This window comes from Lontra canadensis, unplaced genomic scaffold (assembly GCF_010015895.1).
Source record: "Lontra canadensis isolate GAN:19392208 unplaced genomic scaffold, GSC_riverotter_1.0 scaffold31, whole genome shotgun sequence".
NCBI classification, from domain to species: Eukaryota; Metazoa; Chordata; class Mammalia; order Carnivora; family Mustelidae; genus Lontra; species Lontra canadensis.
Window position 1 is genome coordinate 958,715 of NW_022631025.1, and position 72,089 is coordinate 1,030,803.

The window sequence follows — 72,089 nt, forward strand, 5'->3', positions numbered from 1 at the left end:
GAGCGCTGAAGACGGGGTCAGCTGAGATGCCAGTTTGACTCTCTTTGGAAGGCTGTTCCCGAGGCAGTGATGGGTCTCCTCTCCTCTCTCTCCCTCTGCATGTGGGTATGTATCTTCTTCTAGTCTCTACCTGTTGAGACAACAGTGCCTAAAATTTCAAAAGATTATGGAAAGATTATGGAATATAGAAACATTTTCAAATTGTCTTTGGAGAGCTGAATGAAATTTTTAATGCCCCGGTTTGGTGCTTTTAACAAAATCCAGCCACGTTATGAGAAACTGAAGAAACATGGCCAGGAATGGCTCTCGGAGGCAGCTAAGTGTCAGAAAAGCCTCAGGTCCCTCCTGACAGCCTCTCCTTCTTGTTCTGGGCTTGGGCAGGGTGAGAGGGGCGGTAAAGGGACCCAGGCAAACCACAGACCGGGGACAACAACCGCATAAACGATGCTAGAGGCGGGTGGCTGAGAAACGATGACCCTCAGGGGGTATCCAGGGGCGCGAGGACCCCTCCTGGAGAAACGGGGGCTGGAGCCCAGGGAGGGGACGTCTGAAACCTGGAGACCCCCCAGAATGGTGAGGTTTCCTCAGTGCAGGGGAGCTGGGTGGGGCTTGAAGTGACACACGTGCTGCTCTGGAGGTCAGAAGCCAGAGATGAGTTTCATGGCTCAGGTCCAGCGGGGCTTGCGTTCCTTTTAGAGGCTGAGTGGAGAACCCATCGCTGAGCCTCTTTGAGCTAGAAGAGGCCTCCTGAGACCCCTCCTCTCCTCACCACCGTCCTCTGCTTCTGCCGCCCGCTGCCGATTACCCCATCTCCCGCCTCCCTCTTATTTTGTGATCATGCTGGACCCGCCCGGATAACCCCAAGTGATCTCCTCATTTTAAGATCTTTAGCCTAATCCCACCTGCCAAGGCCCTTCTGCCATGTAAGGCAACATCCCCACGGGCCAGACTTAGGCTGTGGAAATATCTGGGGATGGGGCATTATTCCAGAAAGATCCAAGGAGGAGACCCAGTCCCCATGGCGCGTGGTCCTGGGCATTCGACCCGCCCGACTGCGTGCACCTGGGGTTAGTTTTCATCGGGTACGGTACGACACACCAACGTGCAAACGACCACCAGGCAGGAAGAAGCTCCTGTCTTCCCCGTTCCCTAGAAGAGGAGACAGGTGCCCCCACGGGGAGCCACATGGGGCAGCTGGTCAGGAAGCAGAGGCGGGGATGTGGGCAACAGCCTCCTCGTGGTTTCCGCAGGAAAGGCAGGGCCAGGCGGGATAAGTAAGCTCAGGGCTGGCTAGTCTGACTGATTTCAGGGGTGTCTGGTGCATCAGGGCCGTCTCTAGTGGTCTGGCAACGGACCCTGGGGCGATTAGGGTGCGGGGGCTGTGGCTGAGCTTAAGAGCCCTGTGAGAGCCCCATAAAGGGGGTGGTTGGGCTTTGGATCAGCTGGTTTGCACCTGAAGGGACCTTCCCAGGTGAGATGCTGGCTGTCTCCAGGAATGAGCGGACCCTGGGGGAGGGGGGCAGCTCCTCCTGCTGCGAGGCCCCACGGCAGCAAGGCCTCCAGATAAAAACCCATGCCTGACACGCCTGGCCCTGTGATGGTTGACATCCTGCTGTGGGTGACGATAGTGCGGACTTTCAGTGAATATGACATAAATCGCCCTAAACCACGTAGAAAATATTTTGTTATGAAGGTAGAAGAAACACAGAAAAATACACGTGGGGGACGCTTGGGTGGCTCAGTGGGTTAAAGCCTCTGCCTTCGGCTCAGGTCGTGATCTCACGGTCCTGGGATCGAGCCCGCGTCGGGCTCTCTGCTCAGCGGGGATCCCTCTTCTCCCTCCGCCTGCAGCTCCCCCTGCTTGTGCTCTCTGTCTGTCAAGTAAACAAATAAAACCTTGAAAAAAATATAAGGGACAGACCAAAACTTGTTTCCCACTTGTGTGGCTTCAGCAAGAAAACGAATGCGTCATTTCCAGATCTCTAATGGTATCTTGGCAGAGCTATAGAGAGCTAAAAAGGTTATGGGTATGCATGAAGTAGATGGCGACGAGGACAACCAAGGGGAAGGGGAGGCGGTGGTCACGGTTGCGGATACAGACGGGAGGCTGCGTGGAAAGCTGGAGAGAATAGGAGAGAACACTGGGAATGAATCTCCTCTCTCCAGAGCGTGCAAGAAGTGACTGATGGGAGCCAGGTGCCCCGGGGCAGGGGGTAGGGGGAGGGGGAGGCGAGTAATCTCCATCAATTTTTAGAATGGTCAGATAGTGGTAACCTCTCCCCAGTTTTTCAATAAGCAGGGGCGCATTGGGTATAGGTCTCAGTGAAAGAAGTGATACATAAAATCATGGACGTGCAAACAAAACCTGATTAAAAAACGTGTTCCTAGAGCCGGCGCGCGGCATGGGAATGGGGAGGATGCACCACCTCTGGGACACATGGCCCGTATGTTCATTATCTGCTGCCTCGCCCAGGAGGCAGCGGGGGGACGTGGGGGACGTTTGTCCTGCCCAGGCAGAGCTCCCAGTGACAACCTGGAGGGAGGCATGGGGACAGCCCCCCAGCTGTGGGAACCGGCAGGGAAATGGGTTCTCTCCTGCAGCCCTTCGACGGTCACCTTGAAAACCGTAAGGTGATAGGCATGTGTGGTTTTCACCACTAAGTCCGTGGTCATTTCTTCCAGCGGCTCTGACCTCCTCCTCCGATGCTCGGCCCCAGTGCACACCGGGCCCAGCACTGACCCCAAGAAGCTGGAGAAGTGGGGAGGGCTCTGAGGACGGGGCTTGGAGCCTCCTACCACCACCACCGCTGGCTTCCTATCCTGAGACGGTGCAGACCAGTGCTCACCCGGGCCCAGGGATGGTGCGTCCCTGGCCGGCATTTTCTATCCACATTATTCCTCCGGAAGCCAGTATTTCCAGCCCTGAGCAGTCTTGCCGAAGCAGGTGCCGGGCTCTGAGCAGGCGGCCACCGTCCTCGCGGTTCCCGGTTACAGAAGGCCACCTTTTGTCGTGTCCTCAGGTGGCCGAAGGCGAGAGGGGCTCTCTGACATCTCATGACAGCAGCGATCCAACACGGGGGCTCCATCCACATGACCTATCACCTCCCAACAGTCCCGCCTCCTGACACCTTCACCCTTCCCACGAATCTGGGGGGACACAGATGTTTGGTATGTAGCATTTGTCTTTCTAACGTCCCCTGAATGCCACCAAACTGGTTACAAGTCTGCAGTGTCGTCTTTGCTGCCCTGATCTGTCTCTTCTGATGCTGATGCTGTTCCTGAGCAATCCCAAATGAATCGGGAAGAAATGGGAGTTTTAACAACACTAAAACGTAGCTAAAATCGGAGTGCAAGAAACTTGGAGCACTGAGCGCATCAGGAAGGAAGAAGATAAGCTACTCTGTCGTTTTGCCCGTTTTCTCCCTTCTCTGTCAAAACACTGGAAGTATTACTAGGGTAAAGTGAAATGAAGCTGAAATCGCACGAGAAAACTCCACAACGTGAAAGAAATGCACTCGTGGTGATATTATTTACGTTCACTAATAACGTGACTCTCACTTACGTAAAAGAAGAATATTATCTACAACATACGACAAGGCTTTGCCAGAGCCAAATAGCGGCCCAGAATCCGCCCAGCGACTCCTGCATTCGGCTCAGGAAAGTGAATTGATGTGGCCATGTGTAGCGTTTCTTTCTTTTCCATCTAGTTTTACTGCCAGACGGACGCAAAGCTTATGCATATACGCCTATGGCTAGTCACAAGGTTGTGGTCTTTTAATGAAGCAAAAGGACACATCGCCATCAGCGGACTGTTGACTTGCCACGCGTTGGCTTTTTCCTGTAGAAATGGGAGGCCTGCCGAGGTAGCTGGGGAGAGATGTGACCTAGTTACCCCAGAGGCTCGGAAGAGAAAACGGGCAAAATTGTCACCGTGATGGGATTGTCTGCGTATGTCACTGTCCCTCTGGAAGACATGGATGCTGTCTTTTGTGTAACCCACCATGGGGAAGGTGTGCACGGATTCCAAAAGCAGCCCTTACCGGACTATGCTGTGCCCAGTTTTGGTGACCACAATCTGCCTGGCAAGGGGTCTCATCTTTGCTAATTAATAGTTTCATGACCTAATTAATAATCTAATAGCAATTAGACGTGACTAATTAATAGTCAGCTGACTTCTCTGAACTTGGAACCATCCCTGGTCCTGAGCTGACCAGTTCCGCTCTCATGGACAGAGGCCGAGCACAGCTCTAGCTCAGGATGACAGACCGTCTCCACATCAGGTGTCAGCTTTGCCAAACAGCGAGCCACGGTGGCAGGGCTACTCTCCAGAAGTACCTTCCGTACCCACTGTCTGTATCTGCTAGAGGGAAGACAGGCCGCCCAGTTTTAACTATACTGTGCTCCCTTGTAGCCTTATTGGTGCACGTCTCTCCCCTCCGTTTGAGGAAGTGTCCATGCGGACGGGGACCCTCACGTATCACATGTAGCATGACTCTCACTGTTACACACAAACCATTTCCACTTGACATAAGGAAAGGACTTGAGGGAAGAAATGCAGAGAAGCCCAGAAAGCCTGAACAGTTTAACAGTGTTCTTCTTCTACTAAATCTTTTTTTCCCCCTGATTCTATGTGCTTTTTTATCCCCTTCTAGCCCATACAGATGAGAAGTTTTTCAAATCACTTTGGGTTTCATGTTAGTAATGTCATATATTTTCATGGTAAAAATGTATTGATTTTTTAATGGAACCATGACTGGAATAGAACATGGTGTAAGGCCAAGGCATAAATTATGTCGATCGGATACATTTATATACTGTAACGGGATTCCCGCGTTAGCAGTAGCTAACACCTCTAGCACATCCCAAATATACTCGTGCTTTAAAACGTTACAAGAAGGGGAAGCTGAGAGGAAAGTTGAATCAATAAATCTGTATCAGTTACCCAGAAAGTGCCAATTCCTATGCGGGGGCCCAGGCCCATGATTCTTGAGATCTGTGCCCTTTCTGCCCCATTAGAAACTCCTCGAGGTGCCAGTGGAGAAGCGGCCCCTCTGCCAGGTCCGTGGAGTTTGTCGGCCGAGAACCAGGTTCTGAGAGTACGAAGGAGGGAAGTGGCACCTGAGCTCGGGTTTCAGGAGCTGAAACATTGTCAGCTGTCCGATGGGATTCGGGGCACGAACTTCCGAAGGAAGGGACGACATCATTCGTCGCTCAGAGATGGGAAACCCCGTGATCGTTCATGGAACTTGCTTATGGGTCTACTTTGAGAACATCAGCGTGAGGGGTGAGTACACGGACAAACGGGGCCGGTGTTGTACAAGGGAGGAGCTGAATTTTGGAGTGGTTACTCCTTAGGCAAAGAGGAGAGGTTCTTTCCCCTCTGGCGTGACTGGACGCAGAGGCCGGGGCGTGAGCTGGACTAGCACAGAGTTCAGCTTTGGACAAGGAGGGGTCAGCACCTGCGGTGAAACCTGATGCCAGCATGGGGCGGGGCAGGGGGTGTCTCTGTTGTTGTTCACTTGTGTTGATGCTGTTTTAACTGGGAAGTACAGAGAGCCACAAGTACGTGAGAAAGTTCTGGGTCTCATCCCATCTGATCTTACCTCCCAGGTGTGATGGTTCATGCTGGGTCAGCCGCCCTGCCCAGGTGTCTGTCTCAGCCCAAACAGGACTCTGGATGCTTCTGTGGGTGCCGTGGGTGAGCCTCACATTTAAGTCCGTGGACTTCGGGTAAAGCAGATCACTCTCCCTAAGTGGTGGGCCTCGTGCAATCACTTGAAGGCCTTAAACAGACGATCCGTTGTTCTACGGGCTGCCCCACAAGCAAACAGCCTTCAGACTGGAGCTCCAACCCTTCCCCACCTGTGGCCCACCTCAGATTCCCAGAGCGCTAAACCCGTACCGACACGTGTGCCCATGCCTGTGACAAGCCCCCCTCCTCTCTGTCCCTCCGTCTCTCCCCCTCTGCCCCACCCAGGATGCGTTGCCGCCGTTTCTCTGGAGAGTGCTGACGGACACGTCAGGACGAGCGGATTTCCCGTGGCTGCTGTGCGGGGCTACGGGTTTCCCGATGCACGTGCGATCGCACACAAGCTTTCCCAGCAGGAGGGCACGAAGGAAACGAAATCGGTTCCTCGCGCAGAGAGTCGCCCCCCACGCGGAGCCTCTAGGGGCAGCGAACAACGCTTCCCTCACGCTTGCTGCCTGTGGGTATTGGTCTGCTTTGGGATTATCGCTTCCAGTCCTTGCCGGCGTCCTCGCTCAGCGGACGCCTTTTTCTCCATGAGGTGCACGGTTCTACCCTGGTGCTTGTTAACCCTGGCCAGGTTGTGCACCTCGAATCTTGGCCTCCGAGGGGCTTCGACCGTCTTCTGTTGTGTGGAGGTGTGTGTGAATTCCATGCCTTCCGGATTATTGATCGTTTTTTCCTTCACGGCTTCATGCTTTGGATGGCACCGTATCCTAAGAGTTTCAAAAAATTCTGTCCTTCTGTAGATCTACTTTCATAGTTCAGTCTTTTTTTTTTTTTTAATTTATTTATTGTCAGAGAGAGCACAGGCAGACAGAGTGGCAGGCAGAGGCAGAGAGAGAAGCAGGCTCCCTTCTGGACAAGGAGCCCGATGCGGGACTCCATCTCAGGACCCCGGGATCATGACCTGAGCCGAAGGCAGCGGCTTAACCGACTGAGCCACCCAGGAGCCCCCATAGTTCAGTCTTTGAGACGCGGTCTAGGTGTGAGAAAAGGCAGGAACCCCTTTTCTCCAACATGATTGTGGCCAACTCCTCACCAGGTTTCAGTTTCTGTTTGAATCCCTGAAACTGAGCTTATGAAGACACCAGTTTAAGCTATTCCTATCCCTTCTAAACCCCAGCCCGTCTTTCCGTGGCTTCACCTTTCCCTCTACTTACGTTATCCTCTTCTTGGAGGATCGAAGGATTGAAGCTCTTTCCGTCCGGTTCCACAGACAGGAGGGACTCAAGAAGCCTGTTTTGCTGAATAAAGAATCATGTACGATGTTGCCAAAACCTTTACCGTCAGCCCCACTGATGAGTGCACTCCGAAGCCATGGCCAGCAGCCCCCCCGAGTGAGCCCTCTCAGTGCTGACACCCCCTCCTGCTCTCCCCAGGCCCAGGACAGTGCCCAGGGCTAGTAAAGAGCTTTCCAGAGCACTGAGCGGCTGCGAACCCCCTACCCGTGCCTCCGTGCCAGCACCCCTGCACTGTGAGGCCACCCCCAAGCCTGGAAAAACCTTTTCCCCGACCCCCACCCCGACTCTTCCATGGTGGCTCACGGTGTGGCAGTGGGTGGTTCACAAAGTCGGCTGACAGATCTCTCCGTAACCGTTACGCCCCGTGAGCCAGAGAAGACAATTGCGGTTCCTGATGTGCTTGGGGAAGGAAGCGCAGAGGGAGGAAGTCAGATCCGGGCTCCACCCCAGCTCTCGCTCCAACCCAGCACGGTTTTCCCTTCGCCCCAGAGCTCCCCCGCGTCCTGCCTCTGGTCGGCCACCATGGGCCACGTCTGACTCCAGCTGGACTCCAGCCCACCCATCCCCTTGCTGGCAGAGAGCCTCCCCGCTCCAAGCCTAGAGCTCATGTCTTACTCATTTAGTCAGTGTTGAGGGAGACAAAGTCATGGTTGACGACATCGTGTGGTGCTGGGACACTGGGGCTCAGGCGGCCACAGCACAGGACAGTGAGGAGATTTCCAGGACCCCGAAGTGGGGTCTGATTTCAGAGACAGAGACAGGGGTCAGGGAAATCCCAGGTCCGACAGAAAGAAGATATAATTTGCATTTCCCTAAGGACTGATGAGTTTGAATATTTTGGGGATATCGTCTTAAAACCGTCCTTTAACTTTTTCAGCTGACACAGGCGAAATTGACATTTTCTGTGTACAGTTGCGTGCGTTTTCAACCACCACCATCCTGGGATCCAGAAGGTCCCAGCGGGCCAAAGTGGCCCATCCTATTCTCCTCTATTGTCACTCCTAACCCCCGGCGACCTCGTCCTTCTCCCGTCGGTAAAGTGAAGCCACGTGTCTCGCTCTCAGTAACGTGTTTTTCTCCGACTGCCCTCGAGATGTTCCCTGAACACAAGCTGAGACGCATTTTGTTCAGCGTCTGCTCTGTGTGTCTGCTGAGCTTGCGGATTCCCTAAGTCTGTGTCTTCTGACCAAGCGCCCACTTCGCCTATTTCCCAGCCTCTGCTTTCTCCCCACCAGCTTTGGTGCAAGTGCCCCCTTCCTTCAGGCCCTGACCTCCGCAGCCCTCGGCCCTGAGCTGCCGTCTAAAGCCGGGACGCTCCCCTCAGCTCCCCTCAGCTCCCCTCCTCCCGCAGGCCATCGGGAGACCTTGGCCCACCAGGCCTGCGGCTCATCTCCCCCGGCGGCTCCAGCCGCCTCTCCAAACGGTCTCCTTATTCTCCCTGCCACCTCCGTACCCTAGAAAGGAAGAACTTTCTTCTGTAGGATTTGGAGACCTCATGGATTTCCGAGACCGCGTTCTCCCCAGTGCAATCGTCTTGCTTTCTAATTAAAGCCTCTCCTTATGTAAGTCCAGACTTATTTTGACACGTTTGATAAATTTGGGATTTTTCTGTTACTATTTCTTGAATTTTTTTTTCTTTTTCTGCACTGCATGCTCCCGTTTCCCCATCTGGAGCTCAGCCTGGGGTGGGGGGTGGTGCTGAGCGCTGGGGTTCTTGGTGCTGCACGAGGGGCCGGAGGCTCCGTTCAGGGCCCTCTTTAAGTCGTGCTTCTCTCTTGCCCAAACTGGATAACTTCCATCTGTGCATTTACCGACTTCCCTCTGCCCTCTCCAGTCTGCTGCCCGTCCGCCCATCCCTTGGATTTTTAGTTGTGGCTATCGTATTTTTTCAGCTGTAAGACTTCCAATTGCTTCTTCTTTATATTTGTTTTCTACCCCCTTTGGTTTTCTAGCTTTCTCCTCCCTTTTACCTGGGACGCTGGTTATCACCGCTGTTTCGAGGTCTTTGGTTTGGAATTATTTGCAATGTACTTCGGAGAAGCCCTAGTCTGCATCACCCATGAACCTCCTTCTTGAGTTCAGAAGTGACCCTGGGATTTCACTCTGGCTGGGCTATGGGGTCATGCTCTTGATCCCCCTCCCCTGGTCCTGGGCCGGCCTCCGGTTCTGTGGCCCTGGGCTAGAAACCTCCTTTCCTCTCCTCCATGCAAATGCTGTGGCCAAATAACAAGGGGACACAGGGGCAGTGGTGGGCAGCAAGGGGGTTGGCCCTGCCCTCCTCAGCCCACCCCCTGCCAACCACAGAAACTGGTTCCCCAGGGGCTGGGGCCCCAGGGAAAGGACCACAGAGGAACCCGGAATTTCCTCTCTCTCTCTCCGGCCCATAAGTTCACTTCCACTCTTCTTCCTTCCGTGTTCAAGAGGCAGGACGACACAGATGCCCTGTAGACGTTTTCTTGGACATAATAAACACATTGTTCATTCCGGTAGCCTGCATTTTCAGGACTTCTGCAACTATTGACCCTTCTCTGCTCTTAAACCCTGTCGAACAGCATGAAAATCATTTACGATCATGATTTGCGTTGTTTGAACTCTGATCCAAATGCTTGAAGAGAGAAAAGGACTTTTTGCAACTTCAGTCCAGTTCGTGAACTTGGAATATGCCGTTGTGTTATGTGTATGGGAACCTCCCCGAGCCTGGTGTCGCCTGCTCTTGTCCTCGGTGCGGTGAGCATGGAGGGACCACGGGCGTGTGTGCGTGTGTTAGACATACACAGCTACGGAGCTGTCCTCTTCTCTCCTCCTCACTGAGTGGCACGGCATAGCTGTGATCGTCCTAATAGGGGCCATGCAAGTTTTGGCCATTCATGAATAATAATAAATATATGAGAAGGTGGGGGGTCTTGGGGTCTGTCCCCATCCAGTGCACACTACAGGTTCTAGTCTGTCTTCCAGCTCCGTCAAGTGATTGTGGAAGGAAAGGAAATTGGTGAGTACGCTCCTGGCCCGGGGGGACCTGGGGCCTTGCAGTCCTTCCCCAACTGACCCGCGACCCTTCCATTGTCCAGATTCCCGCATAGCTGCTGTGTATGCTCTGCCCAGGATTTATGGTCAGGTTCTGTGGGAGAGACCTGGTGGAGGGGGCTTACTCCCTCTTTCTTGGGATCAGCCCCAGATTCCATTCTTTGAAATACCTGTTCAAGTCTTTTGCATAGTTTTCCTTTTGGATAATCTTCCTCACCCAATCTCTCCTTTTCACTTAAAAATAGCTCCATAATTGGACAGTCCAATGTCCTCGAGTACGAAAGCAGAAAAGTGAGAGTCCCCTTGAAAGAAGACTCGAGATGATTGTCGCAGGAAACCAGCTTTTTCCACCTGAGTCTTACCCCCTGGTTCCTGAAGTTTCCATCCAGGCAGCCTGGAAACATGGAGCTGACTGAGGTTGTTTCCATCAACTGTGCTAAAATACTTTGCGTCATAAACATTACGAAATTCAGAGTTGTACATCCTTATGCACTTTTGCAAATATACATGGATACACAGGTAGACAGAAGAAACAAACACTACAGTTGGAAAAAAAAATTCATTTAAAATAGCCCTGACCTCCCATAGGAAGACGACATAAATTCTAGCGCCCACCCATTAGTGCTATTGGTGGGAAAAAAATGGATTTAAATTTACTTCTCTGATATTTATTTCTGAGCTTCTTGTGTCTTCTTTGCAGAAACATAATAGCAAATGCACACGCTCCTTATGCAACATCTCCAGGACCTTCCACAGTACCTTGTCCGTATTATTGTTCCAGGAAAAGAGTGTATAAGCATTCCCTGCATTCAAAAGATTAAAATTGTGGCAGTTTCTCTTCTTATTGGAAGGATGTTAGAATTTTAAAAGCATCCTTTTTTTTCATGTGTGCAATGTTCATCACGAAGGGAGGTAATACATCAAGATAGTAAGCATATCTAGTGCAGGGTTTTATGGGTAATATGCAGTAGTATTCTGTCCAAATACACAAGGGTTTTACAACATTAAATACCATGTAATTAGAGCTTCTTATTGCTATGATGTCAATACTCGATGTTAGTTAATTGAGAACATTTTAATTCAGGCCAGAATTGTGGACATTTTCCTTTCTAATCTGCTGACAGTGGACATAGCAATTATGATGTGTGAGAGAATTCTCCACCTGGCAACCGTGGTTGCCATGGCGATGACCACGTGGGCAGGAAGGGCCATGACTCACTGTGCTTTCTCTCGGCTTCCCCACCTCCGAGGGGGGAAGAGGATGGGGCTGAGGTTTGCCACTCAGCCTCCTTTGATACTTCTGAGCTGCCAGCTCAGAAAGGGAAGTCGGATGGTGAGGACGCGCCTTGTTCAAAACAACTTCTCCCCATAAGAGGATGGTAATCTGTTTTGCTAAACCATGATCTGCACTAAAACAAAGGAACTCTGCTGAGTGAAATAAATCAAGCAGAGAGAGTCAATTATCATATGGTTTCACTAACTTGTGGAGCATAAGGAATAACGTGGAAGAAGTTGGGAGATGGAGAAATGAGTTGGGGGAAATCCAAGGGGAGACGAGCGGTGAGAGATTGTGGATTCTGAGAAACAGATTGAGGGTTTTGGAGAGGGGTGGGGGTTGGATGCGCCTGGTGGTGGGTGTTATGGAGGGCACGTATTGCGTGGAGCACTGGGTGTGGTGCATAAACAATGAAATCTGGAACACTGAAAAAATAATTTAAAAAAAGAAAAGCTATGAAGATTAAAAAAATACTCTACAGCATCTCCAAATAAATAAATAACCAAAAAAAAAAAAAAAAAACAAAGGAACTCTGATTTTGTATCATAAAAGCAACAGGATCGCCGTGGGATGGGAACCGAGGCAAAGTTAATACCGTGTTCTCCGTGATACGATTTAGACAATGTTCACTCTGCGGTCTGTGCCCATTTCAGCTACTGCAGTGATCGTAGAATCAAAGAAAAAATACTATCAATACATTTGAAAACGACATTTAATCCCTAGCTGTGAGTTAAGTATTTTTAAAAATCCTATCAATTCAGAGATGTTCAGGCAGTTTGAGGTTAGAAATCCATGCCTGAATCCCCCATCCAGGAGCTCGGAGACCTTCAGAAGGTGACTTGACTTCTCCGTGGTTTCATTCATCGTACGTAAAGGGAAAGAAAATGAGGTTGAAATGAGGATTGGCTGTGAAGGTGTGTTAATGGACTTCAAACCGTTCCCGGCAGAGAAATCAGTAAATGAGCATTTGCTGTCATCGTCATTTGCTGTCCCAGTCCTGTGAAGGAGTGCCAGTGTTTTTCTAGTGTCCCTGGGGGGCAACCTCCCTTGGACACCTTGGTCTTCTGTCCCATCCTTCCTTTGGAATCTGAGTGAGATGCAGGCGGAGACCAACCGACATGTTGTTCCAAGTTTCTCGCGTAGATGGAGCTAACCTGTCCAAGGTACTGAGTCGAGAGCTCCTCCTTTAACGATGGGAGGGAGTAACATGAGTAGGTGTGAGTCCCCTCGTGACTGGAAGATTCTTTCTGGGGCACTGTCCCACACTCTACTTTGGAGAGTGAATTCACAGGCCCATTGGTCTTTGGCTGAGCGGTCCTCCTTCCCAACGGAATCAGAGCCAACATGGAGATGACTTGTGCTCCGTCTGCGGCTCTGCCATTTGGGTCTCATGAGAGAGACATAGTGCTATTCTCAGATGTAGAAGCAAACTATTTACTGGATCTTCTCAAAAACCTACCGTTGTTGTTACAAGCGATAGGTAATCGATTCGTCTTATTGACACCTTCTATCCATTATCGGAACAAGCCACAGAGATTCAGAGATCTCTCTACAGAATCGTGTGAAAGACTTCATGGCAGGGGGTGGTGGTTTGTTTTGTTTCATTTTCTGGACCGATTTTAGAATTCAAGTTGTTGGAATTTACTTTTCCTCTTGAATTACAGTTCAAGATTGTCAAGGACTTTTTTAGTCATACCAATGTAGTTAGTCATTGTGTGATGTTTTAGTAACCCCAGGGAATTTATCCTTATGTTGTGACAAAACTCCGGGAAGACAAAGCATCTAGACTGCCTACTGAAGGACACGGTAAGAGTAGACGCACCTGGCAAAGAGGACAAAGCAGCCACCACGGACAGCCGGGGAAATTTAGGAAGGCACATCCGCGGAGCTGGCAAGGGGTTCTAAGCAAATGACACTAGCCTTCACAGATCCCAGGGAAGGCTGAATTGACCACTCTTAAACAGGAAAATAAAAGCTCTGTATTTTTTGATTCCCTCCCGTTTCTTCGTTCAGCTGATGATCTCCTTGTAGATCTGTGTGCAGCCAGGACAAAAGGACCACAAGTGTTCCATGGTCTTAATTCCTTTTTAATCCCCTTTCCCTGCCCCTCCACCACCACCCCCACCCCCGCTCCTGGCACCTGTGACTTTAAGAGTCACCTGGTTTCCTAGGTTTGACTTGACCCTCCAATATGCATATTCTACAAAATATATTACTGGATTACAGATGCATTTTAAATTTTGTCCATTTCAGGGGTGGCTTCTTCCTTTTGTAATTCTGCTTTACGTAGGTAGCCTACCACTCAGTATATCTCTAGGTCAAGGGGTCTCGAAGGGTTTGCTCTCCAGGTGTCTTTACACTCTTCAAAACGAAGAGTCCACAGAGCTTCTCATTACCATTGTACTACATAGGTATCCGTATTGAGAGCCTTGAAAACTATTAATTTATGACAATAGAAACTCATTACTCTTTAACATATATATTTTGTGAGATATATAATACATTTTTATAAAAGATAACCATATTTTTTAAAAAAATCAGTGACAAGCGGGAATGGCATAGTTTTCCACTTGTTTTGTTTTGTTTTTCATTTTTGCAAATATCTTCAATGTTGAGCTTCTTAAAAGATGGTTGGTTTCTCACATGCATTTGTGCCTTCAATTGGTTGCAATGTTTTATTTGAAGCATGTGAAGAAATCCTGGTCTCAGCTACAGCTGTGGCTGGAAGAGGGAGAAATGTTCAAATAGGCTTGTCTTCTCACTATGGCTATTCTTGGTTGGGGCCCTAACAAAACCTGACATGTAGTCGTTCCTTCAAGGGGAGTCGAGATGCAGAATCTGAAGCCATCCTAACAACTTTCATACTCATTTACCTAATATCCACTGGTCTGACACTGGGAATGGATCATTTGCCCATGTCTGACAGCCTAACATCCCCCACTGGTCACTTCAAAACTATTGATTCCCTGACGAAGGCAGACCTTCCAAGTGTTGACCCGTTTACTCTGGTAACATCCAAATGACACCCATTAGGGTCTCACCACATACATCATCAGAGAAGTCCGTGAAGTATTGGGAAGCTGTCAAAATCCTGAAATTCTAAATTTCGTTGGAGAGTTTAGATCTTACCATTGGACACACATCGTGTCGTTATATTCCCCCGATTGACAGGTTCACCTTGTTCACTTGGCAGAAAATGTCTGCCCAAATCCAGGTCTGAGGACCGTGGCTTATCTTTCAGTGGCCCTGTCAAGCAGAGATGGTGTCCTGGGAAAATGTGCTGTCACTGCACAAACGATTTCCTTGACACGCGATCTGGCCCCAGTCGGCCCCGGAGAGTTCTTCGGGTGCGTCCCATCTCCTCCACAGGATATTAAAGAAGCACACCTACAGACTGAGATGTGATAAGTCGAACGCTTTTTACTGTTTATGGCTGCCTCACCCCACTTGGCTTTGTACCATCATTGCAATTCCCAACGCAATGAAGAAAACCCAATGGCTACCTTCGTCTTATTATGACAATGGCTCTGGCCTCATGATGTCTCTGAAAGAGGGGGGGATCCTTTGGGGTCCTCAGACCACATGTGAGAACTGATGATTTAGCTAACCATCTACCTGCTCAACACCATGAATGCCTTGAGTTCATGGTTAAACCCATCCGCTTACACAGTCGTGACGTTATAAGATAAAAGCGTTGAGACTTGAGAGAGGAAATCATCGTAGTGCTGGGATATAGATGAACAACTCTATTTGATATTTGATGTTTATTTTTTTAGTAAATAAAGTAACTAATGGAATTTTGATAAACAGATAAACAAACTATGACTTAACAATGAAATCTTTAGGTTTTCTAAAAAAAAACTAGGATGTCACAGAATGACTAGAAAAAATTGCAAGGATTCAATTTCATTGTTACAGAGTCATTATAGATACGACGAGAAAGGACCTTCACCCCCAGTCCTCCACTCTCGTATTCTCACTGCAGTCAAAGTAAGGGCTCAGAAGAATGCTTTAATGGGTTGCCTGGGTGGCTCAGTGGGTTAAGCATCTGCTTTCGGGTCAGGTCATGATCTCGGGGTCTTGGGATCAAGCCCTGTTATGGACTCCTTACACAGTGAGGAGCTCTGCTTTGCCCTCTCCCTCAACCCATCTCCCCCACCTTTCCCTCTCCCTCCACCCCTTCATGAGCGTTTGCACATGTGCACTCTCTCTCACAAATAAAACCTTTTTTTTTTTTTTAAAAAAGAATGCTTTAATGCTCTCCTTTACCTGTATAAGATGGTATAATGTCATATTTGGTGAATTATATTTTTAAAACATCTGTCATTAGCTTTCCCATTATTGAAAGGTTTTCCATTAAATTCCTAACGAAAATGTGTGGCTTTTGATGGCAACTATAACTTTCATTGAAGTCCCCCAGGCAGAATCAGAGAAGTAAGGCTGATTGCCATGATCTGTCCAAAGGTCTTCTCTCCTTACACTGGTGTTAAAACTCCTGGGGCAACTGGCCCTCCTTTCTCTTTCCCCAGAACAAGTTGTACAGAAAAGGGGTTACCTGGTTTTATCTTGCTGGGGTTTTGTCTGATTTGTAGATATTTTCAAAGAAACAGTTTTAGTTCTTGATAATATTATCTATCACATGATTCTTTAGTCCATTGATCTCTTCCTTTTTCTGTTTTCTTATTTTATGGTACTCATAAACATTTACCAGAACATATGTATTTGCTCATTTTTTTTTTCTGAATCCTTGGTCCTTAAGAATTAAACATTTAAAAAAAAATTTTTTTAAACTAAACAAACAGGTTTAACTTAAAAACAGGTCTTCTTCCTGGGTGCCTGGGTGGCTCAATGGGTCATGATCCCAGGGTCCTGGGATCGAGCCCCACATCGGGCTCTCTGCTCTGCAGGGAACCTCCTTCCTCCTCTCCCTCTGCCTGCCTCTCTGCCTACTTGTGATCTCTGTATGCCAAATAAATAAATAAAATCTTAAAAAAAAAACCCAAAAAACAAAAAACAGGTCTTCTTCTGACCTGAAAGCTGCATTTCTTTGTGTGGATTTCTGTAGCTCCTCTCAGCATCCTTGAACTGTCATGCTTCGTTTCATTGGGTCATTGGCCTTTTGTAAGACTCTTCTGTAAATTGCTACCTGGAGGGTATGTGATCACGTGGCTTCAGCTTTCACACACACACACACACACACACACACACACACACACACACACACACAAGCACGCACACAGAAATTCAGCGCCGGGGGTTCTGTGCCTTATTAAAGAAAGACATGCCTGCCTTGAAGCCATGAAGATAAGCTCTATTCTAAAAGTACCACAGTTTGTAGTGATTTTTTTCATGCCCTTCATCCACCTGCTGTCGATTTCCCGTGGACTCAGGTCTGTTCAGGTCTGAGTCACTGCAGTTCTCCTGGATGGAGAGAGCTGTCCCAGCACCATTAAATGAAAAGATGGTGCCGTCCCCGCTTTACCAATAGGAATAGTGGGAAATACCATTGGAGGGGAAACTCGTTCTCCATGAAGCTGACCTTGGTTGGTGTATTTGATTCTCCCGGTGCAAGGACTGCACACCTGTAATTATTCCAGCTTTACAATAAACTTCGGTATCTGTTAGAACAAGTGCTCCCGGCACATCTTCATCAAGCATATCTTGACTGTTCTTGGCCATTTGTATTTCCATTTATACATTTCAAAGACTGGCTCACCAAATTCCACCCAAAAGTCAGGGTTTTCATGGTCAGCATGCTTTGGTGGAAAGGGATTTATTAAAAATTGCGAGCGTTCCGGTCCTTGAACTTACACCTGCCCCTGTATTTTGTCTCTTACTATTTCTCATATGGTTAGAATTCTCACTATGTAGGTCTGGTCTGTGATTTCTTAGATAAATTCCTGGATACTTGGCTTTGTTACACACTTACAAAATCTATTTTTTTAATATCATTTTTTAGTTCTTTGTTGTTGGCATATAAAAATACAATTGGGTTTTGTACATTGAGTTTGTATCTAGCAACATGAAGAAGCTGCTTTTCTGGTTAATTTCCCTGACTTATCTGTAGATTACTTCAGAGCCACTATGTGTAAAATGATGACATCTGCTAATAAGCATTGGCCACTCCTCCCAATCCCATGCTTGCACCTTTTCTTTTTTATTCATGTCTTACTCAGCAGGCTAGCATCTCCAGATAATGCAATGTAATAATCAAAAGCAGTGTATTTTTTTCCAAGTTCTGGCTCTAAAAGGAAATTTTAACTGATTTTTTTAAATTTAGCCCATCTATGAAGAATTTTATTTCCTGAATTCCAAACCCCAAAATTTTAACTTCTAATATATTTTGTTGATGAATTTTCTGAGATGTTATGCCCTCTAAAATAAGATCAGATGCAGACATTACCTTCATAGTCTGCCATGTCCAGTCCTCTTGGCTTCGCACAATCGAAGGCATGGGCAGCTGTGAGATGCCCCAACCCAGAAAGCATGGCACTTAAGCCCTCCTAGAACCAATTATTTTCTACCACATCATTTGTTTCACAAAGTCAACCATTGGCACACCCTGGCATTACCCATGGGAAAAAGGCATTCTTCATGGCTCAGAGTTTCAGCACACTGTGAGGCTTTTGATCTGGAGCTCTCAGTCCAAAAAGCCAATGTCCCTGAGCCCTCAGTTCTTCATCGCTCTGATGAAACATTCTCTACAGACCAGCACTCTTCATAAATTGGCCAGGAAATCCTGGTGATGATGGCAGGATGCAGAGATGTCCACTGCTGCCATCTTGGTGATACTTGGTCTACAAAAACGCTTTCACTCGGAATGATGCCTCCGCCTCCGCCTGGCTTGAGACTCTTGTGTTTATGATGTAAGCTTAGAGCAACAATTTGACACTGTGGCTCTGAGCTGTAAATCCAAGATTAGGAGTTCCTCCAGATTAGGCGTGCAGAATGTGGTACTGGCAGTCAGCTGACACACGGCTTAAAACCTTCAAACTCTTCTCCAGCCACTCGTACGAGATACCAACCTATAAATGTTCCCTTGGATGGGACTAAAGCTCCACGATCTTGCTGCGGTCACTGTCGTGATACATAGGCTATTCAAGGCAAGTTCACTCGAGAGATGGTTAGAATTAGGAGATCCAGTTGTATATTTAAAACAAAATAGGAAGGACAGTTATGTTTATCGAGGTCTAACCAGTTTTCAGGACTTCTTCCACGCAAAATGCTGCAAGCAAGTGGACAGAAGTGGTGTTATTGAATTTGTCAACATCCCCCCCACTCAGCTGTGAGAAATATATATTTTTTATAGATTTTATTTATTTATTTGACAGACAGAGATCACAAGTAGGCAGAGCCAGGCAGAGAGAGAGGGGGAAGCAGGCTCCCTGCTGAGCAGAGAGCCCGATGTGGGGCTCGATCCCAGGACCCTGGGATCATGACCTGAGCCGAAGGCAGAGGCTTTAACCCACTGAGCCACCCAGGTGCCTGGAGAAATATATTTTTTAATGCCATCAGGTGATGAACATTTTGACAACATTTTCCTGAATATTCAACAAGGTCATCGTGAAGGTGGTTTCTGACTGCGTTGTTATTTACAAGACCTGGGGTTTCCACTGCCACATATCATTTAAACAATGGCTTTTTAAAAGGAAACTTGTTCTCTGTTTAAATTTTTTTGGCTCAGGGTCAGGTGAGAAGTTATGTTGGCAGGGCACTGTTTTGTGAGGTAGCTTCTGGGATTTACTGATTTAATGATTTTGTTTTGTTTCTCCATTTGTTAAATTTTCTACAGCGATGAAGACCTGATCATTTGAAGACATATTTATTCTTTGAAGAGATAATATTATTATTATTTATTTATTCTGTTATCCAGGACAACACAAGCTATACTTAGAGCATAAATTAAAAACAAAACAAACAAAAAAAAAACCATAGTCCCATCGCTGGGACAGATAGTAGAAAGGGAAAAGATGATGAAGAAAAAGAGACTCTTAAACTCATTTTTCTTTCATATAAGAGCAAATACATATTTTCTTTGGATGTTGTAAATGACCCCCCTTTTTTCTTGGATGTTGTGAGCAAGAAATATTTCCCTAATGCATGCATAGACTTTGTACATGACAGGTATATTTAAATGAGTCAGAGCCTCAGGTCAAGATTGCTTTACTTTGGAAAAACCAGACATTCAAAGCTCTTGAAATCAACAGGAGATTCAGCATGATCACAGTGCAGGGCAAAAATAAATTTTCCTGGCTGAGCTGACATTTACAGAAGATTTCCCTCATGGCTGCAACAGAAATTGGCTGAGCCCAGTGCCAGAATCCAGAGCGAGTGCCTCGGGCCCATTCCTGTTTTCTAGTCTGAAATTCTTTACTAACCCCCCCCTCGCTCTTCACCCCTCGCTTATGCAGGTGTCAGTAAAAGAAAAATTGGGAGTAAAAATAATAATGGTAGAGACTTACTGAACGTTCAATCTACGTGTTTGAGGGTGAAATCGGATAATTCGTGTGAACATCTTAAACATAGTATGCAGCCTGTATCTAATAATGAAGCGTTCATAAGAATGAACACTCATCCTTCTGGGCTGCTTAGCTCTTGTAAAAAACACTTGGGAGGTAGTGTTGGTAAAGTCGAGTTTACCTTGGTATTCGGGGCATCCGAGAGTACGTCTCTCCCCATCAAACTCAACCGCTTTACCTGAGCTCCTCCCAAGGACTTCCACATTTTATTTTATTTTTTTAAGATTTTATTTATTTATTTGACAGAGAGAGAGGGATCACAAGTAGGCAGAGAGGCAGGCAGAGAGAGAGGAGGAAGCAGGCTCCCTGCTGAGCAGAGAGCCTGATGCGGGGCTCGATCCCAGGACCCTGAGACCATGACCTGAGCCGAAGGCAGAGGCTTAACCCACTGAGCCACCCAGGAACCCCAGGACTTCCGCATTTTAGACATTGCGGGGGTGGGGGTTCGGTTCTGGGACTGCCCACACAAATCCATTTCCTGAACCGTATCTCTTCTGGATTCTTCTCTGAGCTCTGCCTCCATCAGTTTGACCTGGTCACTCCCGTTCTCATTGCCTCACCTGCTGGCCTCGCGGACCCCTGGAGCTCGTGCCTTTGGGGGGCCTGCTTTTCCCCATGCACGTCTCTCTTGCACACACTCTCTAGGACCCCATCCCCAAGGAGGCCAAAGGCCAGATACATAATTTATGATCAAAATGGCAGAGTCCTCTGTCAAGGTTAATTTTGTTTTAAACGGCTTCTCTTGTAGATAGTAACTGTGTACTTCCCAGGTGTTTGTAAGCTGATGGCCTTTACAATGCCAGTGTCTGACCGCACAGAATCTTATGGTGCAGAAACCTCCGTTGTACTCTACAGACTGAGCATTATTTCTTCTGTTGGTGCATTGGTGCGGCCGGCTGTCATGAACGTCACTGTCTAGATCACAGTGAAATGTACCATTTACATTTTAGGATAAAAATATACCGGGCAGACATTCGTCTTGGGGACCTTCCAGTAAGGGCAGACCTGTTCTGCCCATCGTCCTCTCTGAGTCTTCTGGTGGCAGGGACGAGATAGATTCATGAGAAACAGGGGCACCATTGGCTGTGTTCTCAATTCCCCAAGGTAACTTGCCAGACTCATCCTATTTTAATTATTATCTGCTTCATTTGATGACAGAACAAGCAGCCATCACATGCTTGACATCAAGCAGGTGCCAACACATCTAGAACAATGATGTCTGTCACTCGATTCAATAAAACAGCCACATTCACAGCTCCCAGAGCAACTAGAATCTTATTCCAATATCCTGAGACCTCCAGGCTCACAGTAAAGCCTTGAGGGCTGCCAACGAGGGAGCTTCTGGGGTGGTCTTTATCTCTGGAATTTCTTACCCTCCTTGCATTAAATTCCTACGAATTCCGGAGCCGGCTGGAAGTCGCACGGATGTCAAAGCTACATCGAAGAGAGAATTGGTAAAACAATAGCTCAATAACTGGACAGATGTCAGATGTTCTGTCTTATTTTTTGTGAGGTCCCACACCACTTCCTATCTTCACGTAAGGGCAGGAAATGAAAAGTGATTTATAAGAAACTCGAATACTTGCAGCTTTGAAAAAATTGTCAAAGAGGATGAGACTGGGAGACAGAAATCTTGCCCATATCCAAGGGAATACAAGAGTATGGATTTGCAGTTGCTGCTTTCTATTATATTTTAACACTCGGCACTCAAAACGTGCCTTTTCCCAACGCTGATGTATGAAGGTGGGAATCTGGAAACCCCTACTGCCAGACATTGGGATTGTTCTCAAAAGGTGTTTTGGTCACCTTTATAATTGCAATCATGAACACAAATACAGTTGTAAAGATCGGCATGGTAATAAAAAGAATAACCAACATTCAGTGAAAGCAAAGTGTGTGCCAGGCACTGTGCGTGTACTCAGAGTGAACTCTTGAGGTAAGTGCATTTTTCATCTCCACTTTTATAGGAGAAAATCGCTATTTGGTTGGGTTGGGAAAATGCCTCCAAGTCATAAAGCTGGAAGTCGCTGGGCTACAAAGATGGTGGTCTCACTTCTGGAGTAGTGACCAAATGAGGAAGCGAGTTCCACGTCTTTTGTTTGTTCTGCCGGACCCTACCCTCAGTGTCTCTATCTTTCCCGGAGTCTCTTAGAACTCAAGCTGATTTGGGCCAATGGAGATCGACCAAGGATGAGGGCAGGGGGAAAAGTAAGCTTGGGGTGCTTTCTTCCTTCCCACAGGGACACTGAGTTCATTAGCACCTTGAGGAAGGGAACCCCTCCCACCAGGCCAGTATCCCTGAAGGCTTTCTCTCTCTCTGGGTACTGGTACAGGTCCCCACCTGGCCCCTTCTGGCTTGGCTGTAGCAACAGCACCTGCGGTTGCCAGTGTTGGTGTATAGTCCTATCCCACCTAATTGGGGTGCCATTTCTTTCTTGCCAGTATATCGACAGAGCCTCCCTGAATCATTTTAGCAAAATTGAGAGGAAGGGACAAATTTTCCATGTACCCACCATTTCTCACATCACTAGTGTCCCCATTATTAACACATTAAACAGGATGATACATAGGTTCTTTTTTTTTTTTTTTTAACCAAGGATGTACCTCCATTGATAAGTAATCATCTCCCCAAGTCTTCCCTTGCATCTGGATTCACTCTTGGTGTAGCACATTCTGGGGGTTTGGACATGTGTATGACCTGTATCTGTCATGGTAGCATGTGCCATATTTTCACTGCTTTAAAAACCTCCCTGTGGCCCATTTCCTCTCCCACCTTCATGGTTACTTACTTTCATTCTCTCCATTGGTTTTGCCACTTGCAGAATGTAATAGAGTTGGAATCACCCAGTAGGACCAGCTTTTTTCACTGTGTGATATGCATTAAGTTTTCTCTGTGTCTTCTTAAAGCTTGGTAATGCGTTAATAATAGTTTAGGGCTAAATAATACTCCATCGTCTAAAGTTACTGCACCTAATTTAGCCACTGAAATACTACTTATTTATCTATGGAAGGACATAATGTTTGTTTCCAGATGTTGGCCATTATAAATAAAACTGTTGGAACATCTAAGTGAGGTTTGCGTGGACTTAAGTCTTCAGCTTCTTTGGGTGAATTGCAAGGAGCAGGATGGCCATCCTCTGGGAAGACTACATTTAATTTTGTAAACCACCCAACTGTCTTCTGGAGTGGCTGTAACTACAAGCAAGGCGTGACACTCCTTCCTGCTCCATTTCCTTACCAACATTTGGTGCTGTCACTGTTCTAGGTGTTGGCCGTTCTGATGGACCTGTAGTGGTGTCTCACTGCTGTCTGAATTTGCACTCCCTGACAACATAAGATGTGGAGCACCTTTTCCTCTGCTTATTTGTCATCTGTGTATCTTCTTCAGTGAGGTGTCTGTTGAGGTCTTCGGTCCCTTATAACATTGGGTGGCCGGTTTCCTTCCTGCCGAGTTTTAAGTGTTCTTTGTATATGTGGAAGTGCCTTTGTCAGATGTGTCTTTTGCAAATATTTACTCCCAGACTTCAGAGATGTTATCTGAACATTTTTAAGATAAAAAACCCACAGCAAATAAAATGACAATTGACTTCTCTGGAGTAGTTTAGATGACTCAATCTGTGATGGCCTGTTATTACTAAAAATAAACAAATTCATTTGGGGAAATGTGTTTTTCACTGATCTCCTGATAGCTTCCCTAAGCTGTTGACAACCCTAAACAGACATTATAAAATTCACATCTGTATTCATACAGAATTAGGAACCTCAGAGAACATTCCACCAAATACAGTGGCTGAGACAGTGTTTTTTTCCAGCTTCCCAGGGAATGCTGCTCCAGTGGGAACACAACTGGGGATGGGCAGTGGAGATTGGCGCTGGGATTAATAAATAATTAATAAATTATTAACTGAGATTGGCACCATGCGTTTAATAAATGGCAGGACATAAGGAGATCTGCTTTCAGTGAAGAAGGTATGAACATCAAACTCAATCAAGAGCTTCTCAAGTGTGCTCCAGCTCACATGGGAGACATACAGTGGTACCTAAGGAATGTGCAAGTTTTGCCTGAAATATGCAGTGGGAATTAGGTTCTGCTCTCCATTTCCTGGTCTACCTCACAGAATCATCACAACACTAGTTTTGCCTCTGGCTAAGGGTAATTCAACATTTATCAACATTTATCCCATACTGCATCAGTCAAGGTCACAGTCATAATACAATTCAGAACATGTAATGAATGTTTTATTATAAAAACCTACTTCTCAGTCAATCACCGAGTTGGCACTCTTGACTGGACGGTAGATCCCCTCTAGGTCGTCCTTCAGGGACCCAGGCTCATTCCACTGATGGCACTGCTGGTTTTCTCAAGGTCACACCCCACACTGTCTCTGTTCCAGCCAGTTGGAAGGGAAGAGGCGCGGAGAATTCCGCATGGCAAGCGTTAGGATGCCAGACCTGTAAGGAGCACACAGCACTTCCACTCACACTGCATTCTCTAAACTGCAGCCACGTGGCCACATCTCATTCCCATGGGAGAAGGAAAATGTGATGGAGCTCTGTGCTCGGTGAGAAGGGGATCTTCTGACTCACATGTCCACAAGGAGCTCATGTGCAAGAAGAGATTTCTGTTTCTTTTCCTTTTATTCTCTCCTTCCCTTGTCAGCTTCCATCGAGGAAAACATGCAAATTATGTCCTGCAAAAACTGAATGCCAAATACTTCCCCTTTATTCTTAAATATGCTGAAAGCCAAATTGCTAGGTGTATGCGTGAAACCATCAGAGTTGATTATGTTTGCTGAGATCAATGACCTCCTCCTCTCTCCAAAACAAGACTCCCTATGTGTGAACCACAGAACCCCGGGGGTGTTCAGGAAAATGATCAGAATGTCCATTAACCCACATGAAATCAAAGTAAGCCTTGTCTGAAGATTCTATATCTAACATTTTCATGTATTCGTGTCCCATTGTTTTTCCAGAAATACTAGTACAACCTAGTTAATGTCTTGCTGAATTTATGGCAGTTTTTGTCACCATACAATTACTTTTTCTTTTATTTTAGAGTGAAGTCTTATATCACAATGCTTGGGCGTCATGTTATTCAGGATGATTACCAGCTGTCATTGTTACTGAGGCTAAAACAACAGACTGTTTCAAGACATGAGTTAATAATTCAGATTTTTAAAAAGTCAGTCAAATTATTTCTCAGCACTAAAATCTTACAAATTCTTAAATTCTCAAAACAACATTTCTTTTCCTCCAGTATTTTTTTTCATGTGAAGAATTGAAAGGCACAAAGCCTGTATCCATATAGGAGACATCCAAGGTCCTGAGCGAGGAGTATCAAGACCAGTGACGGTGACAGATTTGCCCTCTGGCCAGGTGTCTTCGGGGAGTCGTCTTCTCCGTTCGTCACTGGCCACGCCTGTTAGCACTTTGATAAATGTCGGGACTCCTGATGCTGTGTTGTGCGTCCAGCTTCCGAGGACCCCCTCCCACTGCCCCTCAACGAACAAAGTCATCTTATGATCTGATACTCATGAGCTCACCTGTTGTGGACATGGTACCCACTTCACCGACTGACGGGTCTGCTCCATGCGTGGGTGGTGGTATCCCCTCCATGTCTTTGGCTCACTATAAAAATACAGCCTCATTGAAGCCACACTCGCATCCACACCCTGAGGAGCCACTGTTATGTCTCTGAGAGCCACGGGAGTCCAGAAAGATACAGGGCTTCCGACCCTCCCTCTGGCAGCTAGATTTCCCGTGGGGCTGGGAAATCAGAATCTGGCCATGATGACAGGAGACATGAAAGAGATTTCCCAAAGGTAAAGATTTTTCAAAAATGTCTTTTTGCATTTGTCCTAAAGGCAGATAAAGACAACATACTCTGTCCTGTCAATAAATACAGCCTTAGCGTTTTTGTCTTTATCATAATGGACCAGTCAACGAAGGCCGATCACAAGAGGTTAGGGTGCGGTGAAAGGAACTAAGAAGAAACATTCCAAGGTGCTCGATGCCAGGGACTGGTCTCTGCTTCTCCCTGGCAGCACAGACCCTTCTCGCGACAGAGCTATGATGCTCCTAGCGGGTGACAGCTTTCAAACAAGAGAGCATCGCAAGCAGCGAATGAACAATCAGCTTGCTTGTCATCTAGTGTCACTCCGTCATTGCATGGTGACCTCGAGCCCTCTGTCAGAACAGATACTCACAAATGACTCCCGTCTAACGTTAGACAGTATAATTGGTACTAATAAGCCACTTTTTAAGTAAAGATTTTATTTATTTATTCGACAGAGATGTAGAGAGCACAAGTAGGCAGAGCAGCAGGCAGGGGGAGACAGAGAAGCAGACCTCCCGACGAGCAGGACGCCGACGTGGGACTCGATCCCAGAACCCTGGGATCACAACCTGAACTGAAAACAGATGTCCAACCTACTGAGCCACCCAGGTGTCTGTGTTAAGCCACTTTTTAGATAAGTTCAGAGTACAGTCACAAAAACATCACAAAGCATGTCTCATGATCACTGGACATGAACTTCCTTAAAAGGGTTTAAGATCTTTAAAAGCCTTCCAAGCCAACTCCTTCGGCAGCCCCTGGCTGCTCATACCATGGAGTTGTTTGCCCGAATCCCAGTGAATTACTCTGACCTCGCAAGCTGTTCTCTTGCTTGAGTGGAAACGAGAAATGCAACATCATCAAGTACAGTCTGTAACAACTGAAGACTAAGGAGCCATAGCAGCTCACACCCTTGCGGCGTTGTCTCTTAAAATGTATTACAGACACTTTTCTGAGTCCCGGGTCCCCTTTGAGTCTCCAGATAGATTTTGGGGAAAAAAAAAAAAAAAAAGGCCGCCATCACAGTTGTCACCATTAATTAGTGTCTCCTGAGGGCTGCTCCCTGCCTGGGGTGCCCGCCATTCCCCGCCACAGGCTCCAAGGACTTGTGGACAAGCCTCATTTGCCCAGCGTGGCTCTTCTGCTCTGTTATTTCATGGCTTTCTCGAGAAGGACTCATCAGCGTTTCTCCGTAGGAGCGAAAGTCAATTCTACATGCAGCGAGCACTTCAGCTAAGCTAATCTTGGAGGGATGAAACCTCAGCTGGACACGGCATCTTAAAAAACAAAAAAACAAAACAAAACAAAAAAACCCACAAAAAAAGCCAAAACCAAACCAAACAAGAAACCCAACTGTGAGATGAGCCATCCGGCAGCTTCTAAATTACAAGCCGTACCTCTCCTGAGCTATCTTTACAGATCTGTTTCCATCCAATGTCATTTTACACACTCCTTATTATTTCTTTTCCCTTTCTCAAAGATTGTGCTGTAACTCACGAGAAAATGACTTTCTGAGGAACTGACAGGCAAGTCTTTTCAGACCTGGCAGAGAGTTTCTAAAATTTATGGACATAATTATTGGAATTCTTTCCGAGGGTTTTTGTAGACTCAGATGCCCGCTGATGTGCCAAATGGAACTGTATGTTTTATGAGAGGTATTTGAAGGGTATCTACTGTTTTGTTCCCTCCACTCCATTTCTCCTTCTCCTGGTGAATAAGATCCAGCCCAGAGGTGTGTGTGGAATGTGTGCGGCCCACTGTGACCTTCCCAGGACCTTTCCAGCTGCCCTGGGGAGAGAGGAAGCGGGGGTTCACACCTGAGGTGGGGGAGCAGGGGGCTGCGGTCCTTCCTGAAGGTGAAGTCAGCCTGGAGACAGAGGTTTCGTTGAGAGCCTGGGGCTCTGGACCTTTATGCCTGTCGGAATGTGGGACTCTTCCTTGCTCTCCGTAATAGCAGGTGATAATGCCCCCTTTAATTTAAGAGCATCTGCGCTGGGTGCCCAACCTCCATTTGTCCCTACCAGCTAGGGAACCCAGTGCCGGCCTGGGATGGAAGACCCCATCCAGGTCTTTGGGGTGCTCGGTCCCTCTAGTTTCCCTATTTCCACCTGATGAGTAATTATTAGAGGTAGTTCACGGCCCCCAGAAATCAAGTACCTGCTGCATATTGGCCACAGGGTCCTACAGGCCACCTGCCTCCCGATGGCCCGAATTCTTGTAGCCATCCTGTGAGGAAGACATCAGCATACCTCTCCCCCACTTTCCAGAGGTGCAGACAGGGCCAGCGGTACATCTAGAAGGTTGCCCCGCACCGACCGAGGCAGCCAGGTGCCACAGCCCACGTTCTTAATTCCCCTCCCTGGCTCAGTTTGGAAACCTCATCCCTGGGCGGGCACGTGCTCGGGGTGGGAAGGAGGGGCCCAGAGGTCATGCGCAGCCCCTCCCTTGTCTTCATGGAACGTGTCCTCCGCTCCGGCTGAGACCAAACCTCCGTCCGCACCGGCACACCTGATCTAACCCTACAGCTTCTTCACGGGACAGAATCTGGAATCTCTCCCTGGGTTCAACCTGGAAAACAAAATCCCATGTTCAGAACTTCAGAGCCACTGCAGATTTTTTTCTGTTTTATTTATTTGTTTATTTGCAGAGACCTACATACAGAATTCACAATGCTATCTTGCAGAATGAAAGGCTTGTGAGCTCCTGTACACTCCATTCCACCAGGAACCGACATCAAGAAGCGCCTTCCCCCAAAGCCCTCAGAACTTCCAAAACGCTAAAAGGCCCGGTGTTATTCACGACATAATGTTCACTTCCTCTATGTTCCTGATACAGAGGAACGAGGACTTCGTGAATGAGAGCCTCTGTTCATAGACTTTAGATTTTTCTTTTTAATTTCTGGGCTCTTGGTTTTGAATCCAGAGTCAGGAATTAGTTTTGCCCAATGGTTAGACTGCTGGCTTGGTCTTCATTAGCTGTGTGGCCCTGGCAAAATTCTTTAACCTCTCTGAGCTCGTGTTTCTTCAGCCGTAAGATGCAGCTAAAATAGCATCGCACTCTATGGTTGTTGTGGGATTAAGGGGTGATGTGAACGCAGCGTAACCAGCATCAGTGTTAGGGTAGATCGAAACCACCGCCGTTATTCGTATCTTTGGCTCTGTGGATTTATGCCGGAGACCCTCAGCCCTGGGCTCAACCGTGCTCCTCTGTACACGCAGACATTTCTTCGCCGATCACAGCTGAGCACAGTGCTCGTCACGTGTCCATGTGTGAGTTAGGGGACAGCCCAGGAGTGACAGATGGTTTGCTTTGCCTCTGAGCTGTCAGGGAGATCATGAGATGGAAAGGGACCACATATGCTGTTTAGGGTCTGCAAGCTAGTCCCTAGAAGGATGGAGGGCTGCTCCTGGAGTATTTTGGGGGGGCTTACCTGCTCCTGGGAGGTTCACCTGTGCCTGAGTGGGGCTTGGCTTGTTTTCTCCCAGGTGGGGCTCACCTTCTCCCGGAGCTTTCTCCCAGAGGGGCAGAATGGACAGCACGTGGAGTTGTCAGAGGGGGGCCGGCATTTGGTCATCCAAGACGTTCCCACTGCCAACTCCTTCTGTATTGTCAACTAACCACTTTCAGCTCAGGAGCCAAGCCATGTCCAGGGGAATCGGGGGCAGCTCATGGTCTGCAGAAGTTGGCCAGGAGGGAGCCACAGGGTCTCAGAGAGAGCAAGGAGAGCATGTGGAGGACTTAGGCCAATGATTTTGGAGATCTGGGTGAAGCGGTTGTAGTTTTCAGCAAACAATACAGTCAAAAATAACCCAAGCAGTAAAATATCTTCAGAGAAATGGTGGACATAGTCCAGGGACTCCCCAGAAGACCCATCATGTCCATGAAAAGAGTGAGAGCTGTGCCCTCCAGAGGGAAGAGCTGCGTCCTGAGGAAGCCCGTTGACCAAATTTGCCAGATGAGGGTCACTAATCTGTCACGTGAGACAACAGTGCCGCCTCATCTGAGCATCTCAAAACCACATACATACATGGAGAGCACGGTGGCGTTTCCGAGGGGGTACGCGCCATCTGGTGCTTCTCCCCATACTGAGGAATTTAATGTAATTCTCATCAAAATTCCAAGAATATTTTTATGGAGCCTGACAAGCTCATTTTAAAGTTCGAATGAAGGGAAAATATAGAAGATGAGCTAAATAAATGATGCAGAGAAAACGAGGGGTACTCGCTCAGCAGATATCACACACATCGTGAAATATATGAAGAAACGAAAGCGTAAAAATCCAGATAAGAATCAATGAATAATTCAGGGAACCAAATAGAGAATTCACACACACACAGCGCGCACATACACGCACACACACGCACGCACACACACACGCGCACACACGCACACACAGTATATATATGCATATATGGGCCTCACAGTGCTTCAGTGCGGGGCTGAATGTGTGGAAAGGAGTGAAAGTGTGCCCATGTCACCCAGTATCAGCCACTCTTAACGGAGACGATGATCCTGGGGGACAGTAGAGGCACGTCTTCATGTGCTTCTGAGTTTCTGAATCTTTCACACCGTTCATGTTAAACAAAGTAAACATAATTTTATTTAAGTAAAGAGGGAGTTGATGTGGGACTAGCGGAAGAAGGGCAACTGGGGACATGCAAGGCATGTGAGCCACGGGCAAGGCTGGAGAGACGAAGGGAAGGTCCGCTTTTACCAAGTGTTAGGAGGAAACTGGGGAGGGCTCTTTTGAACAAACGTTCACGGGAGAAGAGCAGATGTTCGAGGTTGTGGTGGTGAGCACATTGCTGCTGGGGTGGGGAGGGATCATCGTTCTTTTTCTTAAATGCAAGACATAAAGTTCCTCTATGAAAAAGGTCCTCCCTTGCGGAAATATCCCTCACCTCCCTTCCTCCTGCTGGAGGTGCACGCGTGAGCGCGCCCCCTTCGGGCCTTCCTGACTCCATTTTAAATGAGATTGTCTTTGTTTTCACGATACCAAGAAATATTTTTTAGTGAGTTATATAATTTAAAAAAATTTTTGAGCTGCCTTAGGTTTTGCATATTTTCTGCTCTATTCATTTGTTTTGCCGTTCCCATCATTTTGTGAAATGGAGGAAAGGATTTTAAGGGCACAGGCTTTCCCTAGACTGGCTGGAATCCCGTGTACCCCAGTTGCTAGCGCGGGGTCCTGATGTAATCCTGATTTCTCCTCTCTCTGCCTCAGCTTCCTCTGTAAAACGGGACGACAATACTGTCCGCGGCTCCCAGGAAGGTTCATCGAGGGGAGATATGCCACGTGCTTAGCCTAGATTGTCCATGAAGCCCAGTGAGTTGCTGGGATGATCCACGTGCGGGTCAAAGTTCATAGGGTGGGGTCCAAAGAAGCATTTCCGGTTGTAAAGTGATTTCTAAAGGCAATGGGAGGCACTGAAATATCTGTGTGCAATGAAAACCGGCCATCAGGTTTGTCCTTTTAAAAGATTCCCGGGCAGATTACAGTCTTGCCATGTTATTTATGCCATTTCATAGTTTAATTCTGTGTTCCATAATTAACTCAATTGTGTATCATCTGCCAGAAACCTTAGTTAATGGACAATACGGGCACTGACGTGTAAACGAATACACGTTTTTGAAAGCCTGTTAAGTACAACTGTGGCCACTTTCACTTCCAAGAATGCGCTTTGTGACTCACTCAGTCCGTCCTGAGGGGCTGAGTCCTGCAGGCCGTCCCAGTGCTGCCCGTGGTCCCCGGCCATCAGCAGGGACAGGACCTGCACTCTGTGCCTTAGCTCTGGGCAAAGAACCAGGCAGCCCAGGAAAGTCCCAGGGATCCCAGTCTGTGATACTCAGCCTTGGAACTGTGTATCTACTTTGCTCTTTGTTATTCTGCTTTTTACTTTGTTACTTTTATTACCCAGTTGATTAGCTTAGGAAGCAACTTATTCAAACATGCCAAATACATGTGCATAAATATTTAATTTAGATATGCAAGCACAGACATAGGCGTCTGAAGAGATATTATAATAAGTTGTAATGAAATTGCTTTTCAGTATCAGAAAGCTTTGAAGAACGGTGCATTCAGGGTTTTGGACAATAAATAATTTCAAATCATGTGTACTGTTGGCCCCTGAAAACAGCATCAAAGCTTTAAAGAGGCAACATTACAACCTGTCCCATTTTCACTTAATTCTAAATAAACACGTGGACGTCTCATGACGCAGAGGGTATTATACAAGACTGTTTGCTTCAAGTGACTTTTGTTCCCTCGGCCTTTGACATTTTAATCTTTCCAAAACATTTGTGGGATAGGCACAGGAAAACAACTCCCTTTTATGATCCTAGGGAGAGAGAAAAATGTCCTGAACAAAATCTTGATGTAATGGGTGTTTGCACACGGAAGGTAAACATACGGATGCTACCGTTACTACCGAACACAGACAAGGGACAGAGCGAGGCGGGAGTGCTCTGCTCACAGTACTGATGCTAAGATAAGGGAAAGGCAGAGCGTTCTGTTCAATGCTCCGAAATACACTTACCAGTTGTTTTTAAGAGAAGTGAATGGAATGTAAGGCGTATAATTCATCCATTTGTTTTAGATGACTCCATGTGCGATCTTGAATCAGTATTAGAAATGTTTTTTCAAGACTCAAAGGTCTGCTTTTGTGAGATAAATCACGGTCTTATGCGTGAAATCTTCACGTGGGTTTCTTGTTACGTAGAGTCCTGGAAAAGAGTTGCTTTTGCCTGGGCAACAATAGAGATGCGGTCTTAGTTCAAATTTGGGGAAACTGAAGGCAATCAAGTGATGTGCCCAACAGTGGGCTGTGTTCCGTCCTTGGAGCTGCCCCTCCCTGCGAAGCACCAACCCTTTATGTGCAGCAGACACGGTTGATCATCGGTCGATCGGGTGACTTTGAAAGGGTTCATGGTCATTTCTGACTATTTGTATTACTAGTCTTAATATTAAGGCACCTTACTCAGAGATATTTAAACAGCCCATGGAATGTTTGTTCGTTGATGTGTAATATGTAGAATTCCAAAGAAAAACCCAGAAGATGACCACCCCAGGGGTCCTCACTCCCCATTTCTGCTTCTGCTTCCACGAGCCCTGGGGAGAGGAGCCATTTCCGCCACCACGTGGCAGGTGTGCCTGTGTGTAGACTTTGGGTCACAGTGTCGGTGGGTCGTCCTGTGAGCCCCTGGGAACAGAGGAGCCTGGGATCTTGCTGAGTGGCTCCTACAAGCCTGTCCGTCATCTGTTTCTTGGTCTACCAAGAGGCTGGCTGGAAGCAGGTTCTCATGGCTGAGGGTCCGGCTGTGTGCCCTGCCCCCCTCGGGTGATGTCTGGGACCGTTTGTGATGCTCTGATGCCTTTTGTTTCCTTGTCACCCTGAGCACGGGCTGGGGTGGCGGTTCCTTATCCTCCCTGGCTTCCGCTGCCCATGTAAGTAATAAACCAAAGCTGAGGATGGCTTCCTCGACTCTTTTTAACTATGTTACTTTGTAACTTGTATTCTCATTACTTATTTCTGTTTCTTTCTCTGTAAACAAAAAATGTTTTTTTTTTGTTAAAAAAAACAATTTATTCTATTGAATAATTCTATTGTCATATATCTTGCAAGACTTAATATGCTTTATTTTCTTTATGATTGTTTTCCAGATGTGGATCTCTTCCTCGACTTAACTGTTATTTATATAGTTAAAACATTTCCAAACATTTTTTCATTCACTCTTTGTGGGATTGCTATCCACTTACCTTACACGATGATCAGAGACTGTAGTTTACAAGGTGGATATTTCCTTCATTTGACTTGACTGGGATCTTTGTGTTCTAGAGGGTTCAATTCCTTCTGTGTCTCATGGTCCTGGAAACATGCCCATATTTAATTCAGAAGCTCTGTCTTCAAACTTGCTCACACTGATCCAACTCATGGGCTAACGATCGAGTTTTCCCAGCCCTCTTACTGCGGTTTTCACGTCAATCTCCTCTTGGCTCTTGACCCTGAAGAGTCATGAGTGTGCTGTTCTACTGCATGCAATGTTTGCCATGATCCCTTGCCCCTCTTGTCTCGTTTAACAGGCCCTGCCCCAAGTCCAAACTTACCAGACAGTATCCATAGCCTACTTCTTCGATTTCTATGATGTGCTTGTGCGTCCTTTACTTAGGACGATGTTAACTATCAGCGAGAAACCGCATGCATCTGGCTGTTGGATGTTTCACCTGCCGTGGTAACTGGGTTCACTTTGCCTGCATATATGCGCTCACGCACAGTGATACACCAGGGAAAAGCTGCAGAGCTGTGACTTGTTAGCACCTCTTGTCCCTTATTTGTTAGTCTGGCATCTTTCTGGCATCCTGAATCTTTCCCTTCTGTCCCAAGAAGTCTCCTTCCTCATGCAGAAGACCCTGATGACCACCCAGTATCTTTCTTCCAGATTTTCCCCTTGTGACACACACATATGATATGGGCGTTCACACCACCTGCCTCTGGGTCTGAGTGTGTGTGAGTCTGAGTCTGTGTCTGAGTCTTCACCTGAGTCTGCGTCTGAGTCTGAGTCCGTGTCTGAGTCTGCGTCTGAGTCTGAGTCCGTGTCTGTGTCTGAGTCTGTGTCTGAGTCTGCGTCCGTGTCTGTGTCTGAGTCTGCGTCTGAGTCTGAGTCCGTGTCTGTGTTTGCACCCCTGACCCCCCATCTCGCTACATCACTATCTGTCTCGTCCTCTGCATGTCATTGGCACCCCTGAATTCCACGTTCTCATAGTTTTCCCTCTTTAATTTCCAAAGTTCTTGGGAGATTTATATAGTTTTTAAAATTCATAAAAATCATTCACTTTTTTCCAGTTGTTTTTAATTGGAGGATTCCTTAGAACAATCTAGTCTACCATCATAGGAATCTAGAATCTCTATTTTAGAGTTTATCTTCATTCTATGTTAATTTTTATAAAACTGACATGTTTATGAAGATAAATCTTTTTAGCCTTTCACATTCTCATTTCCTATTTTGTGTCCCATAACATCATACCGTTTTTTTTTTAAGATTTTATTTATTTATTTGGCAGACAGAGATCACAAGTAGGCAGAGAGGCAGACAGAGAGAGAAGGGTAAGCAGGCTCCCTGCTGAGCAGAGAGCCCTACGTGGGGCTCGATCCCAGGACCCTGAGATCATGACCTGAGCTGAAGAGAGAGGCTTAACCCACTGAGCCATCCAGGCGCCCTTTTCTTTTTCTTTTTCTTTTTTTTTTTTTTTAATACACAGGCCTCATGGCATTCCTGTTAAATATATTCTTACATACTTTAAAGATTTTGTTTATTATTTGTTATTATTATTTATTAGAAAAAAAAAAAAGCCCTCTTGGTTTTCATATATGTCCAGCCAGCTCACAAACTTCCTAACCTTGGCCTGGGTGTCCTGGCTCGTCGGGGAGGCCCTTCTATCACCAGCAGAGAAAGGACCTCAGCTCCGATACTCCTGGGCCTGTTCTGTAAAGTGCCGTTACCTTCAGAACTGCTCCGACAAGGTTGAAGGCTAAGGGGCTCGGAGCATGTACGTCAGTTGTCCTATGGTTCTGTCTCTGGGTTTTTGCTTGATGTGGGCATATAGTGTATGTCATTGTGGTACGGGTCGTGTTCTCTTCTCAGGGCTGCTAGTGTGCTCAGGATTTTCAGAGGCGCATTCCTACTTATTTCCCGCACTACATCGGGGACCAGAGTCACACCAACCTTGCAGAATAAACCTGTAGCCTTCCTGCCTTGCCTGTGTCGCATCCACAGGGTGAGTGGACGCAGCGTGGCCCCTGTGGCCCGTCCGTTCGTGAAGGGTCGCTCTCTCTCCTCTATGAGAACTGATCTTTTGTCTTGAGTCGAGTTGGGTGTTTTGAGGTTCTCTAGGACAGTCACTTCTTTCCTCAAAGTAGTTGAACGTGTCACCTCGCGCCGCCTGCAGGTTTCAGTGAAGGCCCCGCGGCCGGCATTCAAGGTCGGGCTCCCAGCGTCATCCCTCATCTTGCACACTCTTTGCCAGCTTTCCTTGGTCTTAGTCGGGCACGCGTAGAGTTCATCTTTCCCACTTGACTTTATAATTCATCTTCTTTTTATAGATGCGATCTTCCTATTTTCCAATTCCGATGTGCCATGCCTTTGGTCTCTAATATGTCCTGCGGCCTTAGGCTTCCTCTTTGTCTTCCTTTTGCTACTTGCCCTCCCTTGGCTATTTTGGAGCTGTTTTATGTATGAACATGTGTACATGTGGGTCTATCTGTTAGTAATGTGGAAGTCATAGATTCTGTTTTTGGGTTTTGTAGTGGTTCTTTTTATAATTCTTTATATCACACTTAGCCCTTCGTTTCTGAATTTAGCATTCTTGCAAAGCATCTGTTGGCTATTATGACTAAGAGAAAATCACCACTCTCCCACTTCCTCTCTTCTTCCCTCCACCTCCGGCTTTTCTTGGTTTTATTCTTATTTTTAGTCCTTCTGGTGGTTCCCCTCACAGCTCCAAGAGGAACTCAGAGGCTTCTCTTCTTGGCTTACCCACTCCTGCCGTGACAAGAAGGAAGTCAGCCTTCCTTTGTCTTCTTCCTGCCCCGATTCTTATTGGTTTTAAAGTTGGTTTTACTTTCCTGAGGTTCACAAGATGTGCCTCCTGGCCCCAGGTTGCCAGGGGAAACTTCTCATTTTCTGGTCCCCTGTCTTCCTCTTGCTACCACCCCTGTTCCCGGCACTCCCCTCCTCCCCTGCATCTCCACACTGAAGGGTGTTTTGCGAACAGGCAGGGACGACATGCTCCCGAATTAGTTCCTGTTGGAGCTGTTCTGCCTCATAGCTTGTACCAAAGTCACGGCTTGCCTGCACCTGGTGTCCTGGTCCCCATTTCTTCCCTGCACCCTGACCATGCACCACGCTGGTCGGTGTTTTCAGCAGGGGCAGGGGTCCCAGGTGGGGGCAGGGGTCCCAGGCCAGGCTGTGACCTTGCCCCTGCCCTTGTTGGTCAATCGATTTACCTCCTGGAGACATCTGAAGAATGGTTGTGTTTTACAAGGGTACCTGGGAACTTAACTCATCCCCATGCCTTTGTAGATCATTCTACACTGGTTTTTGAGGACCGCGTCTTGCCTTCTAGGTGTGCGAGTTGTTATTCCTCGGGTTGAGGACAACGCTGGTTTGTTACATCTTGGCGTGCACGACCTCTTTCCTCTGATGTGGCCACTCCACGTGGACCCCTGTGGTCTTAGTTTTGGATGTGTCTGCCGTCCACCTGTCCGCCCCCAACTGCATCTCTCTGCTTGCCTTTTCCCTTCTGCATTTGTGGACGAGGACTTCCAGCTTTCCTGTTCCCAGGTAACTGGGCTTTACGGCCGACCAATTCCAACCCTTGCAGCTCCATTTGTGAGTTTACACCGAGGATGTTTTGAAACGGAATTCTGATTTGAGCGGCTCATTTTCTTCTGAAACAGATCTTGATGTGGGCAATTTCATGTTGGATTTCTACCTTCTTCTTTTTCTCTATTTTTTTTCTTCTAAATAATCATTGTACTACTCTTTTTTTTATTTTAAAGATTTTTATTTATTTATTTGATAGACAGAGATCACAGGTAGGCAGAGAGTGGGGGGGGGAAGCAGGCTCCCTGCTAGCAGAGAGCCCAATGTGGGGCTCGATCCCAGGACCCTGGGATCATGACCTGAGCTGAAGGCAGAGGCTTTAACCCACTGAGCCACCCAGGTGCCCCTCATTGTACTATTCTTTTATTTATGTTCTACTATATTTGTATAAATACCAACTTATTTTTTTCTGTATTGCTTGTGCTTAAAGCAGAGAGTTGTCTGGGTCGTTTATCTACCTTGACGCAGTGCGGATGGATTTTCTTTGATACATTCCCATGGACTCTGAGAGCTGGTCCTGCATCTCATGAAGCTCTGGGGTCTCTCTGAGGGGTTTCTGGGCTCCTGGTGGGTTTCCCGCATCAGGAGGGTGGTGTGAACAGCCTGGGCTGGGTCAGCTTTCCAGTTTCTTCGGTCTTTTGGGGTTCAGGGTGACCCTCGGTGCTCTCTCCTGAATGGGGTCCTCTGCCTCCTGAGAGTTCCTCCACCTCGGCCCTGGCTGTCTTAGGGGACACAGAGGCCACTGGCTTCTAGCTCCACCCAGTTCTCCTGCTTCTGCACAGCACGCGCTCAGGCCCACCTGGAGCGGAAGGTTGAGAAGCCACGGGGGAGGGGGAGGGGCCCTCAGGGATCCCACAAGGTGGAGAGGCTTTGCTTGGTTCTTTGCTGGCCCACTGCCCCCTTTATCTCTGTGAACTTGGATGGTTTTCCTGTATATTTTGTCTTGGACCATTGTCACTTCATTTTGGAGTAGATTAGCTCTGCTTTGTGACCTTCCTGCTTTTATGCCTCTGCTCTGCGGGGGAAAGCGGCGATGATGGAGACGGCCGCCTGCCACACCCCCGTCAGGAGCTCATCTGACTCGGGGGACGCCGTTTGATAGAGGCATGACCCCCCATTATTGTTTTCTTAGTTAAACCTGAGATTATCAGGGTTGTTAGGTTGTCAAAAAAGGCAAAATGCTTACCTCATGTGTTTGTAGAGAAAACTAATAAAACTAAAGAAGGCTTGAGATGGGTGGGCACAGCGGAGGGTGGGGTCCGGAAACCACGCCGTGGCAGACACAGATGTCACCAGCTCAGACACCTGGAAAAGTCAGGAGATGAATCCACATTTGTGCAGCAGTCCAGACAGTAGGGCCGGGGGCTGGGAAGAGCTGTGGTGCACGTTTGTCCTCACGTACGTCGACTATAGTCACTGGCGCAGGTGGCCTTTGTGCCCTGGGCTAGAGAAGGTGCTCAGGCTTCCACAGTCCATCGCAGGGAGATCTGACAGTGTCTCTGACACAAGGTTGTGTAACCAGCTAGATTACGGCGTCGTATACAGTGCACACACATTTAATATCTATAATGTCCCGTGTGTCACGCACATCAACACAAACGCCCCCCACGTCCATAAACCATTCCTTCGGCTTCGCAGCTGCTGCTCATTCATTCACGACCCACAGCCTGGTTTCCAGCTGCTCCCGTGAAGATGTATTGTTTTCCTCTTTGTTTCAGAAACACCATCGGGATAGTTGCAGGTTTTGGGAGAGACACCCACAGAGGCTCCCGGGCCCCGCTGCTGCCCAGGGGCAGGTCACTAGCGAGACTGGGGCTGGCCATCCCCTGTCCAGCGAGACCCCCACATAGACCATCGCCGAAGGCCATATCACCAGGTGTGCAAGTCAATTTTAAAATGCGAAAGTGAAAAACAGGGCTGGAGGGGGCGCAGAGGGGCTTTCCTCCTGGGACGTGTTTGAATCTGAACCACTGAAAGGCTGTGTTGGTTTCTCCTTCCGCGGTGAAATACAGCAGGCAGCCCTGGTTGCTTGGGTGCCCGCCGTGAGCCGCCGCTGCTCCCACCCGCCCCTTGATTCAACGCTGCACTCCCTCCAGGCCGTGTGGTGCTCGGTGCGCCTCGTGCGGGGGCACACAAGCAAGTTCACGCTGGACCCTGGTCACTGGTGTGTCTCCAGTCCGCGGCTGCTTCTCCCACTCGCTGGACCCTCCCGTTAGCCGTCTGGGTTGATGAAGAATGAAGCTGAGAAGTAGCAGAGCCCAGATTCGAGTGCGCGGGTAGGGCTCCGGTCACGTCAGACGGTGCCTAGCAGTTTCCCACGAGTTCTTTCCTGGGTGGCCCCCGGCGTCTTCCTTCAGGGTCTAGCTTCCGAGAATGACATTATCACAATCCTATAGACAGCTGTGGGTCTGGGCCTCTGGTTCCAAGCAAGTTACTAGGTTCTCCCTTGAAAATACTTGCAGATGAAACGTGTTCGTTTTCAATACAATGTATTTACATATGATATCTCTTACGAAGGGTTTTGCCGAATGCCTGGAAATGCTGAATTTTCACACGGACTCCAGGAGGCCCGTTTGCTGTGCAGTTGGTAAATCCCCACGCCTACAACGCAAGGCCAGGGCCCAGTGATGGACTTCACACGCCCACGCCTAGGTCGGCGCGTCAGGATGTGTGAGGGCGGAACGCTCACGTGTGGGAGCGAGTTGGCAAGGAGCGGCTGACCACAGAGCAGAACACGCTCATCGGGCACTGCATATACGAGGTCTGCGTGACACCACATGGACTTGGGGTGTACACCAGCCACTCTCATTGCTGACACCCATTGTGTCCCCAGGTGTCCTTTGCAAAGAACACCAGTAAAATCCGGAGCTGCTCCCTGGCCCATGGCGTTCTTGTTCCCACCTCTCACCAGTGCGGTGAGTGAGCCTGTTGGCTCCAAGAGCCTTCCATCTGCTGGGTCCTTGGCTCAAACTCGAACTCTGGTCCCTGTTACCACACCATATGGCCGGGAAGGCTGATGCTGGAGACAAATGGTGAGTTGGGAGGGAACATGCGGTTCTTGCAAACCCAGGATGCAGCAAGTGTGCCCGCCCCCCGCCATGACCCACACCGCCCCCTCCATAGTTGTCCACCCTTCTCGCTCCCCTCGAACCTCACCATATGATTCCCATCGGTCGCACAACCCCATGCTCAGAACATTCTAGTTTGGTCTGGGAGCCTCTGCTTTGTGAGTCCCGGGGAGCCTGTCCCTGTACACAGGCAGCGCTGTCCTTACACGCTGCGATGGGGGTTTCCATCCGTGGAGTTTCTTGCTGGCAAACCAAGCACATACTCCGTACTCCTCAAACACGCCCAACGCTTCTATTTCTACAGAGCCTCAGTGAATTGATGACTGCTGGACACACTCTCTCTCGATCCCTGCACACAGACTTAAGTGTTTCGTTCAAAAAATATTTATTGAGCTTGCCGCATGTAGGAGGCCTTCTGCTGGTTTCTGGAAACAAACACGACAGATTTCCCAGAGCTTCTGGTTACATGGTGGAGAAAAACAAGACCTTCCTGTCGTGCTCGAAACTCCAAACCCGCTGTGATAATGTGGCCCCGCCCCCTCGGGCGTGGGCTCCTCTCGTCCCACGGGCTCCTCTCGTCCCACGTGCTCCTACTGCCCCGCCCCCAGCAGCGGTCCCTTCTTCCAGACGCCCCCACCTGCTTCCTGTTGGGGGTCCGGCTCCCTGATGCTGGGCCTGGCATGCTCCTGTGGCCTGCTCCCGTGGCCTGCTCCCAGATCCCTCAGGTTGGAGGTGGGGGGGTGATCGAAGGTCACCTTCCTCTGGAGTCACTTCCTGATCGTTGCAGACGAGATCGCCCAGTTGGATCTTTCCTTTCTCACGTGCCTGCCTGTCGTTGTTCATGGAAACATGATTATCCCAAATGATGGTGCTGCTTCACCTGATAATTGCTCCTGTCTGTCTTCTCTGCAATTCTCCTTATCTCTCTTCGGGCAGGCAACCCAGTATCTTGCTTACGGGTTGCCCCCCCACCCCACAGTGACTGCCATAACCGGGACACGTGGAGTCTGCTCAGGAAGTGAGTACATGAATGAGTGAACCAGGGTGTCACCTGGAAATGCCTGTGGCTGCAAGCTCCAGAATACAGAGTCACCGAAATGGAAATGAATCCGGTTTTAACCTTTTGAGTAATAACAGCTCAGAAAGCCATTTGTGCAGTGCACACCTCAGGCACCAAGCCAAGTGATTTCGTTCAACTTCTCTCTCTGTCTCAGTGTGCATAATTGTCCCTGTTTCTGGATGACAGAGCACTGCAGAGGTCATGACCATGACCTTCCCAGCTCTTTGAGCTGAACTCAGTGTGGCCATCCCCTTCAGGGACTCTGGAACTCTCACATCCCTGAATGGAGATCTATTTTTTTTTTAAGATTTTATTTATTTATTTGACAGAGAGAGAGATCACAAGTAGGCAGAGAGGCAGGCAGAGAGAGAGAGGAGGAAGCAGGCTCCCTGCTGAGCAGAGAGCCCGATGCGGGGCTCGATCCCAGGACCCTGAGATCATGACCTGAGCCGAAGGCAGAGGCTTTAACCCACTGAGCCACCCAGGTGCCCCTGGAGATCTATTTGACTAGAAGACAAAAGGAAGAAGGCATGGAAAGAGTTTGTTCCTGAACCTTTGATGTGTTAGAACAGTGTAACGTACGGGATAGAATTATAAAACATGTCGTTTTTTACATCTATTTTCCAGAACCGGCTCTCCTGCCTTTGATAAAAACTTGAGCAGGCCCACAGATTTGTTCTTTCTCGGGTTGCATGAGGGCCTCTGATCAATAATTAAGCTGTCAGTAACATGGTGCCCAAACATTGAACCCCTGCAGCTCACCAGACACTCCAAGTTCTGGGGGAGGCTGGGCTCCTTCTCTCTCCTTGGGAGTGGGGAGAAGTAACAGGTGTGGGCAGAGCCGTCCTTAACTGGTCCTGTGGTGACCCGGCCGGAGGCTCCCCGTGTCTGCAGAGGTTTCAAACTCACTTCATCTCTGAAGAACGTTTTTAATGTCTTCAAAGTGGCCTGTTGGCCACAGAGCAGAACATCCCAGAGTAGGATGGCTTACGCCAACCACAATTATACGCTATCTCATGACTCTGTGGGCCAGGAATTTGGGCCATCCTCAGCTTGGTGGCGTGGACTGGGGTTCTTCCTCTCTGGTGACCTCAGCCCTCCAGGTCCATCCACCATGGCTCCTGTCCACTGCTCTCCAGTCCCGAGGCACCCACTGTCTCTCTCTGTTGAGATCCGCCTGCCTTCCAGCTGCCCTCACGGCCGACACGAGGACCCCAGCTGGCTCTTTCTTCCACTGTGTAGAGCCCCTGGTCCAGAGGACACACTCATGCTCCCTTTGTGCTGACAGTTTCCACACTCTTGAGACCTTCTCTGATGCTCTCCCTGCCCCCGCCAGCCGCACTCAGACGTGCTCCGTAAAACAACCTTATATTAACAGGAGAGGCAAACCCGAGCCCTAGCTTGGGCAGGAGAAGGGGAGGCCTCAGCTTGGATCTGAATTCTTCCCTCCACCCGCTTCTCTCCTCCTCCACCCCTGGCCACCTTTGCAGGTGCAAGGGTAGGAAACATCGTTTGGAACGTGCCACTTTTGCAGCCCTTTCATGCTGCTCCGCAGTAAAATATGGCCTCGCCTGCCTTCAACCCTCAGCAAAACAGACCCGAAGCTTCTCGTTCAGCTTCTATTAATGAGTTTTGAGCGATGTGCATGATCGCTGCAGTGGAGCTGGCACCGTGAAGAACAAGGCATCGCTTGTCCGCAGGGACGGTTTGGTCGACGCAGGGACACCTGATCTCCAGAATACGTCACCCCCCTTCTGACTTCCCCAGCTGGTCCTGGGCACACAGGTCGGGGGGCAGGGCTCACAGTCCACAGGGAAATGCCAGTGTGCGCTTACGACTCAGCCCTTGCGGGAAGCTGTGCCTGACGGCATTACGATGCCCGCCTGTGCGCCCGAGACCCTGCCGATGGCCTCACGCCCGGTGTCCCCTTGCTCACACAGAGACCTGGAGAGACACTGAGTGCTTCGTAAGGATTCCATGAGCTATGCACACGGTATGACGTGCTCGACGCTTCTCCGCCAGGTGACAACAAGCTTTTGACCAAGCATTTTTGACAACAAGCAGCAAAAGCATTGGCTTAACTTTTCACACATCGTTGATGAGAAATTGCTATTAAATTCTCTCTCTGACAACTGTCTTGCTTCGAGCGCTGCGATCCGTCATACCACCGTGTCTCGCGTGAGACCTCGTTGCCAGCGCGAGCACGTCGCAGGGTTAATTGGTGTTTTAGGTTAAGCTGCCCCGTCTGCCCATCAAACTCATTTCATTTGTATTTTGACTTTGCCGTTTTGAGAGCAAAGAGCTTGCACTGAGGTATTGTGAATATTGTGAATATTAAGTTAGCAAGATACAGTCCGACCCGCTCCGCTTTCCAAACTCACAGCCAACACCCCCCAAATCGGATTCTGCAATGAGGGTAACTCATCATTGGTGCACACGATATAAGGACAAGAGGAAGAAATCAAGGCTCCTGCAGTTGGCTTCGAGTCCGTCCAAGAGAACACGCAGGACTCACGAAATGTGAAATCACCTTGTAGTATGGCTATAACTTCCCCAGCTCACCAAGCGAAGTAGCTAGCTGGTGTGGGTCTCAGCATCCTTCCCCGCAAGGGGACTGGGTGGCAGATTCCGTAAGATCGCATTATTCCGAAAGACCGTTCATTTATTTACCACTTTTCATTCACAAATTTGTCTGCTCATTCAGCCAAAAGTGAAGGACACCAGCCTGGCCTCATGGCCAAGTCTTGGTGCTGAAATAGACAGACATGACCTTTACCCCAGCTCCTCCATCTGCTTTTGTGTACCTGGGGCAAGGTATAATTTCCATTCTGAGCCTCAGCTTCCCCTTCTGTGAAGTGGGGCACTAATTACCTCTGGTGCTGCTGAGAGGACCGCATGATATCGGTGGTTCCCATCTGAGGCAGTACCACCTCTTACACGAAATTTGGAAATTTGTTGACACTTGGAGAGCAAGGAGTGGGTTTCTAGATACCCCACAACACCTGGAAACGTCAATGTCTACAGTATACATTCTGGAGGCCAGAGAACCATGTGTCCCACATTACTTTTGAACATCCCCATGCAAATGATGAAACAGGAAAACATGGATGGGGTGGAAAGCCTCGATTTGCATGTAGGCACAAGGCTTTTGCACACTCGTGGTATCCAGTGACCTTTCCAGAAATGGGATCTGGCACAAATCAAGGGAAGAGTGCACATTGCTTTGTTTGCTACTTTACTAAGGGTTGTTCCTTGTTTTAGAAAAGGTTTTAGAAAAGAATTTTCTCCTGGTTTCGTCCGGGTGGCTCAGTCGGTTAAGGGCTACTTTTGGCACAGGTCATGATCTTGTGGTCCTGGGATCGAGTCCCACATCAGGCTCATTGCTCAGTGGGGAGACTGCTTCTCTCTCTGCCTGCTGCTGTGCCTGCTAGTGCTCTCTCTCTTTCTCTGATAAATAAATAAAATCTTAAAAAAAAAAGAGTTTTCCCCTGGTTTGAGTCACCAGTAAAGCAGTCAGCCTACGATTGTAGCGATGCTACGGATACATACAGCCTTTACGTAAAAATGTTAGATACAGACACATGATGCCAAAGAATGTTCACTTAGCTATTTAATATTGATTTTTTCCTAATACTTACTCTGCAAAAGTAAAGCTCTAAGTAAGGCAAATATTCTCCCCAAAATGCACCAATAGAGTTGTCAAAAATATATCACACTTTTCAAGATGTAAAGGGATGATTTGAAAAACGTAATTACGAAACAGAAACATGGAAAGCATTTTTGAGCAGAAGGAAAAAGAGTTCATTGCTCCCTAGTTTAGCCAGAAGTTAATTTAAAATATGGCAAGCCACAAAATATTAGCTGAAACTTGTTTTGTTAGCAGTATGAGTGATTATTAATACGAAAGTGGAAATTCAAAAGAAGTAATTTTCTACCAAGCAGTTATCAGTGAACAAACATGTCCCATGTGCGGACAAAACTATGCTTTTGCATCAGTTGACTTTTCAAGGAATAAAGAGTTTGAAGAGGTAATGTTATTTTCAAAATTGCTAACAACGGCTATGAGGAAATTCTGATACCTGCGACTCCCAGAATTTATAAAAACAGTCCATTGCTCCCTGTATTGGCTACAGCCCCAGGAGCAGCAGCCACAGGAAATGGTGTGGGAGCGGCCCGAGGGCTTTCAGCAGCAGCACCCAGGCGTGTTAGGACGCGTCTGCCCGTGTCCTGCAGCATCTTGGTGCTGAAATTGCTGCAAAAGGTCAGTGAGTGGCCCGTGTCACCCATGCTCCTGAGAACGTGAAGAGGGCTCCGTGGACACGTGGACCTCAGAGGGTCCCACAAGCTGTGGGTCACAGTGCAGGTGCATGTCTCATTCTGAACAGCAAAGGAAGTACTCCCAAAGGAGGATGCTTTTTAAAAACAAAGATCTCATTCACTTCCAGATGCTCTTGAGTAACGTTTAAATTTCATTTTTGAAAAATTATACATCAAAACTCAAGTACTGAGAAGATATACAACGTGTTTCCGGGTATCTCTAGAAATGTTAGATGAGTTCCTCCTTTGCTGTAAGGAAATGACATCAATTTTATTATGGTGGAGGGAAGAATCATGGCATTTATTAAGAAGTATAGATTATTTCTTTAAAAATGTAAAGATTTATTTGTCAGACAGAAAGAGAGAGAGAATAAGCAGGGGGAGCAGCAGACAGAGGGAGAAGTAGGCTCCCTGCTGAACAAGGAGCCTGACGTGGGTCTTGATCCCAGAACCCCAGGATCATGACCTAAACCAAAGGCAGACGCTTAACTGACTGAGCCATGCAGGCACCCCAATACGTATGGATGACTTAAACATTATCTCGGTCACTGATCATTACAGATGGTTAGACGAAAAGGTCCTGTTTTGGAAACATATTGCTTATAGTTACATATTATTTAAAGTGTATAAAGAACGGCTTTGAATCTTTACCAGCTTACTGTGCCAGACCCGGCTGGTTACTAATCCATTTAAAACGAGCATGTTAGACACTTGCTAGGAGTTAAATAAGTTAAAAACAAAAGTGACTTTGTGCCCCAAATATCTTTTCATTGGTGTAGTTAGAAAAGATTGTATATTTAAGGTTTTCCCACCCACCATTTGGAATGATACAAAATTAGTTATTTAGCCCCGTTTCTAACTACGTATTGTGCTAAAAATAGTTTTAGGGCAGCTGGGTGGCTGCTAAAAAAAGCCGGGCAGCCAAGTGTCTGTAAGAAGTCTCTTTGAGACGCCCTCTGACAGTTGGGAAGCAGCCGCGGACGAGAGAGGAGGAGGGTGTGTGAAGCCCAGGGACCCCAGGGGTCTTCATCAGGGCAGCCGTCTTCTCTGATGAGTGCCCCCATGTTGTCCACACAGCATGCATGCACACACTTCCATGTAGCACGATGAGAGGACCCCCACGTCGCAGAAAGCCCGTAGAGCATCGATTCGGGGTTCTGTGTCATCCGGCTGTAACTGCCTCGCTGACCGCCCCACTTCATGAACTGTACTCCCCTCCCCCCTTTACTGCACACAATCCGTCCTGTGATTACTTCTCCTTACTTTATCGAATCTCTAGCTCTCCCTCTGCATTTTCATTACCCCATGCCTCCTGTGAGAGCGGCCCCCGAGTGTCTGTCTTCTCTCGAAGCCAGATTTATTCATTAAAAATAAGTCCCGGCATTTGTCTACTTAATTATGTCCTCCAGACACGGGACTGCTGCGTCTGAACATGCGCCCTTGGAAATATGTGCTGTGTAATTGTAACTTGGTGTCCATTTCTAGCTCCCTGATAGCTCAAGTCAGAATAATCACATGAACTTGACATTTTATTGGTTTCACACTGTTAGGTATTAGCAAATTCATACAGTTCAGTCAAAGACGATGATGGCATTATATCGATATTTTTGGCCATCACGTGGGTGCAGAATTAGAGAGTCCCAGGACCACCCTCACTCCAGATACCACCTGTAGAGTTCAGGGGTCCGCAAGACCACCCTCAGGTTCACCAGTTTACTGGGAGGACTCAAAGAACTCCATGAAAGCTATCATACTTGCCAGGACAGGGTATTTGTTGTTGTTTTGCTTTTATGATTTGGTTTTGTTTTATGACCAAAGCGTCCAGCTTGGCGTCAGCGGATGGAAGAACCACGTGGGGCAGGGTCTGGAGACACCTGCATGTGCAGCTCCCAGCGGTCTCCCTGCAGAGCATTGGGCATATCTCACTGTCCCTGCAGTGGCGCGGGGCAAGGCGCGCACAGTGCTACCGGCCAGAGAGGCTCGCCTGCACTTTGGGGTGCAAGGTTCTGACCCCATGGGACCCGGCCACCGAGACGCACCTGACCACCTGCATGGCTTTTCGTCACAAGGCATTCTACTAATATCTGGCATGGCTCCAAGCCTCAGGTAAACAGAGATAGACTTATCAAGTGGGACATTCCGGGGGCTCAGAGCTGACACCCAGAAGCCCAGGGCAAAGTCCAGCCCATTGTTCAGGCAGGTTATCTCGTCACTACATGATAGGATGTGGGTATTTCATGTCAGGTCGACAGGAAAGGGCACATCTTGCGTCTCGGCATCATACAAAGACAGCGGTGGCCTGATGGTTCTGAGAAGCACCAGGTGTGGGGCTGCGGTCGGCCAGGTGCCAGCCGAGACACTCGGGGATGGCCGTCCCCTTCCGATGACCCGGAGCACCTGAGTCCTGACTTATAAGATGACGGAGTCACCTCCACTGGCATCTCAGCCTCTCAAAATAAGGACAAGAAGGTGAGATGCTTTCTTCCATGGCGCGGAACCGGCTCACACCACGAAACCGTCACAGCATCAGAGGCTCCAGACATTCTGCTGAGACCCGGGATGAGCCCGGCTGGTAGGTCTCACGAGCTCACAGTCTACTCTGTCCCTCCACCCACAGAAGTAGCCGGCATTCTCCTAAGTCACTGTGCTGAAGCCTTCCTTTGCGGAGTTGTGAGCAAATTGTTCTCTGGGCAGAAATCTGAAGTTTCAGAGTGACAGCAGGAACAACAACAACAAAAAATTTAAATAGTTGATCCTTAGGTAGGCAACTTTAGTCCCACTTTATGTATTTGTTTCCGTAAGCAATCTCTACACCCAGTGTGGGGCTCAAACTCACAACCCTGAGACCAAGAGTCGCGTCGAGTGCCCCACAGATGGGCCCGCCAGGCACCCAGCAGGAACAACTTTAAGACAATCAGTGATAACACGTAGCCTCGTTAGAATAAATCGGGTGCTATGAGCTATTCACCCAAACCTATTGAATCCGCGGCAACTTGTTTCTGCCACTCCAGAAAACACGAAATCGGTCTAACGTCATCAAATCGTAGCAATAATAGAGTTTCTATAACATCCTAAGAGATTAAAAAACATTAGTGATTCAGGCAACAAAAATCTAGCAACAGGAAGGTGCTGCTAGAGAGGGTGAGGGGCTTAGGCAACGTCAGACGCACTCATCTCAGCGATGACATTTGTCAGTCATGTTCCCGTCGCACATAAATCCAACACAGGCTCTCCTCTGTGATACCAGCTTGCACACACTTCACGTGTGCCCACACCCCAGTGTGAGCCCCAGACAATAAGCAAACACCATCAGATTGGCTTACTCGGGTAACCCACCTTTCACACCGCAAATACCATTCTGTTGTTTTTAGTTTGCATATTATGTGAATAAATTGGCGTATTTTGCAAGGGAATATTATGCCGTAGTTAGAGGTGAAGCAAGGCTACAGAGACGAGAAAACGATCAGAGGCAGCCAGGGGTTGGAGGAGAGGGAGGGATGAACGGGGGACCACAGAGGACGTTTAGGACAGCGACAGTCTTCCATGTGACACTGGAATAGCGCCTATATGTTGTCCGACTTTCGCCCAGATCTAGAGTGTGCACCACCAAAAGCGCGCCCTAGTGTGAGCTATGGCCTTCGGACGAGAAGGATGTGTCTGTGCAGTTCTGTTGCTTGTCACAGAAACACCACGTGGAGGGGGGCTCTGTAGGGGGGAGGCTGTGTGTATATTGGCAATCTCTGTGTTTTCGGTTCATTTCCACTGTGAACCCAAAACTGCTTTCAAAAAATAAGGTCCATTAAAAAAAATTAAAATTAAAACAAACAAACAAAAAACACCGTGAAGAATGCTATAGAACATGTACTGGAATAAACGTGACTCGTGGTGGATGGAATCTGCCTTTTTTTTCCAATAAACTCATTGGTAGGCTTTTACCTTTTTCAAAGGACAAGGTAGACCCACATTTATTGATAGAAAAAGAAACTGTTTGGGCTGTGTTTGAGGTGCCAAAGCGGTATTTTCTGTAAGAGTTTCTTCCTCCCCCCTTTTTTATGAACTTCATTATGTTCCAATAAAACTTAGTAATGTGTCTTCAAGTTATTTGAATTTTGAAAAAAATTAATTTGTCTTTTTTTTACTGAATTGATGTAATTGTATAAATCAAATAAGAAATCACACGAATGGGCTGACAAACCACATAATAATATTTTCCATGTGGAAGGTAAAAGATCCAAGAGGAAAATCAAAGGAGTGAAGTAAAAATCCAGCGATCTCAACTTTAAGCTAGTGTCTGCAGAAGGCTAGAGATTATTTTTCTCTTTTTAAGAACTTAGGTATGTATTTTCTGGAGCAACCCTCTGAGAAGTTTAAGAAGCAGTGAGAATCCAGTAACAAGCATGCCTTGGGGGCGCCAGGGTGGTTCAGTGGATTAAGCCTCTGCCTTCAGCTCGGGTCATGATCCCAGGATCCTGGGATCGAGCCCCGCGTTGGGCTCTCTGCTCAGCGGGGAGCCTGCTTCCTCCTCTCTCTCTCTCTGCCTGCCTCTCTGCCCACTTGTGATCTCTGTCTGTCAAATAAATAAATAAAATTTAAAAAAAAAACCCAGAAACTAAAAAACAAGCATGCTTTACACCCAAAGTGGGGTCACCAAATATCTGTTTGCACTGAGCCCAGCCACGGATCCTGGGAGGAAAGGCTGAGTCCAGGACTGAGCCAGAAAACGTGGATGGCAAGTCTGGGGTGAACATCACATCAGAGAGACATGAGGGTGAGAAAGCACCAGCACCCAGTGAAGGGCTTCTGCAAGTCAAAATCAGACACCCCGAGAATCCAAAAGGATGTATTTGCAATGGATTGGCCAATGTCAAATATGTTCTAGTTCATGAGGGCACATGACACAAAAAAAGACGCTCCAGTCGCCCTTCAGCCCTGAACACTAGGGATGACTGGAAAGTGCCAGGGTTTACTCAGCTTCCCCAATAGGAAATGCAGCTCAAGGGAAACAAATAATTAAATTTCGTGCTTACTCATAAATATTTTATCATCTTAAATTTGAATTTAAAATATTCTGTGTTCGCTTGACTTCTTAAAATGTAAATTGTGCAGGCTAGTTCACTGAAATACTTGAGAAGGCAAGTTAAGCCAGTAGCACAATGTGCCGCGGTCCCCCGTAAGGATCCAGATTTCTTGGAGGAATGGGCAGGAAATGTACAAATGTTTGGGACCGTGCTTTGGGGCTTGGGCAGGAGACGTTCAGCATGAACGTGGGTTATCATAATCTGCTAGAAAACAAGGAAGACAGATGGCGGGCGGGTGTGGGTGTTAGCGTGATCGGATTCCTGCCGCCCCGTATGGAAGCCCCTCGCTCAAAGGAAAGAGCAGTGATGGGAGTGGATAGAAAAGTTGGTCGTGCATAAAATCTAGGGTGACTTCTGCTTTCAGCTCCAAAATTTAAGGAGCATGGACATTGTGATTCCTGCTGTTACAAGGAGGAAAGCTGGACACTACAGGTCTTTAGGAACTTTCAGAGAACTAGGGTTGCAAGACAAACCCTGAAATTAAAGAGACAGACACCCCCAGAAACATACAGTGGCTGACACCTCTGATCTAGAGCAGAAGGTCCCAGGACCACAATCCACTGGGAGCACTTCCGTGGTCATTTTGACAAATCGCTGGAGGTACAGTATGAATGAATTTGAGAGAGGAAAGCCCAGGGACCCACTCTCAGTGGGTCTCCCCATGCATGGGATCTCATTCCTAAGCCCCGTAGGGCTCTAAGAAAGATCCTGTCGTGGCCTTGGCAGAGGAGAACAGCTACTGTGAAATGACCCTGAGCCTTGTCCACAAGTTCGTGGACTTTCCAAAGGAAAGAACTTCAACAGAGTGTAGAGTTCACCAGAGGGATCCCTCCCTTTCCAGTGCCTTCTTCGACCAGTCTCACTGAAGACGGGGAGGACCTCTTCAACAGGGGCAGAGATCAAGGCTATAGATGGGAAATGTCATGGCCAGGAAGAAGAGAATGGAGGGAAGGGACAAGCTGCCACCCCTGGAGAAGAGCGGGACACTCTGTGAAGGCCACAAGACATAGGCCCACTGAAAGATGGAGACTTAGAAGGCCGTAGCTTGCCCTCCATTCCCTACACCCCCACCACACAGCCCAGCCTCCTGCATCACAGCCGCAAGGTTCAGACTCCTACGTAGCAGGAGAACTTAGAACCCAAAATCAAGAGGGGGACAAAAAAAAAAAAGAAGGAAAAGAAAGAAAGAAAGAAAGAAAGAAAGAAAGAAAGAAAGAAAAGAAAAATTTAAAAATATAGAACGTAAAATGTAGAAGAATGTAGAAGAAGAATCCTAGAGGAAAATGCAGACTCTGACACCAACAGCTACAGAAAACAGTGAACACAGCATCCACCAGCCAGATGGACACAGACCCTCCCAGCCAAGGTCGTGTACCTCTGTTCATATAGCCTGGAAGAATGTCCTGCTTTCAGCAAAAAATTATAAGCCGCACAAAAAGAGAAGAAACAACACAGCGTGAAGAAGCAAACCAGTCATTGAATCAAACTAGCATATGACACAGATATTGGGATTAAGGAATTTAAAGTAATTAGTTTTAATTTGGTAATGATGCTGAAGGAAAAGACAGATAACACGCTCGCACTGGTCGCTAATGTAAGCAGAGAGGTGGAAACTGTGAGAATCAGAAGGAAATCCTAGGAGCGAGAACCATAGTTACAGAAATGAATTCTTCCGCAGGCTCATGGGACACTCAGCGCCGCTGAGGACAGGATGAGGGCACGTGAAGGTGGGTCAACAGAAAATTCCCAAACTGAAATCCAGAGAGAAAACACAATGAAAGGGAATGGACAACAACACAACACAGGGCTCCCAAGGAGAGTGAGAGAATAGGAAAGTCATAACGCACACAACTGGAGAGCACAGGGTCAGAACAGCAGTGAAGCAGAATGTTTCCAGTGCAGCTTTCTGGAATTAATGAAGCTGTCAAGAAGGGAAACGTTAAGGAGGCACAGATTGCATGGAGCCCTGGATGTGGTGCATAAACATGGATCTTGGAACACTGAAAAAATAAAATTAAATTAAAAAAAAAAAAGAAAAAGAAAAACAGATTCAGAAGCTCAGAGAACACAAAGCAGGATAAATAAAATAACACAGCTAAGCCGAACTTACTCACCTGCAGAACACAAAACAACAACCACAACAACAAAAACAAAAACAAAACCAGAGAAACAGAAAATCTTGGAGGAAAGAAGAAGGAAAAAGCCCTCACCGATAGGGAGTGAGGGTGAGAGTGACGGCAGAGTTCTCAAGAACAGGGAGAGCAAGCAGGAGCAGAGTGGATCGAAATACATGAAGTTTTCACATTTTTCTTCACCGATCTAGAAAGTCTATATCCAGAAAAGATTTCCTTGAAAAGTAAAGGAGACTTACTTTCTCAAGCAAACAAGGACACAAACAAAAGGAGGAAATTTTGGCCGCTCTGACGACCTTTCTTTCAATCAGTGTGTTTTGATCATTTCCACCAAAAGCGATTGCCAATGCGGCTGCGTTCGTATCCTATACACTCGCACTGTATTCTGTCAGCTGTGAACCTGCTCCACGGGCACCTCTGCGAGAAGCAGTTGAGAGAGAAGGGAAATGATGCAGCTCGCAGGCTAAACGTGCATAAAAAAGGAGGGACAGCACAGAAGGAATTAAAATAACTTTGACATGTTGATTACTCTAGATTTATATAAAATGCAACAGCTTCTGGAAAGCAAGAGTAGCAGAAGTGTAGCAGGTGGTTATTACACGGGTTAACACAGGTAAAGAAAATGAGCGATGGCGATGTTATGGGGTTAGGGGACGGGGAGGAATTTGAAAGACCCTGTTATGAGTTACTCAGACTACACAGGAGGCCTTATTTTGCAGTTGAAGGTGGACTTAAATATCTGAGAGCACATATTGTAAGCTCTATGGAAGGAAAACGTAGAACTTTTTTAAAGGAGGAACCATGATACAACATAGCCGACAGACATAAAATGCTCAACTAGAACCAGACAAGGCAGGAAAAATAGAGAAGCATACGGGAACAGAGCTTGCAGGGACTAGAACACAGTTACAACACGGTAGTTCTTTGTCCAACTGGATTCATAATCTCTTTCGTGTGAGTTTAGCATGATTAGAGCAGACAAGTTCAAAATACAAAAGTTAGTTGCTTTCCTGTATTTCTGTAGTGAACAATGGGAATTTAAAACTCAAGAACGAGACAATTTAAAATGCACCAAGAAGTCCTGAGGTATATATATCAGGTACAAGATCTCTATGTGGAACTCTGTAAAAGGCTAACAGAGGAGATCAGAGAAGGTATAAATAAGTGGGAAGGTATAAATAGAAGGGTGCATGGCCATGCACCAGAAGATCTGATTTTGTGAAAATGTCATTTCTTCTTTACTTGTTATACCGATTCCACAAAATCACATTCAAAACAAGCTATTTTGTGTAAATCCATACACAGATTTAAAAATCTATATGAAATAGTGAAGGACCTATTACAGCCAAAGCAATGTAGAACAGAAGAGCACAGTTAGAGACCCCTCCTCGCTGAGTTTATGATGTACGAAAGCTGCACTACTCAAGACTGTGTAGGATTGACGAAGGGATAAACACACAGGTCGGTAAACAGACGCACACAAACATAGCCAACATATCTGACATGACCGAAGATGACTTGTCTTTTCAGAAAAATTAGATACTCGATGCTCAGAAAAATGATCTAGACACAGACCTTACACCTTTCACAAGTAACTTAATATGGATCATGGACCTCAACTTAAAAGGCAAAATAGGAAAAAATATCTACATTAACGTGGGTTTGGTAATACATTTGTAGATGTAGCACCATAAATTGGACATGACAAAAACTAAAAACTTGGTGACAAACACTGTTAAGGAAATGAAAACATCACACACTGGGAGGAAATATTTGCGAATCATATACCTGTTAAAGGACTTGAATCTAAAATATACACACAACTCACACATACCGACAATAAGATGACAAACAACCCAATTAAAATGAGCAAAAATCCTGAACAGACATCTCAGCAAAGCAGACACAGAGATGGTAAGCAAGTATGTTACAAGATGTGCAACATTGTTTGTCATCAGGAAATTGCAAATTCAAACAAAAATGAAACACTATGTAGAATGACTAACCTCCAAAGATTTGTTGAGACCGATGTCCAAGAAGGATATGGGGCAACAGGACTCTCCTTCGTTGTTGGTGTGAAGTGGTACCGCCACATTGCCACACAGCTTAGCTTAGGTTCTTAAAAAGTAAACACCATCTATCATACATTCTAAGAACTGTGTTTGTATTTATCCAACCAATGTGGAAACTTATGTGCACACAAAAACCTGCATACAAATGTGTTTAATGGCTTTATTCATAATTGCCCCAAATTGATGTGCTTTGGGGCACATAAAAACATGGGTGCAATTTTAAATGTATATGGCCAAGCGAAAGAAGAGTCTGTAAAGGCTATACAGTGTATGATTCCGATTACATGACATTATGCAAAAGGGAAAGTATAGAGATACTACACGGACCAGTAGTTTCCAGGGTTCCAGGGTGATGGGACCATTAAGATGAATAACGGGGAATTTTTTTAAGGCAACAAAATTATTCCACATTAAGAATAACCAATTCTATCATGGTGATATGAGACACTATGCATTTGTCGAAACACATACAACACGATGTCGTCAAGAGTGAATATTAATGTCTCACGTTTCCAAGTCACTTAGAAGTTCGGAAGATCCGGATCTTAGGATGAGATGCGGATGGTGGGAAAGGGTCTAACTGTATTGCTCAGGTATGGATCCCCGTCCTGAAGGGGACAAGGACACGTGCTAGCCCAAGTCACATGGGAGTGAGAAGAGCATGGATACTGCACCTTAGTCGGCTAAGTCCTTCCCCAACTAAGTGTGGGCTAAGAATTCTGATACTTCTATACATGCCCACTGCAAATGAACAGCTAAGTAAATGGATGGCAGATGGTGGGAGTCAGATCTGTCCCTGATGGAGTGGGAAGTTGCAGAAAAGCAAAGCAAATGAGCGAGCCATGTGATCGTAGACAAGGTGTGGAGACAACAGTATGAATTCGTGCTCAGTTCACTGTCGATGCAGACAACACATACGAAAATCCATATACACGTGTGTCTGTACTCACTTTAGTACACACACACACACATATTTCTTTCCTCTGTCAGCTAGGAGGAGGCAGAAGCTACAACATCTCAAAAAGCAGTGAGGACACCGGCACTGAATCAGTTTCTGAAACTATTCCCCAAAGAGAGATGCCAGGACCCCTGGGTGAAACGGCTGGTTCTAGGGTTGGGCAGGGAATATGAAATGGGTGTCAGGCATCCCAGGGTGCCGTGAAGGAAGGAAACACTCCCCAAACCCACTATGACAGACCATAACAGCCACAACTGTCCACTGAGAGAGGTCTGAATGGCCAAAGCTGGGACAGTCTGAGCGACAGAATAATGTTGGAGTGTATCCCAAAACTTAACATCAATATCCATAGGTCCATGCTACAATTAACTAGTTAATGATATAAGTGATTAATTATATGTGAAGGATTGGATAAATAAATGGGGAAAAAAGAAAAAACCTTCTGGTGCAGAGTACATCCAAACGATCTATGGAGACAGCTCGCCAACCCTTCAGTGCAAGCTCTGTGTAATGACTCACTTCCAAAGAGAGTGGGGAAGAAAAACTTTTCCATGGAGGAGCCAGAGGAACACGCCTCAGCAGGGTGATCAGGTCTATGTCAACCGTGTAAGTCATGCTGACAGCACATACCTTAATACAGTGGGATTAAAATTAAAATTTCTGGGGTCTTCCTTCCAGAAATCCATAACCTTGATCTAATTATGAGAAGAACATTTAAAAAAAAAAATCCTCTAATGGAGAGACCTGTTACAAAACATGTGACCAGTACTCAAAACTGTCAGGGTCACCAAAAACTAGGCAAGTCTGAGCAATTGTCACAGGGAGGAGGGGCGTAAGTAACTATATGTGGTGTGGCATCCCATGTGGGGTGCTGGGCCAGAAAAAGAGCACTGAATTAAAAAGGAAGGAAATCTGAATGGAGTAAGGAATTCAGTTACTAAGGATGTGTCAGTATGGTTTCATTAGTAGTGAGAGCTCTATCATCCTGAGGGAAGACGGGAAAAGGACACTAGATGTGGGGTATGGAAATTCTCTTTGCGATCTGTGATGGTTATGTTTTTGTCAACTTGGCGAGGCTAGGTTATTCAAACACGAACCTAGGTGTTGCTATGAAGGTGTTTCGTAAATGTGGGCAACACCTATGATGGGTTGAGCTTAAGTAAAAGAGATCATTCCACAGGTGGGTGGGTTTTATGCAGTCTATAGAAAGGACTTCAGAAAAGAATTGTACCCCCTCACAGACCACACCTTCTCTGCTCTAAATTAGGCCAGAAGATTCCCAATTCTGATGTGGGAATGGCATAATTTTGTCCCCAATCTATCTGATATTATTTTTTTTCAGAAATCAAATGAATTTTAAAAAATAAAGCATACCAGATGTTCCTTTAAGGAAATTCTACGTCAAGTCTGCAGTATCAACTATGGTTCCTGACTTTTCAGCCTGCTGGTCTGACCTACAGATTGTGGACTCACCAGCCCCCTCAATCACATGAGCCATTACTTGACATGGATGTCTTGATAGATAGATGATAGGTAGATATATAGATAGATAGAATCATACAGTTCTAAATAGATCATTTAGATATAGATCCTACTGGCTCTGTTTTCCTGGAGAACATCAATATGTTATCTTCACAACTTATACATAAGTCTAGATGTATTATAAAATTTAAAAAATAACGTATTTTAAAAATCAACCATGACAAAATGATATTTGCAAAAAAGAAAAAGATCTTACTATTCCCCGTTGGTAATTGCTAAGATACCGCCTCACTGTTCTAAAAATGTGAAAGTAACTGGAAAGAATGAAACATTTATCTCTTTTTCAGAGTAGACAACAGCTACATAATAAGAGCATCTCTTCATGTATGAAATTCCAACTAATGAATGCAGAGGAAGTGGTGGAAATCAGAAAATCGTTTCGTGACCTCCTGTGGTCTAAAGTCATTCAAGGACCAGTGGACTTGGAATTCTATATCGGCAAGACTGCACTGACACGTGGTGAATGTTCTCATGAGTCTCAGAATCACTGGAAGTGAGACCACATGAAATCAAACTCCTCACCACTAATGCGATAGGATGGTCAAGACACCATCTGTGAAGTATTGTTGAAAAAAAATGAATTTGAATTTCATCATCACTCTGTGTCTCGCTACCCCATTGACAGGACACACGCCGAGAAAGAGAAGCATAATGATGCCATGAGGAAGCCATTTACCAGAGTCAGAATGTGAGGATTCTACAGGGTAAGTGGTTCAGATCTTGCCCACCTCCCTGAAACAGCCAGTAGGAAAATCTAAGAAAAGAGAAGAACCTAATACATTTTACAGATACTGTCTGGACTCCGATTCAAACAACTTTGCCGTGAAAAGATACCACTGAGATAATCAAGACAATATGAGTATGGACTGTATATTGGACAATATGAAGAAATATGTTAATTGTAGGCGTGTTCATGGCATGATAAAGACGTAAAGAGAGCGTAGGTGCTAGCAGTGCACAATAAAACATAGACAAGTGGAATGGCACGGTGCCTGAAATTTGCTCTGGAATATTCCAGAAATCCCCGAATGGAAGGGGACATGAGTGAACCAAACCTGCCCATGGCTTGACGCTTACTGAAGGTGGACGGTGGGTGCAGGGAGGGCCATTATCCCACAACATTAGCTTTGGGCATGTTTGAAATTTTCCATAGTACAAACATTTTAGAATTACCTCTAAAATATACTGAATTATGATCAGCCCCCATAGTCCCAGCGCGCTGACACAGATACAAGAGGAAAGCAAAGGATGAAGGGGAGGAAGGAAAAGCAGAGGAGAATGGACAAGAGGAAGGACACAGCAGTCCTGGTGGAGAAGTCTCCACCCCGTGAAAACGAATGCTCCCCCAACAAATGCTGCATCTATTTTTAAATCTGCCAAAGTCATTGTTTTGCCTAGCAACCTCCTGGCGAGAGAGCCTTGCGAAACTATGATTTTGTTTCATTACTTTCTTGATAAATATGTATTCTGTAGAAGGAGCATGTGTCTGATACTAAGAATAACCACGCCACGTGCCCACAATCAGCCGCCGTCCACGTGGCAGAAAGATCTTCAAATGATGCTTCGAAAACGTAGCTCTCGCCACTTTGGCCCTGCTCTCACCGGAAAGAAGGATGTTGGAATTTCACACAAGTGTAGAAGGAACAAGATTTTCCCCCACTTCTCCAAAGGGCCCACACCCACTTTTGTGCGGGGAATTCCGTAGCGGGGGTGAGCATGCGGGACCCGCTGAGGTCCTCTGGGAGTTAAAGTCACAAGGTCACGGAGGGAAAGAGTCGTGTTGCAACAGGAGATGTTGGTGACTTTGTTGCCCGTATGGATTCACTAAGGACATTTCTTTTGCAAGAGTAATTTACTTTTAGTTCTGCTTCGGGTGTTAGTATTGGTATTTAAACATTTTTTGGCATGGAATATGGTCAATCATCTTTCTGCTATTTAAATCTATTGCCATTTTCTTTGCTGCCTTTATTTTCTTAGGCATAACTTCAAACATTACACTTGATCCTGTTTTCAGCACGTGTGATTTCTTATCTTTCTATTTCACAAAAAAGGAGTTCCTTGAGCACACTTGAGACAGGCTCCCTGAGCTCTCCTCGCGGGGCTCATCCATGGTCCCCCTCCATGGGCTGCTGAGCCCAGTTTTAGCAAAGACTCTTGCCGAATCGGTTATCAAGAACCCCCACACATGCGACACCTGGGGGCTCAGTCGGTTAAGCATCTGCCTTTCACTCGGACATGATCCCAGGGTCCTGGGATCGGAGTCCTGCATCGGACTCCCAGCTCAGCCGGGGGGTCTGCTTCTGCCCCTCCCTCCTCTCCCCTCTGCACCCCTCTCCCCCCTCTTTCCTGTCTACTCCCTCCTCCCGTTTCTCTCTGTGTTCCTGCTCTCTCTCTTGCTCACTCTCTCTCAGATAAATAAAAAAAATCTTAAAAAGAAATAAAAGAATCCCCCCACACACCCTTGATATCTGCTCAAGCTCGTCCTCCCCAACCCTTGACATGGAGTCAGGCTCCATCCCCTCCCGCCTTCTGGCTCGAACTCTGGCCTGGCCACGTTCCACCGCTGCCTGCTCTGGTTCGGGGAGTGCTCGTGGGTGCCCTGACTTTCTTCATGGTTGGGAAGGTCTGTCTGCTCTCCTGCCCTCCAGCGACGAAGTCCTGAAGAGGGCCTTCCCGGACTCCGCCCTCTTTCCCTCAGAACTCTCTCTTACGACATCACACCTTGCTCTGGGGACATCCGAGGCCATTTTGGTTTTCCTCCTCTTAAGGAATTTGCTTTGTCTGTTGGTGGTTGGAAGAAATCTCTCTTGTCTTCCGTTAAAATTCACTCCCATGAATAAGCTACGTGTCTGTGTTGGCTATTTTATATCGGTTTTCCTGGGACCCTTTGTGCCTTGTGGTCTGTAGAAGCAACTTTTCCTTTATTTGTGTAAAAATCACTTCATTCTATCTTCCAACAAAATTTTGTTTCCCTTGAGGATTCTTTGCTACAAAGACACTAATTAGCTTAGTTTTAGATGATCTATTTGTTCCCCATAATACATTATCTTTCCTTTAATCACATTAATCAACTTGTTCCTTATTCCGCATTCAGAGTAGCCTTTTAAGTCCTCTTTTTCTACAGCAGTGAGCTAGTTCTGCTCTGTTCTCCCTTCTCTTTGCTCTCCCTATTTTCTTCTGTGTGCAGGACTATATTAATTTTTTGGGTAACTTTTTAATCTCCACAGTCTGTAATTATAGCTACTTTTATTTTAATACCTCATGCTTTGAAGTCCCTTAAAAATAAAGTCATTACTTGTAATTGCTTCTGTAGGGAACAAAACATTAGTGAGTCTCTTATTTCCTTGGGTTTAGATTTTTTCCTAATAAGAGACTTCATCTTTTTTTTATTTTTTTGCCTCTTTCTTCCCCCCATTCCTCCCTCCCTTCCCTCTTTCTCTCCCCACCCCATCCCCTTGCCTACTCTCCCAGTCTCCCATCCTTCCCTGTCTCCCTCTTCTCCTTGATGTATCCATGTTGCACGATTGTTGCATAAATATCATGACACTGAAAGTGGTCCAGTCTGTCCAGGGCCTCTCTTTGTCCCGAGGTGGTGAATCCTTGACCGACCCCTCCTGCCGCATGGACCCGCTTCGCTCTCCCGGTAAAGCAATATGATTCTGTGTTCGGGGCCGAGGTTCCAGGCAGGGCGTTTCTGGGCTCAGAGACGGCCGTGTGTAGCCGTGATGGGCGTCCCTGTGCTCCCCTGTGTCTCTCTTGAATATCTTGCGTTCAGGGCGTGCGTCCCATTCCGAGTTCTGGAGCTGACGTCGGTCTCCCCTGGCCTCATGCCGTTTCTGGGTTGCACACTCCTCTGGCGTAGGATCTCGGCTCCTGCAGCCCCGTCGCACAGGGGTGGTCTCTACCCTCACCCGGCCGCCTCCCGCTGCGACTCCCCCGCAGCCCCCCGCAGGCAGAGCAGGTGGGCAGGAGGCGGCCGGGTGCCCCCGGAAGGAGCCCACAGAGGTTCTCTGAGGTTGTGTGTGTGTGTTTCCCACTTACATCCCACCTTCATGAACTTCTCTCTGGGGCTCACGATAATTCATCTGGTGGTTGTCCTGGCATTCTGCTCTTACTCCTGCAGAATGGGGGGACAGTGAAAGGCCATGACACTCGCCTGTGACCTGCACCCAGTCTGGGGCTCGCGGTGAGCTCTGTGGGCACCTTCCTCTGCTCTTTGCAAAGAGCCTCCCGGGACCACAGTGGGGGAAGCCAGGTGGAGAGGTGCTGCCCTGAGTTTGAAGACTTTCGGACAATCCTCTGTCCTTGTTCGCTTGTTGGCCACCGGCTATGAGGCCGTTTCCTTTGAGCGGGTGTACTTTCCGCCACCTCTCATCATGGCACCTCAACTCCCTCCCTCTGTCCTTCCCTCCCAGGCAGAGGCACTAAAACGATGTGCTGAACTCTCAGCCTCAGAAGACTTGAAAAGTTGGGGACCAGCAGAACCAGAGCCGGAGGTCGGGTCTGGAACCGCAGTGCCGAAGGGCTGAGCACAGCCGCAGGCTCTCACGGGGCAGCCAGGGCTCACGCTGACCCTCTGGGGGACGTGGGAGCAGTGGGGGCAGAGGGGACGCCTTCCCACCGCAGGTCCTGGGATTGCTGTGGTCTCCCGGACCAGATTCATTCCTCAGGTGCGGGCGCAGCAGGACCCACGGGAGAGAAAGGGACCAGGTCCTGCACTCAGGTGGACCCAGAGACAATTGTGTCAGAGGCAGGAGGAAGGTGACCTTTTCCTGATCATGCTGGAGTGTGCATAGCCTTTGGTATGTGTTTTCCCCCAAAATTCAATGTGAATTTTCAAAACAGTCAGCAGGAGATTTACTTCGCACTTTTTTTTTTCTTAAGACTTTATTTATTGGGACGCCTGGGTGGCTCAGTCAATTAAGCATCTGCCTTCAGTTCAGGTCATGATCTTGGGCTCCAGGGATCGAACCCCACTTTGGGTTCCCTGCTTAGTGAGGAGTCTGCTTCACCCTCTTTTTCTCCCCCCTGCTCGTGCTCTCTCTCTCATAAGTAAATAAAATCTTGAAAAACAAAGACTTTATTTATGTATTTATAGAGCGTGCAGGGGAGGGGCAGAGGGAGAGGGACAGAATCCCAAGCAGACTCCATGCTAATCAGTGAGCCCCATGCAAGGCTTGATCTCACCACCCTGAGATCATGACCTGAACCGAAATCAAGAGTCAGATGCTCAACCAACTGAGCCACCCAGGAGCTCCTCTTCATGCTTTATTAAAAAATACTTGTTGCCAGAGTAATTCGAGAGCAAGTATAAGCCTATAAAAGATAGCTTGCCAGTGGGAAAGGCAACCTCGAAGAGTGCTGACGATTCCGAGGACGTGGGTAAAATATTGAAAGGGGGGAAAGGAGGAAGAGGACTAAGATTTAATGCCAACAGCCAGGCTCAGAGATAGAATGATCCCTTTAATTTTCATGATGGGAAGAAAGACACGATAATAGCATAAGATGTAATACCAAGAAAGCATCAATTATCCCTATGTAATAAACGAGGACCCTGATGGTCACAGACCCTAAGTAGTTTCCCCAGGTCACCAAGCTGGCGAGATTCAGAATTGGAAATGAAGCCCAGGCAGGTCTAACCCTGAGAAGCCCGGAGTTCAGAGCAGGAGGAAATCGTCTGGAAAAGTGTGATCTCCCCTTCGAGTCAATGATTAACATCACTCTGTCGGCTCTGTGATATTTTTATGGCTCCACATCCTGAAATCCACTTTTGTGAGAGAGAGAATATGTTTTAAAAGGACGTGTGAAATAAAGACTGCTTCAAAATCAGTGAGCTCTGAGGTATTTCCTGGGGGCGGAGGGATCCATTCCAATCCAGATCTGACCGCTTCTCCCCCATGGCTGTACCCATGGACATCAGGGGACCAAGGGCTTAAAGTCAAATCCTGTAAATTTCTGAGGTCGTTTCAATCAGAAATAGGCTCAAGCATCTGTCATGTGTTCAGTCAATGTGTTCAGAAGCTGGGGAGACAAGGCATGTCTCAAGAATTCGCAGGAGAACAGCTTCCCATGGAACAACGCCGGAGTGAGCTGGTGCGTGGGACTTGGAGGCGAGCCGCGCACGAGCGCCAAAGTTCTGATAAAATCCATGGACACCGTAGCTGCTGCTTCCGGAGAACCCAAGTGCCGGGGACTTTGCACGCAGGATCTGGAAGCCTCCCGTCAACGGTGGAAGGGGCAGGGAGCATTTATAACCCCCTCGGTGTAGAGGAGGAAACTGTCCCAGATAGGACTCACCTGCCCTGAGGACAAAGGCTGCTGTAAAGATGACAATGAAGCAATCCTTGGGGCGATGGCTTTGCCTTCATACGGAGTCTCAGAGCCCCTGGAACCATGGCTTTGGTGTCCGTCCGCACACTGCGGGCGGTCTCGGGGAAGCTGGCCCAAGGCAGCTGTTCTCGGGGGCAGGTGGGGCCACAGGTGTGCTGTCCTGCAGGCAAAGGACAGATACATTCTGTATCATGGGACTCTAAGACACAGACGTAAAATGGCATGAACAGCCACACACGTGTTATGAGTGTTGCCAGCTCTCAGCGCCTGGCTCATCTCATGGGATGATGTCTTTAATAAAGAGAAAAAGTCAGATGCTCCCTGTACCAGCTTTCCTTTGTCTTGGTCTGCCCACTTCCAGGGACACGTAGGTGTGGATTTGAGGAGGAGAGACTCTCGATACTGTAAGGCAGGGATCCCTGAATTGAGAGAGTTAGACGGACCATCCTTACCGGTAATTAGTGAAAAGGGCAAAAACAAAACATTTAACAGCTCTGCACATTCCTTAGGTGTATTTGGATCTCACACCAACATCGGGCATGTTTTTAGCAAATTTCTTCACTCAGGACCCTATTCAATACCCTGGACACTGCAATTACAGCACTGAACGTCAGTGAATCCGTCATTTCACCAAGGGTCTCAAGCGGCAGTGCCCAGGGCTATCGGACAATGGACAGGGAGGATGCTCGGCGGTACAGGGGGCTTGCGAACCGAAGTGTTTCTTGAGAACGCAGGCTTGTCTGACAGCCTTCCCACTGCAAGCCAAATCCACTGTGCGGCCTGCTTGTCCTACCAGCTGACACCCCGCAACCCTGCCTTACCTGTACTAGCTCCTTTATCACTCAGTGGGGAGGTGTGTTTGCTCTTATTTCTAAATGCAAGCTCAGCCTCAGAGTGGGTAACTCAAATCACCTCTCCTTCCCCTTCATGCCAGCCATTCCCAAGACTCAAACTCAGAGCCTGTGAGCTGCTGACACGGAGCCCTTCTGCTATCACAGTCTTCACAGGTCCTGCCTCCCGCCCCCTCCCAGGACGCCTGTTTCCAGCTTCAGGGAGAGTTCAGATCTTTGGCTCTTCTGTTACTTACTCACAACTTTATTTGCCTCCAAGGAGTAGATCCCAGAGATGCCCACCTGTCTTTCCTCAGAGCCGGACTTCCGCACTGTCAGCTTCCGTCCACGCGGGACACCTGCTGAGCACCTGGAAAAGTGTCACGTGACCTGGAGGTTTGGTGTCTGTAGTAAAGCCATCCATGGTCTCTGACCTCAGCAGAGAGGGCAGTCTTGCTGGTCCCCTGCTCCTCTCTCCCCGGCCACTTATGGTCACATTTTTTAAAGACTGACTGTAGTTGAGCTCATCTTTCTCCCCCCATGCCCAGCCCATGACTTGATCGATGAACAAACTGACACCTTTATCTGAGTCCCCTGTCCACCTTACAGTTCACGTTGGTGTTGCTGCTTCTATGGGATTGGACAAAAGTATGACGACAGTATCCACCATTATAGTATGATGTCCTAGAAATCCTCTGGGCTCTGCCTACCCATCCCTCCCTCTCTATCACCTCTGACAACCCCTGACTTTCTACTATGTTTGGAGTTGTGCCTTTTCCAGAATGTCACATAGTTGGAACCCTACGTTATACCACTTTCTCAGACCGGCTTCTCTCATTAGTGTTATGCGTTTAAGGTTTCCTCACGTCTTTTCACGGATTGCGAGCTCGTTTCTTTTTTAGCAGCAAATATCATTCTATTGCCTGGATGGACCAGTGTATTTATCCGCTTGTCCCCACTGCGGGATTTTTGATTGCTTCCAATTCAGAGGATTATGAATAAAGCTGCTATAAACATTGCATACAGAATTTTGTGTGCATATGCATATGCTACCTTTTGGAAAAAAATCTGGCATCCTCTCCATGCATCTTCCCTGTAGGTCATCTGACAAGAGACTCAGGTGAGGCTTGACGAAGAGACTAGGGGCCACCTCCTCATCCCTTCGTGGGTCCCAGCACACTGTGAAAGAGGAGATGAGTGGACGTCTCCCCGATGGGATGAGCCGACACACCCTTTGTCACCTGGAAGTCATCCTTGACAAAAGGATGACTTGATCTCAAAAACCCCAGAGCTTCCAGTTACGGCTGCATGGGGGACAGTGAACTTTAAACGACACCTTTGGAGAGACGGCACAACCCGAATTCGCGGTATTCTAAAGAACAGCTGACCCACTTACTTCAGCAAATCCACCTCGTAAAATGAGAGCGGGGAAAGAAGCTCCATTGAAGAGGGATTGAGAGGTGAAGCCGAGGCAGTGTGTGGGACGTTTTCTGGTTTGACTGTTGTGGTTCTGGTCCAGCTTTGAAGGACAGAAATATAGGTACAAGGACATTTTTGATATGACTTCATTTGATGTGTTTGTGTGTCGAGCTATTCTTATAGTTGCTGAGAAATTATTACTCGTCCTCTTAGCTGTTGTAAAGGCATTGAGATCATGGTTTTTAAAAAGATTTTGTTTATGTATTTGATAGAGCATGCGCACACGTGGGGGAGGGAGGGGGAGGAGCAGACGCCTTGCTGAGCACGGAGCCGTCCTCGGGGCTCCATCCCAGGGGTCAAGACCAGAGCAGATGGCAGACGCTTAACCGACTGAGCCACCCGGGCACCCTGAGATCATGTTTTTTTGTTGTTGTTGGTGGTGGTTGTTTTGTTTTTTTTTTTCTTAATTGTTTTTGTCTTTTGAAATACTTAGTAAAGTAGGGCAGGAGTGAAATGTCAGGAAGTGCTGATTTTGCTTTAAACCTCAACAACAAGAAATGAATGAAACGGAAAAATAAAGCATGAGCAGCGAAATCTCGATTACCATTGTGTCGGGAGGTGTGCGTGTGGAAATTCTCACCATAGCAATAATACATGGTGTACAGTATTTATAAAAGCTTGAAATACACCAAATCTGAAAAAAATACCATTCCTTAATTCCCATTAAAAAAAAATTGTCCTAAAACATGCTCCGATGAGCTATTGGATCCCAGCAGCCCTGTGCTCTCCGTCCCCTATGGAATGCCCCGGGCACCTGCGCCCCAATGCTAACTCACCACCGCGGATTCGCTTACCCTTCTGCACAGCTGGAGAGGGGCGGGGCCGGGCAGCGTGGGGGTTGCTGGGACCACTTAGCCCCGGTGTGCGGAGGCTGGGGCTCACCCCAGCAGGCTCGATGCGGCAGCCCTACAACAGACGTGAGCTTGCGGCCGATGCTGGTGGACGGTGTCCCCTCCTCCGCCTCGTGCCTTGTCCAGAACTCCGCCTCTGGTCTCCTTCGGACCTTTCTAAAGCTCCTCTCCTGACCTTTCACCTTCAACCCTGTTTAAGTCTCAACCAAACCCAGCACCTGAAAAACCAACACCCCTATGTTTCTGGGAATGTCCAAGCCTTCCCACTCTGCCAGGGGCGGTGGGTGACATTGGCCCTGAGCCCCCGCCCCCTCAGTCACCTGCTGGAAACAGACCCAGGGCCACTGCCTCCTTGCCTTTTCCTGCATTGTGATCCACAGAATGATTTTCAGGTTCGGCAAACAGCATGACCCCCGCTCCCTACCCCAAGAACCTTCTGTCTTTCACGTCCTCTGGATCCTAAGTCTGTTCGGATGCGCCGAGGTTAATGAAGGTAGTGCATGGAGGACCGACCACTTGCCCAGACCCCGTGTCGGTTGCCCTCCAGGCATTAGCTCACTTAATTCTGATGACCGAACAGAAATCGCCAGTCCTCTCATTTTCATTTACTGAGGATTAAAGAAGTTCGGGTGACCTTAAATTGAGGTCACAGAGGTACATGGTAAGTAGTAGCAGAATGAGGATGGAAACCATGATAGACCACACAGCCCCCAGCTGCATGCACATATACATGCATTTATAATACGATATCCACTTGTGAGCGGAAAACATAAACTAAGGTAGGGAGGTAGGGAGTGAAAAGGATGCCCATTCCGTGGGCAGGGTACAGGCAGCTCAGAAGAAACAGCACATGCAAATGTCCTGGGGTAACATTTGAAGATAACTTATTGAGATGAAATTCATACAACGTAAAATCAACCACTCTCCAGAAAGTTCGCAATGTTGTGCCGCCACTACCCCTAGTTCCGGAATGAACCTCCTACCCATTAAGGCATGTCTCCCCACGACACCTGTCTGTGTTCTGTCTCTAAGGATTTATCTAGTTTGGGTATTTCGTATAAAAAGAAACATGCGATATGTGACCTCTTCTGTCTGCTCCTGCAACTCAGCATGTTTTGGAAGCTCACCCACAGGGCAGCAGCCATTGGTGTTTTATCCCTTCCATGGCTACCTGGTGCTCCGTTTTATCTCCGCCCCACAGTGAGTTCGTCCGTTCATGCACTGATGGACATCTGGGTCGTCTCCACCCTTCGCCTGCTGTAAAGAGTGCTGCTGTGGACACGACTGTACTGGTACCTGCTTGAGTCCCTGTCCTTAACTCTTTTTGATATATACCTAGGAGTGAGATCGCTGGGTCACACGGCAATTCCACACGTGACATTTGGAGACGCACGGAGCTGTTCTCACAGCACCTGCACCATATTACAACCCACCAGCAATGCACGAGCATCCGATTTCTCCCCATCCTCGCCATGAGATCAGATGCTGATTGATGCTTTCTAGGGAAAGCAAGGGGACACCCGATCGGAACTGGCAAAACAGGCAGCAAAGGGAATAGAAATGAACGTGGAGCACAGCCAGCGGACAGAGCTCATGAAGGCCTGTTGGCTAAAGCACATGCAGGAAATCCTTTGCAAGGACAATGTCAAGAAGCTTTTCTCCTCTGCTCTCTTCTAGAAGTTTGTTTTTTTATCTTACATTTGTAATCCATTTTGAGGTGACTTTTGCGTACAGCATTTTAAAAAGGCCCAATTTCATTATTTTGTAGATAGATATTCAGTTTTCCAGTGTCGTTTATTAAAGAAACTATCCTTTCCCCACTGTTGCCCTTGGCACCCTTGTGGAAGGTGAGTCGGCCTTCTGTGGTGTGGGTTTACTTCTGAGCTCTCTGCTCTGCTTTGTTGGTCCCTGGGACTGTTTTATGTCACTACCACACGGGTTTAATACTAGAGCTCTGTAACGGATTTTGAAATCAGGACGTGTGATGCCTCCAGCTTTGTCCTTTCTCAAGACTCCTTTGGGTATTCGGGGGTGTTTTGGTTCTGTGTGAACCGGAGGAATGACAGACGTCAGTGAAGGGCTGTTGAGATCGGGGGCTATGGTCATTTTCTTTTTACCACTGGAGGAATGAGAAGCGCAGGGGAGACCTCTTGGCTTGGAGCAGTGCCGGCCTCAGGGAGCAGTGATGTGGGCAGTGCGTAGTCACGGCTCTTGCCCTCCTCGTGCAGTCGGTCTAGGTCTCTGTGGTGCAAGGGGAGCTTCAGCCTCACCCCTAGCCACCACCTCAGCCACGTCTTGTTCTTGAATAGCCATTCCTGCTCTTGTGAGGGGGAGTGGAGTCAGGAATTATCTTTGTCACCATCTCAGTGATGTCCCAAAGTCCAAATTAGACCACATAGGTAGTAAGTATTAATAGAGAAAAGAATAAGGCCAAGGACAGGTCCCCAAATTATTGAAACATGTCTACACTGGCACAGGAAGTGGATCCATTAAAGGGGGTGGTATTCTGCGGACAGGAGGAAATCTGGTGGTACACTAGCCTAGTGAAGAAATGATCCCAAAGAGAACATGACTCATCATGTCACATGAACCTGAGATGTTTGTTAAGATGACAACTGAGAAGTAGCCATTAAATTAAGTGATTAAAACAAAATCCTTGCCCCAAATCCAATGCCACTGTTCTCCTAACCTTGTTCTATAATCTGGCTGGAAAATGTCACCATTCCCATGGCCCAAAGTTCTATCTACAGACTAGTGAACATCAAGACGGTATCTCTAGGGACAACCTCCCTTCGACCTATGCATCTGTGCCTGGATGGTCTATCAGGCCTTCAAACTTACTTTGGCCAGAACTGTATCACCCTCACTTTCTTCACTTTTTATCCCCTCTTGTTCTCGATATTGTTTAGTGGTCTGACCCTCTGTCTTCCAGCTTGGAAACGCCAGCATCACTCTGACCCCAACTCTGATACCCCTTCCCCAGCCCAGCAATATCTGATCCTCTGTATTCTAGCATCATAAATCTTAGAAATAACTCCAGGCTTAAGTTCCAACATTTGTCATCTCTTGCCGATGTTCTGATGAGAGGCTCTTAAATGCTTTCTCCAGCACTATCCCCTTCTCACACTAGGTTCTCCATAGCCCTGATAGCTGTGCAACACTGATTCCATGGAGAAAACCTAAAACCTGGTGGATTTATAATTAAAATCTCTGGGATAAATCTTAATCCTTAAAACTTGCATGTCTAAACAATTAAGCAACATTTTTCAAAGGTGAATTTTACCAAGGATGGCATTTTTAAATCTTTGGCTGGTTGCGCAAGGTGCTTTACAATCGATGCTGTCTTAACCCTAATACCACCTCCCGCCTCACCATCGCTTCTTCCCCACACGCCCATGACCCTGAACCAATTATGGAAAGAAAGAGGTGATTTTTACTGTGCTCCTTTGCTTTAAAGTCACTTATTCTAAGTGCCTGGTAAATTGCTTCTGCTCCTTATAGACCCAGTGGAAACAGTAACTCTCTCGCCTTCCCCAGTGCCGCCAAGTCATTACAGACTCCATCCCTGTTGTTATGACAACACCTTCCTTTGACCAAATTCACCTAAGAAGTTGCTCCCGAACGCACCTACACACCCCACCCTGTCCTCACCGGATGTCCGTAGCTTCATATTATCCATCTTTGTTTCCCAGCGAGGGCCCCAAATACTGGATACACATTTAGTCAGTGAGTGCAATGCCGCTGGGTAATGTATCTTCTGGTGAGGATTAACCAACCACCCAGCACGCACCAGTGGCTCATACCCCTGGAAGTGAAGTGTAGGCATTGACTGTAGTATAAGCGCTCAGCAACAGGAACGTGACCTCTGCCGCCTCGCCCCCTTATTCTGCCTTTCTTCTTCACGGACTCCAGGTCTGCCTGGGGAATCTCATGTCAGTACTTTTCCGGATGTTTGGACGCCTGTTTTCCTTTCGAACTCTCTCATACTCTTAGGAGACCTTGCAAGGAGATGACAAAATTGTGCAGAACTGTTACCAAATTGCTTTTAGACTCGGACTCCATAGTCTGAGAAACTGGTCATAGAAACTGGCCATGAGAAGGTCAGTATTCCTTCGTGGGGATCCCCACACATTACTCTGATTGCAAATGACATATTGTAATTCCATAGTGGGGTCAAAATAAGTAGAACTGCCAGGCTGGTCCCTTAACGCCGAGATCATTATCATTACGGCTAACGTAGGCTCTGCTGATTTTTGGCAGATTATTAATGTTCTGTTCATTCTATCAAATAGCATTATGTCCTGATGTCTCATATTGCATACACACATGGAATTAGGGAGAAGAACGCATGCGTATTTATGCTGATGGCATCTGGTCTGTTTACATGGATCCACATCTGAGGCGGAGCCCTCCGCACCCCAGGAAAAGCCCTCCCCAGTAGGAGCAGCGGTCAGCCTCGGGTAGAACAATTCTACTAGGGGCACCTGGGTGGCTCCGTCGGTGAAACATCTGCCTGCGTCTCAGGTCATGATTCCAGGGTCCCGGGATCAAGCCCCGCCTCAGGCTCCCTGCTTGGCGGGAAGACGGGTTCTCCCTCTCCCACTCCCCCGCTTGTGTTCCGTCTCTCGCGTTCTGTCAAATAAATGAATAAAATCTAAAAAAAAAAAAAAAAAAAGAACAGTTCTACTAGAACACAGAGGTTCTATGAAATATGGAGGAGTTTAAAAAAATGCATAGTTACTATGCAGATTTAACAGGTGCAAAGAAATAGGCAAATGTTTTCAGATACGGTGCTGTGACATTTCCTGAAATTCAATCACTGTCTCTCCTGTCCCGTCAAACAACCTGGGGAAAACTGTAGCTTCAGCTAATATACACTTAATTTAACTTTTAGATATTGTTAGTTCTCTGGTTAATCCTTCCAATAATCAAATATGAATTGTGTAACTGCAGTAAGCCAGGCACTGAGGAAACAGGTAACGTAACAGAGACGTGTGCTCCTGCCCCGATGCTCCGTGCGCTGGAGGGAAGTTCCGGTTGTGTCAACGTGTAAACGGGTAACATACTGGACGGTGGTAAGTGTACGAGGAACAATAGGAAATTAACCTGCATCCGGCAGGGCCGTGAATTCCCAATGCTGCTTGGTCCCAGCCTGCTCAGAGAGAGAACGAAACAAGTTCTTTATAAGCCCTGTGACCAATATGATGGTGGGGAGGTGGAGGGGGAAGTGGGCGCTCCCCATGGGGGAACTCCCCGGGGTGTCTGTGTGGTCCCCACGGAAGACAGTAGGGAGCGGAGACGTGAGGAAAAATACACATCGATTAGGAGAAGGGTTAGCACTGTGAGAAGCC